Raw genomic sequence first — 72,089 nt, forward strand, 5'->3', positions numbered from 1 at the left:
TCCTGGGATGGGTGCCACAGTGGATGAGTGGTGGTAGGAGTGCTGCAGGCTTCCCAAAGAAGTGTCCTTACAAGGATGTTCAGGGGGCACAGGCACATCCTCACCTTTGCCAGTGATTCTATTCTTTGTCTTCTGGCTAGTTTCAGGCCATGTGGAGGAAGGAGAGACGAGAGCTTGTATGGCATTCCACAGAGAACTAACCTTTATTAAGAGCAGGGCACTCTGTGAAGAAGGCCAGGGACAAGAGCTCTGGGAAGGCAGGGGAGACAGGAGTTTATATGGGGAAAGCAAGGAGTGGGACAAAACTTGGGAAACAATGGGGAGAGGGCACAAGGGCGGAGAAAAGGGCATGGGCCAAAAGGGTACAAGGGATTAACATAATACCGTAAAGGATTCTGGTGTGATCTTTCTACTTGTGACAACCAAAAGGGTTGTGGCTTAGGGTTTGGCTCTCCAGGGGAGTGTGGCAGGCCTTTCCCTGGCCAGTTCTCCAGCCCCCACAACTCCCCCTTCTTTACTTAGCAAAAAGGCTTTCCCCAGAGACTTGAGAAGCAAAACCTTAAAACAACCAAACATGCCCCCCCCCAAAAAAACCAAACAAAAAATAAACCAAAAACAACCAAAAGGATCCAAAGAATATTTTTCAGAAGGGAAGCAACCCATCTCTTAAGTCCCCAGAGTCCAAAGAGGTCCTCAGACCATTTTGGGTTTTTTTCTTGAGTTTTTTTAGCAGGTCCTGGATCTTCTGGATGCGGGCATGGATGCTTTTTCTGTGAGAAGACAGGTTAAAGCAGGACAGCCCGTTGAACTCCTTGCAGCCGTGTCCACGGGCCAGCAGCAGAAAATCAATGACTGCTCAGTTTTGAAGGGTGGCATACCTGGTGATCTCCTCGTCTGACAGGAGATCATTTAGCACCACAGATGTTAGGTTGGCCTGCTTACCAAGCTAACACTCCAGGTGAGAAAGATCACTGAAAGCCTTTGTGGTGGCAACCCGTGGTAGAAAAAGGGACATCATTATCCTTCTTATGATGTTAATCAACAATTCTGCTGTTATAATTTTCATCAAATTGTACAAGTTCTCTTTTTTGGCAGGCCAGTTAATTTTTCTTTTATGAATCATGAATTTTGGTTGAGTTTGGGGTTAGGATGGTAAGCTGGCCAAGGGTGCAAGGACCTCCCTGTAGATGAGAGAGGATTCCTGCCCACACCCTGTCTCTACAGATCAGGAACACATCCTGGGGAAGAACTCTGGGATGGCAAGAGGACACGGATAGTGTGTTGCTGGTGTAATGGCCCCAATTAATTGAATTATAAATTTTGTTGGTAGGTGAGACATCCTTTAGGCAAATAGATTTTTGATATTCTGATGCAGACCATGGTTTACTCGAGGGCTTGTAATAAAACTTTGCACAATAAATGGCCTTGGAGGACCCCAAAAGTTCCAATTCCTGGGGTTCCTCTGGGAACCCCCCCTGCATGGCCAAGATCCTCATCCACTCATCCCAAGTGTCTACCAGGTTGAGTTCCTTCCTTGTGAAGGGGTATTCTTTGGGCTTTAGCAGAATCCCTACCAGGCACAAGGCCAGTGGATTGCTGGCACTGCCCATAGACAGGCACATGTTTTCTTGGCAGAGAGTCTTGGCATGGGTAACTCGGATGTTTTCTTTGGGCTGTGCTATTAACTACGTATCCACCGCTGGTGTTCTCATGGACATCCAGAAGACCAGGACAGTCAGAAGGACCTTGCTGGCATGGGTATTGCCAACCATCTTGGTGGTAGGGTGATGTTAAGGGTGTTTCTGTTGGGAGTTTTAAATGGGAGGTTATTAGTTTTAGGGAAGTCATTCCCTTCCAAAGCTTTCCTTTTTCCTCCCTCCTCCCTCTTTATTTCCTCTTTTAAAAATAACTGCGAAAAGTGGACGAAGAAAGGGATTTGGGGGAATGTTATTGAGGTAGATGTTGCCAGCAGAACCATTTTACGTAGTGGGGATGCTCAGTTGGTTGCTGGCAGAAGCAGCATTGAGGCAGAATATGGGAAGTTTGGGAAGGCTGTAGGAGCTGTGGGCATGGGAAACTGTAAAGGTAAGTAAATTTTTAGAAAGCTGGGAAAGCAGGCCTTAGAAACAGAAAACTCTGAACTAGCTGCAGCTGCAAACTCTTAAGGTAGAAAAAGTTACAATGGTATAGGAAGCAAGGCCATTAAACAATACCTTGAGTTTTAGGCTTGGCTAAGATAGACCTTAAGACAGCAATAAGAAAATATGCTTAGCAAGATAGTAGAAGGTTTTAAGCTTAATAGTGGTGTAGAAAGAAGACAAGCAAGCATTGTGTGAAGTGGGTGTATGTGTACTTTTAGTAATTGGCTAGAAGAAGTGTCTGTAAGCTTCAGCAATATACTGTGGGCTAGAAAATTTTTAAAATGTTCTTAACAAAGAAATCTTTGGCTGCTGCTGACTGTACATGAGCTTTTGCCATCTTCCTACTGTCTCAACCAGGTAATGAAGCTGATACTGCAATAAAAGATCAAGGAACCAGCAGTCCTGTCTTGTTTGTTTCCCCAACAGTGGGACTATAGGTAAGTGAGAGTCTTCAGGGTAGGAATGAGGGTGTGCAGGTAAATAAATATTGAGGATTCTGGGAGTGGGAGGAGTTGAGGAGAAGGGAGTCAGAGAAGGAACTTTGTGTAGCAGCTGTTGATGTGGTACCAGATTTTCCCCAGCCAGCTCCTAGCACTAGGCCAAGAGTGGGCTGTTCCCAGAAAGCAGCAGAGTCTAGGATACACCTGTACGGCTTAAGCTCTACAGCTTTGATGGTTCAGCATTGAAGGGAGGGGGAAGAATGAGGGAGAGGTCTTTTGTATAGGTTCCAAGGAGGTTTGTTCTAAGGAGGGTCCAGGGACAACATGTGTGCAGGGATTCTTATACAGGGGAGGTCTCAGGGGAGGGTAAAAATTTCCAGCCATTAGGGAAAGGATTGGGGACCAGCAACAAGAGGTGGGGTTTATAACACTCAAACTAATGGAGTAACACAGGGGGAGGGGAACAGTTTAAATAAACCAATAGGGCTTCCAATATTAGGGGATTTCCAAAGGGATTTCCAGAGCCAGGGGCAGGTACAAGGGGAGATAGACAGCCAAGTAGGAGGAGGGGCAGGGAACATTCTACAGCAAGAGGCAAGACTTAGGGTAAGATTGACAAATAAGTGGGAGGGTGCAACTCAGACTAAACCGACTATGCAGAGGGTTGTTCAGGAACTTGTCCTGTCTGTGACCTGGTGATGGGATGGCTTGGTCTTTGGTGCATGGGTGTTTGATGTTGTCTCTGTTTCCAGGCAGTCATTCTCTGATTCTCAGGTGTCTCTGTAAGGGTCCCAGAAGGATCTGAGTTAATTGCTGCAGGAGCAGTACTTGCAGAGCCAAGGTATGGTTTTATGCTGTTTGCTGGGAGCCATTTGGGGCCAGATGGTGTGGGCAGACAGGCACACTCCCTCCCCTAGGTAATCAAAGAGAAAGGCCATGATATTTGTTGTGTTTCTTGGTCCTTGATGAGCAGTGGTGGGGGATTTGGCTCTGAGGCTGAACCATTTAGGAAATTAATAACCTACAGAGTCTTACACAGAGCCTCTAAACAGGATGCATAGTCTCTGTTCTTCCCTGCTGCTGATCAAGGACTCTCTTAAAAGTCTGATGGGATCTGTAGAAGAGTGAGTTGTGGTGTGCTTTACCACCCACTGATTAAAGAAATCTCTTAAATTGTGGGAGGTGTAGACAGGTCCATTATCAGTTTTTATCAGTGCAGGGACTCTCAGCATAGCAAATGCAAGGAGGAATGCCAGATGGTGTCCTTGGATGTTGTATTGTGTTGGTTTGTTCCGTTCCCCCTCTAGGTTAAAATGGTTCTGCCCTGGCTCTCCCTCCCCTCCCAGTTACTGCCTGTCACCCCAGTTGCCATGTCAACCCTGTATCTCTTTATACTCTGCCCTGGTTTCCCCAGTGACTGGACGTATCCTTTGCCCTGGTGCCCTGCCAGTCACTGCCAGCTACCACCTTTCTTTCCAGAAACTTCAGCTGAGGGCTCGGAGTGATTGGTTCAGGGGCTGGGGCCCCTCCTTTAAGTTGTTTTCATTGGTGTTTTCTGTATGTCAGTCTTGTGTACCCCGCTCCCCTCTAGATTCCCATTTGCTCCAGTACTGGTTCCACCCCTACCGCCCACACCCTTTATAACCTCATGTAATCCCTCCCCTGTTCTCTTTGGTTGCTGGTCTCCCTAGGACCCTCAATAAACCTGGATTTGCTCTGAACGGAGAGCGCCCTCTTCTTTTCCTGTTGTCCGCAGCCATTCTTCAGCCTCGTCCTGAAACTGGCAACGTCCCCTGCTATAACGCAGGGCGATGGCCTGAGGCGCTGACCCAAAGTGCAGCTATCGGGTTAAGTGCCCCCTGTTCTGCTAGCTGTGCTGGCGAGCTAGCTGGGACGCATCTCTCTGGCCAGACAGCTGCACTTGGAAGTTTCTCCCATGTGGGCTAATGCAAACACCACTCCTGAAAATGTGTCTACGGACACGTGAACGTATTTTGTCCTTCCAAAGGACGAGATACGAGTCACATCAGTCTTCCATATTTGGCATGTACTTAGCCTCCAGGGATTAACCCTGGATCCTATTGGCGGTATTTGATATGATTGGCAATTGGGGCAGGTGCCCACAATTGCTTTAGCTTGATCCCTTGGTAACTTGAACATCCACATGAGAGCTGGTACATTCTGATAAGGAATGTGGTAACTTCTCTTGTGTGAAAATATCCCCCATCTCTTGGGGATGTTGGTGGTCCCAGCTGGCATGGCTAATGTGTCTGCTCTCTCGTTACCTTCTGCAATGGCACTGGGAGGTCGGCGTGCGACCTCACATGCATCACATGATATGGTTGCTTTCTGTGGGAAATGAGGTATATTAGTTTAGAAAGCAATTAACACAACTTTGCATTGGAGACCTCTTTTAGAAAAGAATGTTCAGCTCTCATAGCTACACCAGTGACATATGCTGAATTGGTGACCAGATTGAAAGGTTCTTGAAACTTCTTAAAGGTTTTAATGATGGCCACTAATTCTATAATTTGTGGTGATCCTTTGACCACCTGGATGTCAGATTCTCACTCCTGCATCCTGGGATCCCTCCAAGTCATCACTGACTAGTGATGACTAGGGATTTCCCTGAGCCATCAGTACAAACTGTCAGGGCCCTGAGAGGTGTACTGCTTTGAAGTAATTTGGGGACCAGATTAAATTCAGATTTAAATATTTTATGTCCTGATAAATGAATTGAAATTTTCCCCATATAGCTATCAAGGGTGAACTGGAGGCTCTCGTTGGTTTGGAGCAAATGCTCCAAATCCCCAGTTTTCAATGGAAGGTAGATGCATGTGAACTCTCTGCAAGAGAGCAGAGGCGAGCCCTAGCCTTTTTTATTAATTCAAGCATTAATCCCTGAGGTGTTGTAACAGTCTTGGAAGGTTGATTGTGTGAGAAGACCCACTCAGTGATGAGGAGTGGGTCTCTCAGTGTCTTGTCCCATTGGAAAATTAGTGAGTAAAAGTGTGGTGCCTTTCCAGGATGGCAAGCTAGAAAGGTGGGCTGGGTTCAAAGTGGTGGGCTTGCCATGAAGACAAGGCTACAAGGCTTCTTGAACCTTTGTAATGGATCCCTTGGCCTCTGATGTGAGGGTGCATGGTGAATCTAGGTCCTCGCTGCTGCAGAGCAGGTTGAAGAGTGGTGTGGGGACCTCCGTCATGATCCCCAGCAGGGATATCCAGTTGCTGGACCTGCATAGTTGGTGTAAATCTCACAAGGTCTTCGGCCATCCTGGATGGTCAGTTGCTTGGGCATGACTGTCCTCTCATGAATCTGGAGTCCCAGGTAGGCAGGTGTGCTGCATCTTGTCTTCATGGATTTCAAAGCCCGCTGCTTTGATGGTCTGGATGGTTTTTGTTAGTGTCAAGTCCAGATAAATCTGTGTCTCAGCACAGATAAGGATATCATCCATGTAAAGGAGAATGATCGTTCCGCACTGGGGACAGAATGTGAGCCATGTACCACTGGCAGATTGATGGCGAGTTCTTCATTTCTTGTGGCAAAACCAGACAGTGTTACTGCCTGAGTGGGGCTTGCCTGTTGGGAGAGGGCAGAGAGAAAGTGAATCTTGAGGTGTCTTGAGGATGGAGCAGGATATTGAAGAAGCAGTCTTTGATGTCAATGACAGCTAGCTTCCAGTCCTGGGATGAGATCAATCATGAGGGCAGGCCAGGTTGCAGGGAACCCTTGTCCTCAATGACTTTGTTGGTTTTGCGAAGGTCGTGAGGAGCCTCCAACTGTCCTTGCCTGGTTTTTTGAGGACAAAGACAGGGTAGTTCCAAGGGCTGGTGGTCTCTGTGATGTAGCCCTTGGCGAGTTGCTCTTCCATGAGGGCCTCTAGCACACACAGTTTTATGTTGGAAAGGGGTCACTGGTCAACCCACACTGGATGGTGTTTCCACATGAGTTGAGGGATGGTGGGTGCACACTCTACAGTGGCCCCAATTAAAAATCCCTGGGTGAGACAGAGAGAGGCTCTCCATTGGGACAATAGGTCCCTGCCCTATTGTAAGGGTAAGGGTGTAATAGGCACCCTCACCACAAATGGGCGGATGGTGGCAATTTTGCCATCGGGACCTTCAACTATGATGTTTCTCATGCTTCACATCAACACAGCCATGTCTCCAATCCCTGAGATCATTCCTGCCTGGTTGTAATTCCCAGTTTGCTGGCCAGTGGGAGTGAGTGATGATGGTGACATCTGCTCTGTGTCCAGCATCCCTGGGCAGTGGACCTCCTCCCCCTTACAAAACAGCCCACACTCAATGATGGGTTTGCTCATGCCCACAGTCTGCATTCACATGATGGTCGGGTTGAGGGGGAACTCGCTCTGGATTGTCTCTTGGCAGGAGGAAAGCCTGTGCAATTGGTGTCTCTTTTGAGAGATAAAAAGGAGGGTCAATATACCAAATCTGTACAAAAATCTCTTTTCCGGAGCCGACAGTCTGGACTTCGGGAATAACGTAAATTTGTTCAGGCCCATGATACTGTCTCTGATAATTAAAATGCTGGAATGACCCATCAGATGGCCCAAACTTCCTGGTAGGAATGCGGCGTATGTATTCATCAGTGAAGTAAATTGATAGGGAGGTTACCAGTTAGCACTGGGTTCCCACCTGTATTGCTCCGTGTGTTGGATCTTGGCAATGTGTTCAGGGATACCCCATGGTGATGGTGTCACTTGTGGTCCATTTCCCTGCTCCTGATGGTCGGCAGTTGACCTCGCAGGCAGGACAGAGCGATATGGCATTTGATTTGGTGTCAGACCGTGGGGCTGTCCTGCACTCTGCTGGGAGTTTCCCAAATATGGCGGGATCCTAGGCTGTCTTTGGGGCCACCAATGATCTGGTTGACGGTCCTGGAGAAAGGGCTTTTCAGGGGAGTCTATAAAAACATATCCAGGCTCCCCACTGCTGAAACATACTGAGTTTTTTCTGGATGATATGATGGCGAAAGCTCCAGAGACTCCCTCTGCAATTCGTTTTGCCACTGCTTGGGCAACCATGTTTTCTGGTGCACACCTCAACCAATGGTTGGTTCTGTGTCTGGGGGGAGAGCTCCTCAAAATTGACCTGCAAACTCATGGTTTGTGTTGACCACAGCCATTTTTACTAAAATTTCTTTCTGAGCCTCCAGGCTCTCAATCTGTTTTTCGAGTGTGGTCTTCAATCAGTCAATAAACTTTACAAAGGCTTCTGTTGCCCCTTGTTTTATGCTTGCAAAACTCTGGGTGGGAGCACTGTCATCAGGCATGAGGAGCAGACAGGTCTTTGCTGCTGTAGCTATGACAGCTAGAGCATCTTCAGGAAGGTACTTTGCTTGGGGTTTTTGGAGGTCACCTTCTCTGGCAATCTGTTCCACTGACAAATTTTGCTTGTTGGCATCTTTGGCATATTTGTTAGATAATGATTTTAGATGTTTTTTCCAGTGCCTCTCCCATAACATGTATTTGGCAGGGTAGAGAAGGCAGTTCATAATATTTTTAATGTCATGTGGAACTAGAACATGCATGGAGAAGGTAGCCTCTAGTAGGTTTTTGAAAAAGTGGGATCCTCTAGCATGCTCTTTTGCCACCTTACAAAGTTCTTTTAACTCCCTGTAGGGGACTGGCTCCCAGGTATTGATGGCAGTCACCCCCCTACTGCGTTTGCAAATTACGGGAAAGGCCAGGATCTTGTTGACCAACTCTGAGTCACTCTCCTGAGTGGCTTCCCTCTGTGTCTGGGCCCAGTGATGCTCAGACTCGGGATCTGAGGAGTTGCTGTTCTCATCCTCTGAAGAGGATGGAGAGTGCTTGATGATTGTGTGGGCCCTTTTTGGGGCACTGGAATCTGCCCTCTGGTTGGTGGCAGTGGAGGCCAATATTGCCTTCTTCCAGTCTCTGTCATTATGTCTTCCAGTCCCGGTGTTGTGGGAACTGGAGGTGGAGGGACCTCTGGGGAAGGAGCTCAGAGTGGATGGGATAAGGATAGGGTCTGCGACAGAGACCAGTGCTACTGTTAATTGTTCCTATGATGTTGGTCATTAATGCATGCTTATTGTTCTTATTGTTGCTTGATTGTTCATTGGTAATGGTGCTTGAAGAATGGTCATCTATAGTAGGCATTGCAAGGGTAACATTGCAGCTACTTTGAACTTTGGAGGCACCACCCATCCAAAGACACTGGTCAGATCATTGCAGTGATGTGGCAGGAGCTGCTGAAGTCACCGCCTTCCCAAGAGCATCCTCTACAAGAAGGGGATAGCTCAGCATGCACCAGACGCTTGCACTACATGTTGTTATCTGAGAGTTGACGAAGAAGTACAGGAGGGGCTCTTTGTATGGTATTCCAGTGACCTTTATTATCAGCACACTGAAGGGGACCAGGGAAAAAGAGCAAAGAACAAGGAAGGGTCCAGGATTATATATGGGACAAGAGAGGCAGAGCATCAGGTCCGAGGGCCAGTGGGTAAAGAGAATAGGGGCAGTACAGGGGTGGGGTTATAGGGTAGCAACCAACTGGGATTCAGGGGAGGAATGGGGACCAATAGGGAAGGCAGGAGCAAGGAACATTCTAGAAATGAGGAACATTCTAGAACTGTCATCCCTTTCCTAAGGGACGACAAAGGATAACTTGGGTTATTAATATACAACAGCAAGAAACTTGGGAGAGCAACTCTTTGTGTCACCCTAACTTAAAGGGGTGTTTCTTCACAAGGCGTCCCTGCCTCAGCATCCTTCTCTGTGTCTTGGGATGCAACAGATCATGACTGTGGTTCTGGGGTAGAGTGTGGCAGAGGCACCCACTACCCCACACTCTTGGCATTGTCACGTGTTGATACCTTGCTGAGGTAAGGTCTTCTGGGTTGTGCTTGTACTGTCCTTTTATTGTGTACAAACAAGGTGGCTTTGATATGGTGTGTTTTTTTTTTTCCCTCTCTCTTTGGACTATAGGATGAGAGGCCTGGGAGGTTGCAGTCTGACCCACTGGGACAAACATAAGAACCCTAGAGGATGAAGACACAGGGGCTTGAGAAAGGATCAGACAGAAAATCTAGGTAAAGAGCATTGGTGGAACATCCTCAAAGCAACACATGCCCATAGTTCTGACTTCTGCTGTGTGAAAGTGATCTCTCCATCAACAAACATATGTTCATGGCAACCACCGACCATGATATGGGAACTGACAATTGGATGGCACATGCCATTGACTCTGTGTTACCCACTATGACGTAGGCACTGCTGAGTGGATGTCATGTCTCATGGCCCATTTGTGACCCACCACCATATGGGCACTTTGTGACCCGTCTCTGGCATCAAAGCATCCACCCACATAACCCTGAAGGACACAAGAGGACAGGAGGGAACAGAGCAGGGCTGCAAGGAGGCCCTGCATAGCCGCCTCATGTCTTGCTGACCCCTGTCTTCTTTTCCAGAACATCTCCCATCCCTGTGGCTGAAGCCCTCAAAGTCCAAGCTCCAGCAGCATCAAACGGAGAGAACCCCCAATGCAGGGAACCCCAAGCATGCTCAGATTGACCTCGGTGAACGGGAGGGAAGGGGAGGAGGGGGAGGAGGATGAGGATGATGATAAAAGCCCTGGGGCTGCTCCAGCACAGCAGCCTCAAGAAGTAGAGGGAGTCCAGCTGCTGCAGGCAGGTAAGTGGCTGAGCTGGGCCATCCCATGTACTGTGGACATCCCCAGGGAAGAAGGGGAAATGGGAATGGAGCTGATTTCCCCAGTAGCCCTGCTCCATCCACTGGGCACCCTCAGCCCCAGGGGACAGCCAGAGAGAACAGTGATTGGTGTCTCCACAAGCTGTTGTCTGAGAGCTGGCCCTTGCTGGGGAGTGCAGGGCTCAGCTATGTTCTCCAGCCTCTCCTGTAGTCCCTCAGCACTGACTGTGCTTGCTTTTTGCCAAATCCAGTTGAGAAACTGCCAGAAAAGAAGAATCACACCCATCGCCACTTCCACAGAAATGCACAGGTACTTGCAGACTTCACTGCCTGGGCTGGACCTGCTGTTGCAGCACAGCCAAGCACTGCTGCAGAGCACTAGATTTGAGATCCCTCTTTTTCCCACCTTAAGATATTTTTAAACTACCATAAGCTTATTGATCCTGAAGACAATACCAGCATGGCCTCTGAGGACATACAAAATGGTGACTCCCATAAAACAGAGGACTCTGCCATGCTGGATGTGATCATGGGAAGTAGCACCTCCAGACTGAAGAAAGTAAGTTGTCTATGGCGAGGACTTGGCCAACAAACAAAGGCATACATTCTCAAGCTGGGTCTGCTGGGCATCCAACAGAGTTTCAGGCCAGCATAGTGAGCTAGAAAAGGAAGCACTACTTGGGGGTAAGCTGGGGAAATGGCTCTCTCTAGTGGCACTCCAGTTCCCTGTCATGTCTCCTCCAGGTGCCGACCATTGTGAGGGACATTTACCAAAGGCTCGCATTCATCATGGATGTATCTATTGACTACAGTCTGGATGAGACCCTGCAGGAGATGACCCTTGCACAGCCACATGATGTGGTGGTGACCCTCCTGCGGTGTGCCCCATCATGTGACAGGTATGAGGCCCACTGGCATGAAGGGATCAGGATTCATCAGCTTGAGAGCTCGTAAACATGTAGACACACCGCCCCACATATGGTGGCAGAAAGAGGAAGATTTTCAGGCCCCTCTCATGCCATTGTTTCCCAGTCATGGCATGTCGGCCCGAGACCCTGCTGCCGTGCTCCTTCCCTGTCCTTCAAGGCACCATCACTTGGCTGTGTGCTACTCACAGTAGCAGTGTGGCCTGGTGCTGCTGGAGAGGGGCATAGGGTAGAGGCAGAGCTTTTGACCAGCTGAGGACCCTGCAGCTGGCCAGGCCACAGTGTTGTGGCCAAAACCCCACTGACACAGAGTTCTGGGCTTGCAGAGTTGCTGTGGCCATGTGGAGGGCAATAATCTCCTCACGTAGAACTGCAGAGAAGGTGCTGCCAGAACTCCTCTGTGTGCTGGAGGACTGGCCACTGCACAGCACATCCACCTCTGATAAGGACAACTCAGATGTCTTTCCTCTGGCTGTGAGTTTCTGGGCTAGGCCCAAGCACATCCTCAAGGGCTGCCTCTCTGGCATCTCTCCATTCTTTGTCCCCCATCCATCACTGCATCCCGTGTCTCATATGGTGTTCTAGAAGTCTGTTCATGGCAGGTGCAGAGGCAGCCAGGGCACATGCTGCTCCCCCTGGCACGGAGCAATACCTGACCTTCATCCTCCCGTGGCTGGACCCTGCCACACAGATGACTCCGTGCTGAGTGTGGTCTGTGACTGTTTTGATTTTTGCAGGCAACCAGAGCACTGTGGGAGATCATTCACCTGCCCGAGTGCCCAGAGATGTTGATTCTGTATTTTCCCCACCTCTTTGTGGCCCTGCTCTTCCAAGTTTTCTCCAGCACAGAGCAGATGCCAGTGAAAGTTAATGACTTCTGGAGGCAATGCGAGCACAAGCACTTCCTGCCCAAGAACCCCAACAGGTGCTCCATTCTGGTCATCCCATCTCCACAGTGCCCTTGGAGCTGGGGCCAGGATTCCTGGCATGACCTGGGCTTTTCTCTGCACACAGATTTGCATTGATGACCATGAAAGCATTGCTCTGTCACCTTGAGTATGAGGATGTGGTGTCTGAAGTGGAACGTGAGTGTGGCTGGGACACACTCCTCAACACTGACACCCACCACCATACAGTGGGTCTTCTGGCCAGGTGAGAGCCTCATTCTCCTCACTCCAGCTGTTATTTCTCCACAGTGTCTGCATAATCCTGTGATCATGGGTGAGAGGGACTTGTCACTGAGGGACGGTACAGCAGAGGGACAATTTTTGAAGGGCTGGGTGCACTGGGGAAGCCACAACCCAAAGTGCCAGCATCTCTTCCCATGAGGAGTGCCAGAGTCTCTGTGGTGATGGCACAGAGCAGGAGCTCTGTCTGCAGGCAGCCTCACTGGGGACAGCCTACTGGGAACAGGGAGGTTGCTTTGAGGGCCACTGACAGCTTGGGGGACAGAACTGCCCTGTGGGCAGAAAGGGTGGTTTTCAGCCTCTTCCTTCCTGAAATGAGCCTGCTGGTGTTTGGCTCCACCCTCCTCCTTGCAAGAAGTAATGGTGAAAGAAGAGGCCTCTGTGAGTCAGTCCCAGGTGAGGTTTGCCCGCCCTGCTCAGAGTCAACAATGTCTTTTTCCCCCTGCCAGAGCAATGCTCAGGATCTCACAGTCTTTGTGTTACCGGATTGCACGATACCTGTTCAGGCTGCTTCGCAGAGAGGAGGCACGCTGGGAGGTGGCTGCCATGGCCTTCCTTGTTGAGGTGAGCCTGATGGTGAGCACTGCCTTGTGGAGCTGTGTCCCAGCACCCTGCCCTCTTGGAGATGCAGCTGCAGGGGAGTCCAGTCAGTGAAGTAGGGGCTGAGGTGGGCTCTGCTCTGTGCCCTTTGTCCCTTGCTGCTGGGGTGATACCTACTTTTTGTGCTATTCTAGTGACAGCTCCTCATCTTCCATCATGCTTTCTCAAGGCCAAGGTATTGGAGGCCACCAAGAGCTGATGGACAGAGTGAGCAACCTGTGCAGGACAGTGGAAGCACAGGAGTGCTCTTCAGCCTCTACTGCCTTTGATTATGCATATGCCCTTACTGCTGTCCATACCTAGCCCTGTGCAGTGATAGGGTTCTATCAGCTTTGTATCCCTGTCGCTGATTTGTGTTTCAGATCCTGCCTTGCCTTAACATAAAGCAATGGGGTGAACGCATCCTACAGCTTTTCCCAATCTACCTATGGAAGGAGTGCAGAGTGATGCGTCTCCTGGTGCTCAGATGCCTCATGGTACTCTGCAAGAGACCCTCTATGGTAAGAAGCAGGCAGCCAGCCAGCCAGTGTGGGCCTGAGTAACACAGTAGCTTGCACTTGGATGGGCTTCTGAAGATGGGCAGCTTCTTCCAGCTTTCATGACTTGCCATTCATCTACCAGACTCCATCAGAACAGGCCTTTGGCTTCTGGGCTCTGAGGCAGCAGCATGGGATTGAACTGCTGGAGTGGTTGTGGCAATGCCGTCTTTCATGGCTTCACAACATTGCATTGTATTCCACACAGGCCAACACAATGTGGGCTCTGACTGAAAGCCTCACAGAGGTGCTGAAGGATGAAGACAGGGAGGTGAGGGGGATGACCCTCTCTGTGCTCAGTGAGATGCTCCTGAACAGAGATGTGCCAATTGCCAGTTCCCTTGCTCTGCAGCTGATTGAGGCCCTCCAGCCACTCGTTGACAATGTAAAGCTCTATGCCCCCCACCACAGGTGCTGGGTGCTGCCTGGAAACTGTTCCCTTGTTGATTTTCAGTTCCATGCCCAGGTGGGCCTGGAGCAGTCAGTTCTGAGGTTCTTGCTGTCTTTCTTTTCACTAGGATATGAGCCGTGTGCAGCTGCTCTCCATTCGCCTCTTTCAAGCAGTGATGAAGTTGGTAGAGGAAGAGGGAAAAAAGCCCCTAGAGAGAATTGTACGCCAGAGCCTGTTCCCACTATTCTGCCACTTGCATGACAAGAACCAATTTGTGGCAGAGGTTAGAACTTCTTAAATGCTGGTGTTCAATTTGGCTGTGACTTGGCTGCCTCCTGTGCTGATTGCTGATGCCTGGTGGAGCCAATGGCCACTGCATCCTCCTCCACTTAGCTACAGAGCAGCAGTTCTGGCATACTTCTTTTCTCCTGTCCTGGCACTACTAGGTGCCTGGGGTGGGGGCTGACCCATCACTCTGCCCAGACTCATGAATTTGGTTTCCCAGCTGCTGCATCCTCCCACTAAGGGAAAGACCCTGAGCCTTGCCCACGTGCAGGGATACAGGTTCTGTAGTCTCAGCAGTGGTTAAATCTCCAGGTATCTACTGCTCTATAGGCCTCCTGGGAAACTCTGCTTCAAGTTAACACATTCCTGCAAGAAAGGAAGTTTGAAGACCTATTGGAAATGAAATGGAGGGGTGAAAAGTGCCTGGTAAGGATTGACTCAAAGGCCCAGACAACTGTGTCAATGATTTTAAGTCCAGTGCAGTGTATTGCAAAGGAAAACACTTCTTGAGGTAAGCTGGGGAAATGGCTCTCTCTAGTGGCACTCCAGTTCCCTGCCATGTCTCCTCCAGGTGCCAACCATTGTGAGGGACATTTACCAATGGCTCGCATTCATCACGGATGTGTCGGCTGAGCACAGACTAGATAAGACCCTGCAGGAGATGACCCTTGCACAGCCTCTTGATGTGGTGGTGACCCTCCTGCGGTGTGCCCCATCATGTGACAGGTATGAGGCCCACTGGCATGAAGGGATCAGGATTCATCAGCTTGAGAGCTCGTAAACATGTAGACACACCGCCCCACATATGGTGGCAGAAAGAGGAAGATTTTCAGGCCCCTCTCATGCCATTGTTTCCCAGTCATGGCATGTCGGCCCGAGACCCTGCTGCCGTGCTCCTTCCCTGTCCTTCAAGGCACCATCACTTGGCTGTGTGCTACTCACAGTAGCAGTGTGGCCTGGTGCTGCTGGAGAGGGGCATAGGGTAGAGGCAGAGCTTTTGACCAGCTGAGGACCCTGCAGCTGGCCAGGCCACAGTGTTGTGGCCAAAACCCCACTGACACAGAGTTCTGGGCTTGCAGAGTTGCTGTGGCCATGTGGAGGGCAATAATCTCCTCAAGCAGAATTGTGGAGAAGGTGCTGCCAGAGCTCCTCTGTGTGCTGGAGGACTGGCCACTGCACAGCACATCCACCTCTGATAAGGACAACTCAGATGTCTTTCCTCTGGCTGTGAGTTTCTGGGCTAGGCCCAAGCACATCCTCAAGGGCTGCCTCTCTGGCATCTCTCCATTCTTTGTCCCCCATCCATCACTGCATCCCATGTCTCATATGGTGTTCTAGAAGTCTGTTCATGGCAGGTGCAGAGGCAGCCAGGGCACATGCTGCTCCCCCTGGCACGGAGCAATACCTGACCTTCATCCTCCCGTGGCTGGACCCTGCCACACAGATGACTCCGTGCTGAGTGTGGTCTGTGACTGTTTTGGTTTTTGCAGGCAACCAGAGCACTGTGGGAGATCATTCACCTGCCCGAGTGCCCAGAGATGTTGATTCTGTATTTTCCCCACCTCTTTGTGGCCCTGCTCTTCCAAGTTTTCTCCAGCACAGAGCAGATGCCAGTGGAAGTCAATGCATTCTGGAAGCGATGTCAGCACAAGCACTGCCTGCCCAAGAACCCCAACAGGTGCTCCATTCTGGTCATCCCATCTCCACAGTGCCCTTGGAGCTGGGGCCAGGATTCCTGGCATGACCTGGGCTTTTCTCTGCACACAGATTTGCATTGATGACCATGAAAGCATTGCTCTGTCACCTTGAGTATGAGGATGTGGTGTCTGAAGTGGAACGTGAGTGTGGCTGGGACACACTCCTCAACACTGACACCCACCACCATACAGTGGGTCTTCTGGCCAGGTGAGAGCCTCATTCTCCTCACTCCAGCTGTTATTTCTCCACAGTGTCTGCATAATCCTGTGATCATGGGTGAGAGGGACTTGTCACTGAGGGATGGTACAGCAGAGGGACGGTACAGCAGAGGGACAATTTTTGAAGGGCTGGGTGCACTGGGGAAGCCACAACCCAAAGTGCCAGCATCTCTTCCCATGAGGAGTGCCAGAGTCTCTGTGGTGATGGCACAGAGCAGGAGCTCTGTCTGCAGGCAGCCTCACTGGGGACAGCCTACTGGGAACAGGGAGGTTGCTTTGAGGGCCACTGACAGCTTGGGGGACAGAACTGCCCTGTGGGCAGAAAGGGTGGTTTTCAGCCTCTTCCTTCCTGAAATGAGCCTGCTGGTGTTTGGCTCCACCCTCCTCCTTGCAAGAAGTAATGGTGAAAGAAGAGGCCTCTGTGAGTCAGTCCCAGGTGAGGTTTGCCCGCCCTGCTCAGAGTCAACAATGTCTTTTTCCCCCTGCCAGAGCAATGCTCAGGATCTCACAGTCTTTGTGTTACCGGATTGCACGATACCTGTTCAGGCTGCTTCGCAGAGAGGAGGCACGCTGGGAGGTGGCTGCCATGGCCTTCCTTGTTGAGGTGAGCCTGATGGTGAGCACTGCCTTGTGGAGCTGTGTCCCAGCACCCTGCCCTCTTGGAGATGCAGCTACAGGGGAGTCCAGTCAGTGAAGTAGGGGCTGAGGTGGGCTCTGCTCTGTGCCCTTTGTCCCTTGCTGCTGGGGTGATATGACACTCTCACTGCTGTGTTTCAGGTCCTTCCTTACCTCAAGTTAGACAACTGGGATGGACGCATCCTACAACTTGTCCAAATCTACCTATTCAAGGAGAGCAGAGTGATGCGTCTCTTGGTGCTGAGATGCCTGATAGTACTTTGCAAGAGACCATCTATGGTGAGAAGCAGGCTGCCAAACTGAAGCTGGGCAGGCAGCGTGGGGCTGAGTAACACAGTGGCTTGCACTTGGATGGACTTCAGAAGATAGGCTCCTTATTCCACCTCTCCTGACTCCCTATTTGTCTGACCAAAGCCTTTGGCTTCTGGGTTCTAGGGCATTAGCATGGAATTAAACTCCTGGAGTGCTTTGGGCAATGCAGCCTTTCATGGCATCACATTGCATTGTGTTCCACACAGGCTGAAAGTATGCAAAACCTGAGTGAAGGGCTCACAGAGGTGCTGAAGGATGAAGACAGGGAGGTTGTATGGATGACCCTCTCTGTGCTCAGTGAGCTGCTCCTGAACAGAGACGTGCCAATTGCCAGTTCCCTTGCTCTGCAGCTGGCTAAGGCACTCCGGCCACTCTTTGACAATGTAAGGCTCTGTGCCCACCTCTTTTCCTCTGCCCCCCTCACCTCCCCCCCTCCCCCCTATATGCTGCCAGGAAACTGTTCCCTTGTGGATTTTCAGTTCCATGCCCAGGTCAGCTTGGAGCAGGCAGTGCTGAGTTTCTTGCTCTTTTCACTAGGATGACAGCCATGTGCAGCTGCTCTCCATTCACCTCTTTCAAGCAGTGATGGAGTTGGGGGGTGAAGGAGGAGAATGGGCCCTGCAGGACTGCGTGCGCCAGAGCCTGGTCCCACTCTTCTATCACATGTATGATGAAAACCAGTTTGTGGCAGAGGTGAGGACACTGAGCTACTTGTATCCCCTGTGAGTGGGCTCAGCTGCCTTCTGCTCTAATGCCGCAAAGACTGAAGCACTCTGGCCTCCTTCTGGCCTTTGGCTGGGCCTATGGGATGCTGTGCCATCTCCCAGTCTCTGCTGCTCTGCAGGCCTCCTGGGAAACCCTAATTCAAGCAATGATATTCCTGAAAAAATGGAATCTTGTGCGGCTCCTGGAATCAGAAGAGCTGTGGAGGTTTGGCGAGTGCCTGGTAAGAGTGGCCTCAAAGCCCCAGACTGTCTGAACAAGCCCTCTGCCTCAATACCCACTGTGAGGGGCTGGCAGCTGTGGCCCCTGCCTACTGCTGCAGTCATCTCCAACAGCCTGCTCCCCACACACTACTCCCCTCTGGCATGTGGCCCAGCAGGTTCCTCTCCAGACTCCTGTGCTTCCCTGAGCCAGGCTGCCAAGAGAGCCCAAGCCCAGCTGTGCTTTGGCATCAGGACAGCATTGAGGGTCCCTGTGGACTAACCAACTCTATGCTCCCTCCAACCCAACTGTTGGCTGCCCATCAGGAGTGTCCATGCAGGGATGCCAGTCCTGGATGCAGAGGCTGCCCGTTCAAGGGGAAGAGACAATGCCAACCCTTCCCTCTGTCCCCTTGTGCTCTCTTCAGCTGGAAGAGGACAGAGACAGAGCAGATGGGTACCTGCGCCAGTCCGCGATGTACCTGCAGAGCCCACAGAAGTCCATACGAGAGGCAGCCATCAGGCTCACTGGTGAGCCAAAACCCTCAGGGTACCTCGCTGCCCTACTGTAGCTTGGCCCCAACCCCAGCAGCAGGACTCAGCCCAGTGGCTGTGGTACTCTGACTATGCCTTAGGACTCCCTGCCACCCTCTGCCACCCTTGCCCTTGACATTTATACATGGCTCAGCCCTGCCAAGGGGAGAAGGACATGTGGACAGGCTGGCAGCACTGGTGTTGTGGAGCTGTGCCACTAGGGTGATGACAAGCTTGGTGTCCCTAGTACTCAGCAGCTGCCACTTGAGTAGGCAGCAGGAATTGCTTCAGGTCACTTGTGAGGATCAATGGGAGCAGTGGTATATCAGAAGGGACAGGTGTGAATGCATGAAAGATCCTGGGCAGGGCTCTGCTCCGTCTACAAGGGAGTAGTGTGAGAAGAGCAGAGATTTAATGGACACATGAGGTATTCATGGCAACACCTTACTTGGGCTTATCCTCTTACTCCCAGTTGCCTTCTGGGCATGGGAAGATCTGGGATTGGGTGAGGTGGGACAGAATGGGGCTGCCATGACTAGAGAGATTCCTGGGATCCCCAAAGGTCTTGGCTCTGACTTTGTGACCTTGGTGAACAGTGCTGCATCCAGCTGGCAGCCAGTCACCAGTGATGTCCCTCAGGGGTCTGTGCTGGAGCCAGTTCTGTTCAGTATCTTTATCAATGACATGGATGAGGGTATTGAGTAAATTTGCGGATGACACTGAGCTGGGATTGTGTGTTGATATGTTGGAAGGTAGGAGGGCTCTGCAGAGAGACTTGGAATGGTTGAATGGATGGGCAAAGTTCAAATGGATGAAGTTTAATAAATCCAAGTGTTAAGTCCTGCATTTTGGCCACAAAAACCCCCTGTAGCACTACAGGCTGAGGATGGTGTGGCTGGACAATGCCCAGGCAGAAAGGGACCTGGGGGTGCTGGTGACAGCCGGCTGAACATGAGCCAGCAGTGTGCCCTGGGGGCCAAGAAGGCCAAGGGCATCCTGGCCTGTATCAGAAACAGTGCGGCCAGCAGGAACAGGGAGGTCATTCTCCTCTGTACTCAGCACTGGTGAGGCCACACCCTGAGTGCTGTGTCCAGTTCTGGGCCCCTCAGTTTGGGAAGGACATTGAGTCACTTGAGCGTGTCCAGAGGAGAGCAACAAGGCTGGTGAGGGGCTTGGAACACAAGCCCTGTGAGGAACGGCTGAGGGAGCTGGGGTTGTTTAGCCTGGAAAAAAGGAGACTCAGGGGTGACCTTATCACTCTCTACAACTTCTGAAAGGTGGCTGTAGTCAGGTAGAGGTTGGTCTCAGGCAGCAACTACAGAACCAGAGGACACAGTCTCAAGCTGTGTCAAGGGAAATATAGGTTGGATATTAGGAAAAAGTTTTTCACAGAAAGAGTGATAAAGTACTGGAATGGTCTGCCCAGGGAGGTGGTGGAGTCACCATCCCTGGATGTGTTTAAAAAAAGATTGGATATGGCACTCGATGCCATGGTTTAGTTGAGGTGTTAGGGCACAGATTGGACTTGATGATCTTGAAGGTCTCTTCCAACCTAGTCATTCTGTGAATTGTCTCTGTTCCTCTCTGTTCCAGCCCGTCAACGCATGACAAATAACTTTAGCCCCTCTATCTGTAACCTCATAACTCAAACTCGGCACTTTCTAAGAACTGGAGAGAGAAATCCTCACTCCAGTGTTAGGCTGCTGCAAAACCAGCTCCGAGAGGCATGGAGGAAGCGAGCTTCTGTCTTGGAAAATGGCTGGTCTTCTCTCTGGTACAATGTTGGGTCACAAAGCAGGAGGTTCCCCCACTACTGATCCCAAGAACTCTCAGGGCTGTCTGAATAGAAATATTCAGTGGCTTCTGGCCTCTTCCAACCCCCAGGACAGCTTTTCTCTTAGGGAAACTTTTAGGATCACTTTTCTTCACCCCTTTTAAGGAAACTATTAAAATGCAAAATAAAAAGGCACTAGTTCACAATCTCTTTCCTTGGGTTACTGCCAGTCAGAGCCCAGTCTGCAGCTGGCACTGCAGCTGCACACGGAGCTATCTGCATTGACTAGATATCTTAACACTTACCTTAACACACATGTATTCATTAAGCATACCTGCTAATATACTGAGAGGGAAACAAAACCATTTCAATGCATTTTACCATTGCTTTTACATACAGCATTATAACAAGTAACAAAGTTAACAGTATGAAGGCCAACAAGAATGTCATAGGACAAAAATGTTTATTGATATGAAACCACAAAGGATCCTCAAAAGTCAGTTACTGATCAAGAGACTGATCCTTCTCTACTTGTTAACATACTAAGTCAAGCATTCATCACCATCTAACAGGCCTTAACTGGGACATAAGTTCACACAGAAAATATTCTGAGGGACCTACAATGATCATTGAGGCCAACTCTTTAAATAAATGATTCATATGGGGATTGTGTGAGAATACATGAATGTGTATGTGACCTTGGTGTTGTTAGCAAGCTGATTGATTGTATTTGATAAGGACAGTAGAACAGAACAGTATAGCCTTGGAAAAATAAAAATAGGATGTAACTTAATCAAACAGAAGTCCTGGAAGACAAGTAGGATGCCAGCTAAGCTCTGCAAGGCAGACAAAACAGGAGTTATAAAGAATATTGTGCTTACTCAAAAGTGGGGGTCAAGGAGCAGCTACCTAAAAAGGACACCAGATGCTGAAGACCATGGAAAAAGACCCCCAAAGAACCATATAAGGACTTCTGATAAGGGGTGTGAGAATGTAAAATAAAGTAAAACATACACATCAAGTAAGTGGGGATAGCTAACGATTATGTAAATCAGTGGGTATGGTAAAACCTCTGTTTATGCAACACTCAGGGCAATTAATTAGAGAAAGGGTCCTCCAAGTGATCAGCATGCTTCAATAAAGAATGCCTGTTTTCTAATACTCAGAACTCTTTTAGAAAGTTTCTATCTGGAAAATTTTGGTATCATATTTGCTATAAAATGAGCACTGATTTCTTTAAGAAGGCTTCTATTATTCCTCCTGAATAAGTCTTTTTTGTTGGAAAAAAAGGCTTCTGCCCAGCCTTACAGCTGGTTGACTACCACCCAGTCACAGGTGGTATGTCTGCAGGGTCTCTTTGCATTCCCTGAGAATGGAAATCAGTCCATGGTCATTCTCCTAACTGTGAACTCAGTCTGCTGCCTGAAAACTCATGTCAAGTCGGGCAGCCATTTGTGATTCTCTTTTGTGGTGGCATAAATTCCTGGAGCTAAATTCCTGTGGTGGCTATTGCTGGCCATATTTTTTGTACTTGGATAAATATTGCCTGTGTCCCTCGATAGGATTTATCATGAAACCATCTAGCCAGAGTGACTAAATATTCTTTGTCAGAATTGATATTCTGCTTTACTTGGAATGTGTATCATTTGTTCACACTGGTGATGTTTTTCTCCATCATTAGGTTCTGCTATTAGATTTTGAATTAAAGGTGTTAAGATGTGATATCTATGTGTCTGTTGTGGTGTTAGAATTCTGGGTTCCTCCTGCTGCTGCCACGGAGTTAATACAAGCTGGTGCTCCTGCTGCAACTGAATTAGTTGCAATCGATCTCTTGTGAGGTCCTAATTTCTGCATTACCTCTCCACTAGCTATTCTTGAAGTTGTCAGTTGTCTCAATCAAAGACTTAGTCAATTGCCCTAACCTAGGAATCTGCGGATGTCAGATGCCACAGCTCTGAGAAAACCTCAAGCCTACTTTTTGTGATCAGACGTGGGAGTTTAATTATGACCCCTCTTTGTTATCTTTTATTGCCCCTTCCCCAAAATACAGTCTAAATACTTAAATTTCCTTTTGACACAGCTGAAACATGGATGGAGATGCAGTCTGTTCCCTTTCTGCTAGGGCAACACAATCTAGTATTACAACCATTCGTTCTTATCACAATTTTCTTAGGAAAAGTTTTTTTCATGAACTGTACAACAAGAGCTGATTCCAGTAATTTTGTATCTTAATTGCAGCCAAGCCACAAGCATTACTCAAAGACCCAGGACCTTATCTACTATGCACAACACCCAACCTAGTGAACGAGGAATGTCCCAGTACACCTTTGAATTCCCCTAGTCTACAGGATTTGCCCACCTCCTAGGTAATATTCCTGACCAACAGCTTTCAAGCACTCCCAAGCCAGAGGACATGGTTATCTATTGATCGCGCTTCTCATGAGAACCGAGCTACGGTTACTCAACAAGATACTCAACGTCATATATACTTTAGGTTATTGCCCTGCAAGCGCATACCTCTCCTATACTTGCTCTTTCAGGACTATAACTTGCCCCATTCCCTCCTCCTTGCTCTTCACAGATACAAGTGGTCGGTTGAATACTCCTCCCTTAGTTCATTACCTTGGCATACCGACCTCCTACACTTGTTTTCTTTTAGCATCTCTTCAATAAGCCCTTCAAGTGCACAGCAGGTGTTATCTTCCTCTTGACATGTCCATCACGTGACTGTCGAGCATATGAATCCCCTAACACCCAGAATGTCATGGTCTGACGGATAAGGTCATCCCAAACTTAGCACTGATGCACTTTGACCCCGTTCATGGAGGGCGCGGTACCTACCTCTACACAACAGATAGTGTAATGCTTGCCGGACATATTAATTATTTTATCATTTACTAGGAATTAACATTTAAATTCCATTTTACGCATCCATTTTTTTTATCTTGACATTTTTATTTTTTTTGTCAAATAACTAAACCATTTATCCCTACATTGTCCAAACCACTTGCCATCAATATACTTTCAATTAATCTTCCTCTGTATTTCCTACTGTCAAAAATGACAACCAGCCACCATCATCACTCCCCAACCACCCCCAAACAAACATAGAATTAACCCCAAAACTGGCCCCTCTCCAAAAACCAAACAAAAATACAAACCATGATGACAAACCATCAACCAACTACCCACTAAATTTTACGTCCTTGTAGCTTATAGAAAGCATGACACGGAAGATGTCAAGATGGCTGCCACACACACCCAAGGACAAAATACTTAATCCTAACCTTACTGTTAGTTTTTGCTAGGTATATACATGCAAGTATCTGTGCTCCAGTGTAGATGCCCTGGACACCTTAATTAGGTAGACAGGAGCGGGTATCAGGCTCACCACAACCGTAGCCCAAAACGCCTTGCAGTTGCCACACCCCCATGGGTACTCAGCAGTAGTTAATATTAAGCAATGAGTGTAAACTTGATTAGCCATAGCAAATCTAGGGTTGGTAAATCCTGTGCCAGCCACCGCGGTCATACAGGAGACCCAAACTAACTTTATAACGGCGTAAAGAGTGGTCACATGCTATCCAAGTAGCTAAGATTAAAAAGCAACTAAGCTGTCACAAGCCCAAGATGCCAATAAGGCCTCCCCATCAAAGAAGATCTTAGAACAACGATTAATTGAACTCCACGAAAGCCAGGGCCCAAACTGGGATTAGATAACCTGCCTGGCTCTAAATCTTGAAGCTTACACCCACTAAAGCATCCGCCTGAGAATGATGAGCACCAACGCTTAAAACTCTAAGGACTTGGTGGTGCCCCAAACCCACCTAGAGGAGCCTGTTCTGTAATCGATGATCCACGATATACCTGATCATTCCTTGCCAAAACAGCCTACATAACACTGTCGCCAGCCCACCTCCCCTGAAAGCCCAACAATGAGTGCAATAGCCCCACCACGCTAAAAAGACAGGTCAAGGTATAGCCTATGGAATAGCAGCAATGGGCTACATTTTCTAAGTTAGAACATAATGGCAAAGGGGTATGAAATAACCCCTGAAAGGCGGATTTAGCAGTAAAGTGGGACAATCAAGAGGGACAGCCCTCTTTAAGCCAGCCCTGGGGCATGTACATACCGCCCGGCACCCTCCTCGCAGCCCCCCCCCCCCCCCCCAATAAACTAATAAGCTATCCAGCCAAAGATGAGGTAAGTCGTAACAAGATAAGGGTACCGGAGGGTGCACTTAGGCTACCAAGATGTAGCTTAAGCCATAGCATTCAGCTTACACCTGAAAAATGTCTGCTAATACGAGATTGTCTTGATGCCAAACTCTAGCCCAATCGACATGACCTGGAATAACAAAGCTATTGCCCCACACCCAACTAAAGCATTTACTAGTCCCAGTATAGGCGATAGAAAAGACACCATTGGCGCGATAGAGACCACGTACCGTAAGTGAAAGATGAAATAATAATGAAAACTAAGCTATAAACAGCAAAGATCAACCTTGTACCTTTTGCATCAAGGTCTAGCAGTAAGTGCTGAAGTCTCTGCAGATTCAAGGGGCCTAACATACCTCCTAAAGGTAAAAACACTTTCTCATTCAACTTTTTTTTTTTTAAACAGCAGCTTTTCCTTTTGTTTTTCATCAAAGGGGCAATGCAAAACACCAGGCAACAGAGACAGCTTCTTGCTCAGGCAGTACTCTTGGCATATTATCCTCCTGTAAGAAAATGAAACAGAGTTCTCCAAGTTAATAGATATAACATTATTTTGAATACTAAAAAGATTTCCTGCTCCTGTAACTGCACTGGTAAACCAGGAGACTGAGAATGCCCTTTGTTTATGAATAGCAAATCTTACCAGACAACTGCAACAGTTCTCCATATTCTAGAGGAAGTCTTGAAATATTATTTGCATGTTTACCATCCTCACACTTGAAATAAATGTACGTGTAGAAAAATTTGTGTTTGTAACTACTGTTTTGACATATACGCAGAATTACCACCATATTACAATTACTAGTTGTGCAAGTACAAAAAATAAAGCAGCACTTCAGCATAACTTCTGAAGAACCTCCTCTTGGCATAGTATTTCAAATTTACACCACAACAATCAAATAGTCACAAACATGGTTTGAAGATTAGTGTACCTCTACATCAGATCTTTTTGGGTCCCCCTCTTTGAAGAGATGGTGTGCACATAGCAATCTAGAATGAGCAACTCCTTCAGTGTGAGTGCTTTCCAGAGATGTGGTCAATTGCCTATTTGTTAGTTGCAAAATAAACTCTTGAAATGTGTTCAAGGAATCACCATACACTAAAGCACTGCCGCTTTCACATGATATAGCACAGGTTTTTAAATAGTTTCCTACTTCATCTTTTAAAATGCTTAAACAACTCTCCTACCTATCTTCTCTTGCTATACCAAGTTTAGTTAATCCCTCAAATCATCCATCAATGTTCACAGAGCAATGCTAGGATATGGGCAGTTCACCTTGGAGACCTGCTGTGGATAGGGGTACAGTGTGACATGGACTTCCCCTTCCCCTGGATGGCCACAGGCTGTTGAGAACTCACTGGGCACTGTCAGAACTCTCCCTAGAGCTCCTGATGGCTTCTCTGGGATGGGTTACATCAGCACACTGGGTGCCTTGCGACACCCATCTGTGCCACTCAGGATTTGGGCATCTGAGTTCATCTCCCCACTCCAGTTGGTGAAGAGCAGCAGAGATCACAAACCTGTTCTGAAGAGCTTTTGCCTGTTGTTTAGGACTGACTGATCCCAGTTCAACAGCTGACCTTCAACCTCAACCCCCCTGCAGGCCTTCCGAGGGACCCCTGCCCCTGCATGCCTTACTAGGGACTCCAAACCTCTGGCATGATTTACAGGGGACCACAGCTCCCACATGCCTTAGGAGAGATTTCAATCTCCCCTGCACACCTTACAGGTGACCTCAGTCCCCTGTGCAACTTGGGAGAGACCCTAAAAACCCCTTTAAGTGTACCTTTTCCTGATCAGACCCATGCTCTATGCACTAACCTAATTTCACCAACTATGTACATAATGCTGCAGGAAGGAAAAGTCTGAAATAATTAGAGAAATTTATTAAAAATAATTGGAGAGCCTTGTAGTTTATGTTGAATATACTTGGGGAATTTTAGTGTTTATCTTTTGTATCCTCCCTGCTTCAAAGATCTCAGGTGAACTCAGGTAGTTCCCCATGAACTCCACAGCAGCTGGATGTTTGAATAAGGGGGGCTGTGAAGGTGGTGACCTGGGACCCCATTTGGATTGTCAAACTGTTGAGAAAACTTCCCTGTCTGACGTATAATGACCCATTTGGTTGGGGATGTGATGTTCGCTGTAAATTCTTTGTTCCCTTGAACAAAGACACCAGTCCAAATGTCAGGGACTTTGATCCTTTTACTATACAGTCACCTAAAATCCAGCAACTAGCCCTTCCAGTACTTCTATATAACTGCAGAAGTGTTGGCTAACAAGCTCTCAGCTTCTACCACTAACAACCTGCCAGTCCTCACCACTGACTTTGGCACAAACCAAGGAGTAGAATATGTTAGCCGTACTTTGCCAAGACATAACAAGAAAGAAGAGAAATAAAGACGGAAAAGAGAGAAAAGGAGAAGGAAAATCTTGATGACTCCGTAAAACATTCAAAACAAACACGGCTGAGGACTGCAATGTTACCACCTACTCTGAACGTCATTCAATGAAATCGCATGATACCTGACAGGTATCAGCGCCGCTTCTTCAGTCACGGCCACTGTGGTACTATTGCGCAACACCGGCCCCACGACACGCTCCGTAAGGCTCTGCCGGGCACAAACCCCGCCGGCGCTTCCTTCCGTCTGCAGGGCGGCTCCGCCTCCCGCTGCCGCCGCGCCGCTGCGCTCTCCGCCCGCCGCCGCCCGGCGCTGGGCACACGTCACGGCGCCGCGCCCGCCCGGCCCTGCTGCTGCGTCGGGGGCAGCGCCCGCGGTCCCGGAGTGCGGCGGAGCCCCCGCTCTGTGCCGGAGCCATGTCGCGGCCCAGGAATGTCCCGCCGCGGCAGCACGGCGCGGGCACAGCGGGCTCGGGCGCTCCCGCCGCGCCGGGCCGCGGCCGAGGCGGCAAAGGTCTGAAGGATATCCGTGTGGACGAGGAGGTGGAGATCGCGGTGAACCTCGCTCTGGAGCGGTTCCGCTATGGCGAGGACACGGGTGCGTGGGGGAGCCGGGCGGAGCGGGGCGGGCGGGCAGCCGGGCCCGCGGGCTCTCCCGGCAGGAGCATCTCGGGCGGCCGCGCTGCCCCGGGACGGCCGAGTCCTGCTTGGCTGCCCGGGGACAGCGCTGCCCCCGGTCCCGCTGTGCACGGGAAGCCTGGTGGGTCTGGCGAGTGATAAACTCGCGGCGCCGAGGTCTTACGTCAGAGATTTTGCCTGTTGAGTTTTTGTGCTCGGGTTTTTATTTTTTTAATTCTCTTTCCAGAAATGGAGTTTCCGTCTTCTTTCACTAGAACCGAAAGAGCATTTGTTCACCGACTCTGTCATTCTCTTGGACTGATATCGAAGAGTAAAGGGTAAGTTTCACTCTTATTTTTATGTCTTATTTTCTTTTTCTGGTGCAAATTTATGGGATTTCGTTATCAGTGTTAAAACGATCTTTGTTTTTAACTTGTCCTGCAGTGTCACGGGGAATGGTACTAGAGAAGAGACTTTAATAAGTAAATATAAAAATAATTGTCTCTGTGCTTTGCTTGATGTCTGAATAAAAAAACGCATGACGTACTAGGTTGTAATGCAGTTTTGAGGACTTCATGTGCATAAGAAAGACTTCTCATAAAGATCTTTCCTGTGGTTTTTCCCTGCACTAATGTATTTTCAAAGGTTTTGCATAGAATCTCCTGCGTTGACAGGTGCAACTTAAAATAGCATGTTCAAAAGAGTGCTTCTGTTGGGAAGCATAGTAGAGGGTTCAAGTGTTGCTAGCAGGCAGAGGGAGGTCATAGTTCACTTCTACTCAGCACTGATTAGGCTACACCAAGAGTGTTGTGTCTGTCCAGGGTTGGGATCACCAGGAGGACAGAGACCTAGACTGGTGAGAGTTCAGTGAAGGACCAAAAACCTGGTGAAGGGGATGGAGCATCTCCTTTGTGCAGAAAGGGCCAGGGTACTAGGACTTTTTAGCCTGCAGAAGACAAGGCTCAGGGGGGTCTCAACAGTGTATGTAAGTATTTGAAATGAGGATGTAAAGAGGACAGAGTAGTTTTTGCCAGGGGCTGCTGGAGGTGGCTGTGCCTCTCCTCACAGAGGCTGCCCTTGCTAGCACCTGCATACCTACAGCAGTCTTCCACCCTTGCCAGGGACAGGTCACTGGGCTCTTAGTGTGACCTTCTGTTCTTACTCTGAGAAGTTGTTTTAAAAGTGTTGATGTGTCAGTTGTAGCCCAGACACAAGTTAGTTCAGTTTCAAATATATTTATGACAATTCTTTGCATTTTAGTGTCAAGAGTTCAGTCTGAGAAGTAGATCACTGTTATGATTAAGTGTTTCGGCTCCATTTCTACATAATAAATCTTTGATAATGAACATCCTGAGATCTGATATATTTTTTGGATTTTGTTAAGGCTTGGAATGCCACTAGCAGGGAGCTTTTTTGTCTATTCTGCTTATTTGTTGATTTTTATGTTGTAAATCATTCAAGTTAGTCTAAAAGTTGTTTGATGTCATAGCTTTCAGTATTGATTGATAAAATGATTGGTAGAGCTGCTCTATTTTGAGAGACAAACGCAGTGATAACCGAGGCATAGTCATCCAATGTCTGCAGTGTCTGTTCTGCATTACCTCACATGAATAGAAGCTGCTTTTGATGATGATTATTGTGAATGTTGCATTATGCTACCTAGGACATTATTTTGAGGATTCTTGTTATGACATTGTATTTGGAAATAAGCTGAAAGTCACATTGAAGGAATTATTGTCAAAGATCATTACATGGAGGTAACTAGTTTGCTTATTCCTGAAATGCCTTTTTTCTTTCTCCCAGAAAAGGAGCAAATCGATACCTAACCGTAAGAAAAAAGGATGGATCACAATTCAAACGTGCAGTAATGAGTTGTGCCTTAACTCCTGGTACAAAACACAGTATTTGTACTTTACTTCGAAACTTTCCTGTCACAAATAAAGAACGAACAGAACTTCTGCCAAAGACAGAACAAGGAAATGCATATGCTGTTGAATCTGGTATGTTCAGTGTGTCTTGTCAATATGGACATGGACTTGTCAATCAATACTACTTGAAAAAACAACCCACAACCCAACCCCAAAACAAACCCCTCTATTTTCTGTCTCTTCTGTCCTAACTGACACTCTTCCTTCTAAGCAAACCTTATCATTTTCTTGTCTTGTAATTGTTAATATAGGATATTTTAGAACCCGTGTCATAGGATGCTCATGCAGTTATGTCACCCACGTTGCAATGTCTACCCTGTGTCAAGTTAATTTTGATTTCTTTGAGACAATTTCAGGCAGATTTTTTTTTTAAATACCGTTGTGAAATGTGGATTCTTGCAAGTTCCATGGGGTACGATTAAGGAGACATCACTCTGTGTAAGAATATCCTTAAGAGAAAATGAGACTGTCTGTTGTGCCTGTAGGAATTCATGTCCTTGATAAAATAAGGAGTTCATATTTTGTTTTGTCATCTAAAATAGATTCGGTCTGTAAGAGCTATTAAGTAAACTTGGGCTAATATGTAAACTTCTTGATTTCTTGAGTATATAAAGTCCTCTGGAAGACAAACTTCTGATAAAAGATAGGTTTTTTAAATAATGCTTTTAACGTGGTTGTTGCCTTAAAGTCACGTTTGTAAAAGTTATGTTGTGTTTCTGTGTAAAAAGCTGGATGTAGTGAACAGAGAACATAGCAGTATGCTTTGTTTAAAGTGATATTTCTCATTAATTGTGTTCGTGCTTTAAGTGCTTCCTTTGCTAGTTTTCTTTCTCAGTTCTTTAATTTGTTTAATAGGATTGTTTAGTGAACAGAGGGAAACTATAATAAAAGTACCAAAAAGCAATTTCTTAGGGATATAGGTTATAAATTAATGAATAGTGTAAAATTTATCTTTCTTTACGTTTCCAGAATGCTCTTCGGCTCTTTTAATCTGTTAGTCTTTGTCTGTCTTGGTAATACAGTGTTTAGAATTTAACACATGAATCTGTTAATAGTATTAAATAATTGCATTATGCCTATATAATTGCATTGACAGTGAGCTTCTAATTCTTGTGGAAAATAATTATTAAGGAATTGTAGAGTAGCATTTAAGATACTGATGTTGAAGTAGCCTCCTCAGAAGACTGCAGGTTTTTTACCTACTTACGCATTGCTTTCTGATACATCACACTGCTGTGTGGCTCCTGGGCTCTCATTACATCATGTTTCAATTAGTACCTGTTAAGACAAATCTTATGGACTAGACTATTAGGTTATATAAGACTGACTGAAAGGAGGTCTTAAAAGACAAGTAAGGATGTGAAAGAAGGCATGTTAATCACAGTAAAGTTGTCTTTTTGTTGGAAAACACACTTGTCCTTTGGAATAACTTAAATGTTTAACTCTCCGGTGGATTTCTGTAGGCAGAAATCCTTGAGATGGGAATGTGTAAACAGATACAAAGGCCAAGGCTTTTTTTCTCTGATTTAGTTTCTATTTCTCTTTAAGCTTTCCATGCCTTTTTTTAACTTGAGCAATGTACTGTGATGATTCAGTTTAATACTGTGATAATTCAATTTAAAATTTCTATGTAAGTAAAAAATTTGAACTATATTTATTTCAAGCACCATAACAGGACATGTTACTGTGAAAACCACTTTTAAATATCTCATGGGTTTCTCACTTTATCAACAGGGATGCTAATAAAATCAGAAATGTTCATTTTTAAGTACAATTTTAACCAGTGTTTTAGTGACCTTCCTTTATAATTTATTGACTTCTTTTCACAGAAAACAAAGAAGTGAAGACAAGTGGACGACTTAGTGATGGTATCCCCCAGGTTCCTGTGAAAAGAGGGGAATCAGAGTTTGATTCTTTCAGGCAATCACTACCAGTTTTTGAAAAGCAGGAAGAAATTGTTAAAATAATAAAGGACCATAAAGTTGTTTTGATTGTAGGAGAGACTGGATCAGGAAAAACCACTCAAGTACGTTTTAGTGAAATAAAAAACATAACAGTATTTATACCAAACTGATGCCAAATCTGTAATATTTTTGTAATAAGGAATTTTTTTATTCTAGTTCTAAGGATTTTGTTTTCCTGTATGGTTCAAAGTCTAGTGTTCCATTAACTTTTTTGCTTTTGCAGTACTAAACCAGTAGATACATATTTAAAGCATAAAATATTCTGCACAATTATTTGATGGATATCAGCTATTCTTTAAAATAATCATAGAATATTGAAGGGAAAGTAGCTACAGTTTTGTATGCCCTTTTCCTTCTAAAGCTAGTTCCTGGTATCTGGAGTATTATTGTGTTACAGTGAAAGATTGTCTACAAGGGTTTTTTACATAGATTTCCCTGAAGTGGAGGAGAGAACTTCAGCCTTTGTTTGGTTGGTTGGGTTTTCTTGTTTTTGTTGCTGTGTTTTGTTTGAAGGAGATGAAACTTAATAGATGAAATTGACTTTTCTGGCCTTTTTTACCACTTCAGGTATGTTTGCAATGATAGTCCTATTTTGAATAATTTTACAATGTGTGTGATACTGAGGTGTAGTTAAATTGTTTAATTGTCATAAAAAAGTTATGAGTCTATCAAACTAAAAAGTACATTTAAACCACTTCTTTACAGATCCCCCAGTTTATTCTTGATGACTGTCACAAAAATGGAACTCCCTGCCGTATATTTTGCACTCAGCCAAGACGTTTGGCAGCACTTGCTGTGGCTGAAAGAGTGGCCGCAGAAAGAAGAGAAAAGATTGGCCATACAGTTGGTTATCAGATCCGATTAGAAAGCAGGTACTGATGACATTTTTTAAAGTCAGTTGATCTGGTATTAATGTTTTGTGTCTTGGTTATATAAACAACAGAGTATTTGGTTTACAGCCCAGTAAAATATCACTGTGTAGGATCTGTAGGGTGTGTTATTTTGGGTAATGAATGTTTAAGAGTTGAAAAGGATGTTTTTTCTCCTGTATTACACAGTTTCATGCAGTGAGTTGTTCTATGGAACTGAACTGCACGTGCTTTCTCTTGATTTCTTCTAGGGAGTATGTGTGTGGATATCCTTGTCCTCTGTACTTTTAACATCGATAGATCCAAAAATTCTGCAAGATTTGAAAATAGCTAGGAAGACCAGCATGCTGTGACAAAAGCGATGTGGGGAGAGTTTACAGGGCAGAGAAGAGGGAAAACAACAAAATTGGAAAGTGAACAGTGATGTTGAGCTTTAACAATCTACTTTGGGTTAAATTTACTCTGTTTCATCTTTTATGTTTAAAACAAAAGCAGAAATTCTAGATGACCTGAGGAATTTGCTCCTAAAACAGAGTAGGGTTTCTAAAATCTTTGAATTGTGTAAATAGTGGGATTTTCAGGAATGGGCAGCAGCTGGGATACAAGTGAGAGGAAGATGGCAAAAGGTATGGCTGGTTATGTTGCTTTTATGGATGAAGATAACACATTTCTAATGAAAATGAATGCACTTCAACAGCAAAGCCAAGTTGAAGAATTTTGTTACGCATACTGAAGGCCACAAGGCTAGAAGAAGAGCATTAGAAGATTAGAAGAGCAAGTAAAGATTAATTGCAAGTAAGGGGGATATTATTGTGTGGAATAATTATGCTGTATGAAGAAAACAAAGTATAGGTCAGCTGGAAGAATTACTGGAAGCAGTGCAGAAGAACCAAAGACTTCACTTGAGAAAGAGCAAAAGGGAGAGATGGCACTATTTCCATCGTGGCAAAAAATGTTGGATGGAAATGTTTGCAGTAACACAGAAATGTGGTTTTTTATGTTTTAGTGTCTATTAGACAGCAGGGCTGATTTCTAGAAGGCTGATGAAAAAGAGAGAAGAGATTAAAAAAGTAAAGCACTTCCATCTGGTATGTGTTCCCTGAATTCAACATGTAAGAGTATTTTTGAATTGAAAAAAGAATTACATACTTGAAATAGAGACATATGTATGTGTGTTCCTTTGTTTAGTACTCTACAGTTTTCAGTACTTACAGTGTCAGTGTTGGAGGAAGTAATTGCTGTTTTTACTTGCACAACTAGCACAGGTAGTTGGTACTTTTAAAGAACTTTAGATTCTTGAAAAATCAAAGCATATGAAAAGGTTCAGCTTATCTTTGAGATTCAGTCAAGTATAGTGTATTGTGTTTGTATAGCAAAGTTTTGGTAGTGAGGGGGGTGTTTTTTGTGAGAAGAAGCTTGCCCTGTGTCTGATAAAGCCTCTGGCATGTGGCTATAAGAGACGCCCACCTCTAGCCGAGGCTGAGCCCATCGGCAACAGTGGGCTTGACTCTGGAGCAGCATATTTGAGAAGAAAATCTGCACAGCAGTAGAAAGAGAGGATTGCAAATATTTGAGGGGAATAGTTCTGCAGACACCAAGGTCAGTGCCAAAGGAGTGGCACGAGGTGCTCCAGGTGCCAGAGCAGAGATTCCTCTGGTGAAGACTATAGTGTGGGAGGATGTTCCCCTGCAGCCCGTGGAAGTCCACAGTGGAGCAGTCCACCTGCAGCCTGTGGAGGACCCTAACACTAGAGCAGGTGGTTGTCCAAAGGAGGTTGTGACCCTGTGGGAAGCCTGTGCTGGAGCAGGCTCCTGACAGGACATGTGGCCCTACAGAGAGTGGAGTTTTCACTGGAGCAGTTTTGCTGATGGGACTTGTGAACCCATGGCAGTCCCATGCTGGAGCAGTCTGTTCCTGAAGGACTGCACCACATGGGAAGGACCTACACTGGAGCAATCTGTGAAGAGTGTGAGAAATCCCCCCTGTGAGGAGGAAGGAGCAGCAGAGACAAGATATGAATTGACCACAGCTTCCGTTCCGTGTCCCCCTGTGTACTGAGGGGTAGGAATTAGAGAAAAATGGAAGTTAAACCTGGAAAGAAGGGCAGGGTGGCAGAAGGTCTTGTAACATTTGATTCTATTTCTCATTATCCTACTTGGATTTAATTGGTAATACACTAAACCAAGCTGTGCAAGTCAAGTCTGTTTTGCCCATGGTGGTAACTGGTGAGTGATCTCTCCCTGTCCTTACCTTGACCCTTGAACCTTTTGTTGAATTCCTTCTCCACTGTCCAGCTGAGAAGGAGAGGGATAGAGCAGTCTGAGTGAGTGCCTGGCATTCAGCCAAGGTCAACCTACCACATGTAGACAAAGACAATATCTGAGGGTATTTGGAAGAATTGTAACCTGTTTTTTCAAGGCAGTCCACACTGGATTTTCCAGTAAATTAATACAACAACATGGCGAGGTTCTCCAGATTTTGTTTCACTTGCTTATTAATTTAGAAAAAAGTAATCTCTCCTTGTTTATTAATCACTTGTCTGAACCTTTTGAGCATTAGCACTAAGAATCCTTAAGAACTCTTAGAGAACAGGCATAGTTTATAAACAAAAAGTATGCGTGAACTCTTTGGTGACAGAACTGTGATTCCACTTCTGGTGAGGAGCCCTTCAATCTTTAATTTTCAGTAAATAGTGGAAAGCTAGCAGCATTTAAGTGGTGAAAAAAGCAGAAGCATCTTTGTTCACTGTTCACTAGGGTTTCTCCAAAGACACTGGTAACCTTTTGCACTAATGGCATACTGCTTCGCACGTTGATGGCAGGAGACAGCACCCTATCAACCGTGACACATGTCATTGTGGTAAGGACCTTGTATTTCGTGTGAGGTGGAGCAGGATGTATTGTTTCTTAATTGGAAGATGAGGCCCTAGTTTTCTGTATTAATTTGATGGACATTTAAGGTTTTTCTGTTAAGTTAGAATCTGAATTAACTTTAAAGAGTTACTGATTTTTTTACTGTAACATGCATATTTTTCTGGGGTTTTTTGTTTTTTTCTTGTAAAAGCATCTTATATTAGGTTTTTGTCAACAGTTAATTTTGGAATTGTGATGTGATTGTGGAGGTAGAGGTCAAAATTTTTCTGAATTTCCTCTGTCAGCAGAAAAGCCTTAGGAAGGTTCAATACAAGTGTGTCGGAATTTCTGCTATCATGTACTTGATTTTGCAGTACCAAGTTTGCAGTCCCTTTGTTTGCCCAATGTTTTCAACATAAAATGTAGTCTAATTTCTAGCAAATTATTTATGTTCATGTATGATTATGTGAACTTCCTGTTGTGGAGTTTGATAAGTCAGTGGAACCAGAATGTTTACTGCAAGTTCTCCACTGCTGAAAAAGAAAAAACCATGGTAAGTTTAGGTGGCTGCCCATTTACCAAGGAGGAAAAAAGCAGAAGAATGGTTTGTGCATTCTTGACTTCAGCCTGCGAATCTTGTTCTTGATTCATACATTCGGAATATAAAACTAAACAGAAGATAGGCAAAGATGATTAATCAGACATGTGCCTTAATGATTAGCTTTGTGCATAATTTATTTGATCTAAGAAAACTATATTTTTTATCATTATGTGGTATCATAATTTTTTAAAAATTCTTATCAGTTGTGAAGGATAATTTTATTGAAATAAGATTTTAGGATTTGCAGTTTGTGGCTTTATCTTGAAAATGAGATTCAAGTGCAAGAGTTAGGGAAGTTTCAGATGCTCCTTTTGATCTCTGAAATTAAGGTCTGTGATAGGTTGTTCATTACAGTGCAATCTACTCTGATACCATTATAAAAGTTTTTGAAGTTTTTTTTTACTTTTAAGTTTTTAAAAAAATCCTTCTTAAGTTAAACTTAAGCATTTTAATACCTCTGCAATGCACCACCAAATTACATGTTTTAATTTAAAAAAAATCATATTTGTGAAAAGTTATGATCTTGGATCTGTGATGTTGAGACATTCTTTTTTTTTGCTTTTCTTTCATACAGGATGAAGTACATGAGAGGGATAGGTTCAGTGACTTCTTGCTTATAAAACTGAGAGATGTGTTGCAAAGCCAAGCTAATTTAAAACTAATTATTTCTAGTGCTGCTCTAGATGCAGACCTCTTTATTAGGTATTTTGGATGTTGCCCAGTAATACACAGTAAGTATTTAAGTAAACTCTGAAATCTCAGTATACCTGCCTTGAGGCTCCTAGATCTTAACTGATCTGCACCAAACCGTTCTGAGTAAAGGCAGGTGATAAATACACTTACAGTTACCAGCAGTGGTTGTTCCTTGTTTACTTATGTTTGTTATTTCTTAACTATTTGCATCTACCTCAGAGGGAATTGTTTTAATCAATGGATATTCTGTAAATGCAGGGATGTCCTGGTCCCATCTATGTTCAGTTCAAGGAGAAGGTTCTAAACTGCTGGTCTGCATAGCGATACAGACCCTAGCATTTACAAGAGTGTGATATCTATTAGTATATTCCAGTAGATTGTAGTTCTGGTTTCAGAGATTGCTACTAGTTAGAGGATAAAACCCACATAACTATATCTATTAATTTCAGAAATGCAGTCCTAGGCAAATTGGGATATATGTTTTAATCATATGATTCTTTGCTTTGCTTAGAATTTTTTACACAAGTCGTTGGTTAATTTTATGGGATGTTAATGAGAAAGCACTATTTTTTCTTATTTACACATAAAAGTGTTCATTTCTGGTTTTCAGGTTTAAATTATTGCCTAGAAAAATAAGGCTTGCAGCTTTGCAGCTTGTTGGAGGCATGAATCTGGAAGTTACACTTGATTTTAATATTTGCTAATTTTTTTTTGAGGGAAAAAACCTCATTGTAATTTTTGTGTGGCTTTCCAGTTTACTTTTTTTGCAGCTTCTCATCCTTTTAGATTAATAGATTTATTTTAGAAATTCTGGCTACTGTCTCTTTCTTCAGTTTACTGCAGTGGTTATACTATTATCACATACTGGACTTCACAGGATAATCACAATTGAAAAGATGCTTTTTCCAATTTTGTTAATTTAAGAGTGAAGAAAAGAGGGTTTAGATACTTTATCCATTAATATAATGAAAAAGCTTTGATTCTTCAGCAGTATAGTTGACACAATCCTGACCACAGAAACCAATATTTTTTAGTTGTGAGTTTCTGTAGAACACAGAATTTGTGATTAGTGTTAGAAGACTTCCTTTATGACAGCTTCTGTAAATATGTGAACTGTAGCTGGTTCTTTCTGAAGGAGAGATAAGTCCTAGGTGATCTGAACTTAGTTGTAGTAAGTGTCTGCTAAGGAACCTAAAATAGGTATGAATTCTTCCTGTGTAGAAACATAATTTGATATCCATAAATAAGGTCTAGAAAACAGTGATGTTAAAAGAGAAATCAGAGTAAGTTCTTAGGAGAGAAAGAGCATGGGAAGTGGTCAGCAAAGAAAGCCAAAATTGGCTGCAGTAATTGAGGACACTGAGAGAAGTCCATCTTCTTGTATACTTCTCATGAAAGGAGGTAGTGTCTGAATACAGACATGGCAGTCTGCTCGTGGGATCTTACACTAAAACTGTCTTAATTGCTCTTACATTGAGTAATTCAGGTGGCTGACACAGTGAATTTTTCTTTGTACGCCTAAACAAAAGTGACTATTTTCTTCTCATTTGATAAAATTGCAGTAAATAACTGTCAATCTTACATCTCTTGCTATTCACACTTAATAGAATTGAAGAAGTTAATGAAAAACATGATATGCACCTGACATTTCCTTTTTGAATTTTTTTTTATGTCCCAATCACTTAAAGAAGATAATCTCAAGTGAAGATACTCTTACAAGACCTTCCAAGGAATATAAGAATTCATTAAATCTGGCCCTAATCATGTTTAATTCACTTTCCTGTCTGTAAAAACTATTTTTAAGAATTAATGTTCTTAATGCAAAGCTTGGGAATATCTAATCTTTCTTGAATTATTTCTACTTTTAGTCCAAGGAAGACCTTTTGAAGTTAAAGAGATGTTTTTGGAGGACATTTTACGAAGTACTGGGTATACAAACAAAGAGATGGTAAAGTACAAAAAAGAGAAGCAGCAAGGTTGGTGGACTTGTTATGTCTTGACAATGACTCTACTTGATTGATTGATTGAACAAGTAAAATGATTCTCTGTTAAAATTCTAAAGTCAGATTTTTAAATGAGACAATTAGATAGCGGCACATATCTTTAAAACTTTGTATTTACATTGTTGATTTAAATTGTGATTGAAAAAAAGTATTTTTACTTTCAGTGGTTATATTCTTACTTTTTTTAGTTGATAAATTTTATATTTTTTCCTAATTATTATGAAGTAGAATTACATAATTCTATGTAATTATGGCTTTGCCCACATGAACACTATAGAAACATAAGATACAATATGCTGACATTTAGGCACAAATTTAAATGTGGCCATTAGAGAATGCAGGTTTTTGTATGTCTTGCACAGAGGTGCTTTCTACTATTAACATTTTTAAGTACATTCTGCAGACATGGATGCATTTAACATATTTCGGTCAAGGAACAGTAACTCCTTGTTACTCCTCCAGTAACACTTGAACCAAATATAGGGGATTCTTTTCAATTGATTAGATATTTGGGTATATTGATCACAATATTTGAGAAATTTTTCTGACAGCTGAAAGTAATTATCTTCATGAGTATAAAAAAAAATTTGAAAAGGCCAATCCCAAAGCTGTAACATGCAGTCCTAACTACATATTTATCATGATGCTCAGCTCTGATCACTGTAGGTAGAAAAGCTCAGTTGGGGCACTGATGGCTTCTACTGTTTCTTTTACTGGTACGCAAAAATTAGTTGTTACATGCAAGAGTTATATCGCTGCTCTTTGGCATTTCACTTGTGGAGGAACATCTGGATTGAGAATTGTGTAGAAGCTACTCAGGAATCTCTTTTGAATACAGCAAGTTGCAGGCTTAAGGGTTTAAGCAACCAAGTGGTATTTCTTAACTTGTTCTTATAGTAGATTTTTGCCATGGTGCACTTTAGGTGCTCTTAATCATGGAATTTATATTGGACTGGTAACAATGTTCTAGATTAAATAAGAGATCAAACAGTTTAAACTTTGTAATTAGATACTGCAATTTTTTTAAACTGAAATTAATGGATAATTAGGATGGCTGTAAAACTTTCCATGGAAATCCTTTATGCGTTGCAGAAGAAAAACAGCAAAGCACTCTTACTGAGTGGTGTGCTGCTCGAGAAAATAATACTAAGCTGGAACCTGAGAGACCAAGGTTTGTCCCAAGAGCAGCTGAAGAGTGTAGTCTTTTGGGTGACAATGGTGACACAGTATTTAATCAACTGGTAAGTTTTTGCTTTTGTTGGAAAATGTGTTTAAATCTGCTTTAAAAGCTGTTTTCCAAAGATACTAGTCCTGTAGAATTTCTTGAAGGGTATTAACATATCTTATAGATGATTTTTTTGAAGTTACCAAGAACTACTCTAGCCAAAGTGCGCTTTTCACTTAAAATGGTTTGTGCACAACTTCTCTTCAGCTTAAACTGCTGAACTGACATTGCTTAAAGTACTTGCATGGTACAACAAATGCTTTAACTGGTACCTGAATGCTGATTGCTACTTGGAAAAGCAACTGTTCAATTTTTTCATGTGTAATATAGAAGAATAAAGATAAATCTTGGAAGACATGTATCTTTCAATACTGTTTTTCCTCTTCAGACTGAAAAAGATGCGAATTACCTTGAACTATGGTTAATAAAAGAAATGGATTCTTGTCTTTCTGACATCTGGTTGCATAAAGATATTGATGCCTTTGCTCAGGTGTTCCATCTCATTTTAAATGAAAATGTCAGTGGTAAGTCTGTCATAACATAAGAAAAAAGCAATAACAAATGACTTGAATTTCTGTGGCTGCTTTATCTCCAGTTTCAAGTGTTGCTAGGTTTGAATTGATGCCTATTGGAAAAGTGAGTAGAATTAGCAGAATTAATGAATTGTTTAGTAATTTTTTGTTTGTACTTGGTTTGAAATATTAACAGATGTTACAGTGTGTCTCAAGTAGTGTTAAATTCATGCAAACTGAATGGTGGGATGAAGTCAGAAAACAAATTCTCTCTGGCCTAGATTTTAAAAGTCATGTAAGCCACATTCATACCACATTTAGGTGAAAAAGTAAGAATGTTTTTATCTGGTTTGCTGGTTTATTTGTTTATTTATTTATTTGTAATTCTCAGTTGATTATAGGCACAGTGAAACCAGCGCGACTGCATTAATGATTGCTTCAGGGAGAGGCTTTTTGAGTCAAGTAGAGCAGCTGATCAGTATGGGAGCAAATATCCACTGCAGATCTTCTAATGGCTGGTAAAAACAAACAGACAAACCAAAACACAGATTCATTTGTCAATATACAAATGAGAAAGAATTTTCTTCAACATTTAAACCAATTGCTAACTTAATAGACTACTATATGCAATAGTAAATTTTGACATTCAAAGCATTTTCTAATTTCTGTTTATCACATTTTAATCTGGAAATTATAAATTGCATTCTTAATTCAGAGTCTTAGGCTGTGTGTCTTTTGAAGTGAGAAGTTTAAAAAAGATTTCTGTGTATTTTTTCAGGATGGCTGTGGACTGGGCTAAGCACTTTGGACAGACCGAGGTTGTTGACCTGTTGGAATCCTACAGGTAAGCTATAACTACTTTGCAGAAACAGTTGAAGGGAAATGTTGAAGGGAAATTGGAATTTTGTCTTTTAATCAGAACAATTTTTAGCTTTTTATGCCTTTAAATCTGACCTAAATAGCAGGATTTATTTGAGACCAGGAATGTTTCAAAAAGATGCTCTTAAAAAAAAAAATGGTGTTTTTATTCAGTGTATTTCATTGATTATGTTTGCAAATCCTAGGATAAATATAGTTAGAGTTGTGTAGACTTCTTTCATATTGTTATTTTTTATCATTTTGATGTGGGCATTGCTATCATGATTATATGTCTAGGCAGGATATGAATATACTGACTTAGATAAATAGAGATAATGATTCCACCATGTACCATTTTAATTTAGATGCTTATTTAGGAAACAAACCTGTTGTTTTTATCTATACATTGTTGTCTATACATAGTAGCCATATTAAAGAAATTTAATACAAGTAACATTTACACTAGGTCATTTAAGAATTGGTTTCTGATTATCTTACAGTTACAGTTCAGTTATCATTTGGTAGAGACCAGTGTTTTTAGAGCACTTTTTAGTGTAGTTTCCATTTGCATAGTATCTGTTCATGTGAGGAAAACATTTGGGCAAACGTTTCTTTTAAATACTTTTTATTTAACAGGTAAACATGTAGTGTCTTTATACTTTGAATTCTGGCACTTTGCTTATGGCTGTGTTTCAATAAAGAGTAAGAAAAGTAAAGTTATGCTAAAAATTGAAGTTTCATGCTTTGTTGGATTACACTTAAATCAGTGAACAGTAATAGTATTTTGAAGATGCTGTTCTGCTACTCTTTAAAATTTAAATTTGAAAGGAGTAGTCTTGTTGTTGATCTAAGTTTACTTGCTGTCTGAATGCAAACCTGAAACAAGCGGACTTGGCTCTGGTCTGTGCATTTTTCTATTTTAGTGCTTCAGCAGGATTTGGAAATCTGGATGAAAGTTCCCTGGTCCGAACAAGTGGTAGTGACCTTAGTGCAGAGGACAGAGAGCTGTTGACAGCTTATCATCACAGTTTTGATGATGAAAAAGTGGATCTTGACCTTATTATGCACTTACTTTATAACATCTGTCATAGTTCTGAGACCGGTAAGTATGAACACACACTCCCAATAGATGACTGTACTTTCAGCCTTTGATGAATTGTGCCCTTCTTTTGGAAACACTAAATAGGTAATGCTACCAAATGCTACTCTGCACAGTACTGATGTGTATTTTAAGTGAATTTGCTGCTTAACTCTGCCAACCCCCTTCTTTTTCAGGAGCGATTTTAATATTTCTTCCTGGATATGATGAGATAGTTAGCCTGAGGGACCGTATTCTATTTGACGACAGGAGATTTGCTGACAATGCGCACAGGTAAAGTCTCTGGTTCCTATGGTTGGGGTTTTCATTGTGTCTTTAAAAATACTTAAATGTACTCTTTGTCTCGCACTAGATACCAGGTTTTCATGCTTCATTCAAATATGCAGACTTCGGATCAGAAGAAAGTGCTTAAAAGTCCACCTCCTGGTGTGCGCAAAATAGTAAGTTTTAGAGCGCTTTATCAGATACCGTATTATTCTCTTTTGTCTTTGCTTTTAACTACAGTTTTGGTTGTTTTACTTGCAGATTCTTTCTACAAATATAGCAGAAACCAGCATAACAGTCAATGATGTTGTATTTGTTATTGACTCAGGCAAGGTGAAAGAGGTATGATTGGTTAAAACTTTCTCTGACAAGTAAACGTCCTAGTGTTATTCTACAATACATAATAGGTAAATTTTAGAGGACTGTTTTCTTATAGTAGGCTGACAGCTAGTGCATGTCAAGTAACAAAGATCACAGAGGTTTTGACATTTATTTTATTACAAATACTGTAAATAATTAGCTTTTGATAAACCTTGTAAAAACTGTTGTAGATTGATATGCTAATGTATTTTTTTTTAATTTATAGTTTCTGTTAGTTGTTTTAAACAAGTCCATCTGTTTAGACCACCAACATCCTGAGACTTAAGAGAGCACTGGGAGTTCCCTTTGTCCTACTATTGTGTCAAGTCCGAATCAAAGCCATTAAGTGTTTAAGTATTGCTTATGATGTGTTGAATGCCCATTCACAAATTACGTGTGAAGGAGATACAGTATGATGAGGTAGTTTAAGACCTATGTCTTTGAAAATGAAGTTGGATTTCATAGAGGAGATACATGCCAAATTTCTAAAGTTGCTGTGGTAATACAGTTTTTCTGTAACTTTGCATCAAATGTAAGAAAATAAGGATGTGATTTCCAAGTGAGACAAAGAAGACTTTAATCAATACAACAACATGTTTTTTTCCTGATTTGTGATAATTCAAAATACAGTCTGTATTTTGATTTTATTGATTTTGTAATAAATTTGATATATATGATATAATTTTATTCATTCAAAATTACCTCCTGAGACTAGAAAGAAAACTTCAATTTAGGAAAGTATGGCACAAAGATAATGCAAAACATACATTATCAATTCAATTGAAAGGAGGTACTTCAGAGCATACCTTTGTGCCAGAAGCTGCTGATGTTTGTTCAAATTATTTTTTCTATTTTTCAAAGAACTTCTGTTAAAAGCTTAATAATAACTTTTTATATCACGTATCATGGTTAATCATGGTTTTATGTTCCTTGCTGTGCTTTTATAGAAGTCTTTTGATGCACTGAGTTGTGTTACAATGCTGAAGATGGTGTGGATTTCAAAAGCCAGTGCTATCCAGAGAAAAGGCAGGTAATAAATGCTTCATACTGATTTTTATTTTGCAGATATCCATCATCCCATATATTAAGAGTAAATTGCAAACCTATAGCAGCCACACTGGGTAATTTTTCTAGGCTAGTCCAGTGTCATGTTGAACAATGGCTAATACTTCTTCTCTGCAGTAAACAAAGAGTCAGCATGTATTTTCTTGGACTGATTTCCCAAGATACAGAGAAGCAGCACTCAAGAATGTCCCAGAACTTATATTAGGTCTAGGTTGTTGTCCCCTGTGAACTTAATTCCTCTTTCTGCCATGTAGCACCAGCAGCCACAGTAACTTGTCTGTGGGCAAAGGACTGCCTACTGCTCGTTTTTAATTGATATCCTAGCATCCCTTTTTTAGAAGTGACACAGAGCAGTGATTCCTTATTGACCAGCTCCAGAGTATTCATGACTTTGTATATTCACCAGGATGCTCAAGATCATATTCTTCCCAGCGCAGTGAGTTAGGGCTGAGAAGTTATGTGTGTAGACAGCAACAAATGCCCGTTTGGAGATAAAATGTTGTCATTATCCTCCAGGTTTTTAAGCATGAATTGTGAGCATTTGCTGTCTCTGTTCCTTCATTCACATGTTTTTGGGTCTTCATTTTACCATTTACATCTAGACTTCTAACTGGGGAATTTAAAGAGGAAGAAACAAAGTTTCCAACTTAGGTTCCCTATGGCAAAAGATGACTGAGGTGTGGATTGATCTCAAGTTAGCAAAATTACATCACTTTATTTAGATAGGTCTTGCTTTTTTTTTTTGGTCCAGATTTTTCTTATAATAAAATTATAAGTATTTTCTTATAATAAAATTATATAAATTTCCACACTGTCATAAATAATTAATGTACTGGAAAACTCTTTTAATTCATGTGAGGGACTTCCTCTTGACAACAAAATTACCATTCTCTTAGACCTTCTTCTGCAATTGCATTCTAAGTTTTTGTGGGTTGTTTTTTGTTTGGTTGGGTTTTTATAAAAAAGAAACTCTAATTTTCACAGCTTCCCACATTTTATTTTCCAGGGCTGGGCGCTGTCAGCCTGGAGTCTGTTTTCGTCTCTTCAGTAGGCTCCGATTTGAGAATATGTTGGAATTTCAGACTCCAGAACTTCTAAGAATGCCACTTCAGGTGTGTGTTCACTTAGAAGTTACAACTTCTAAAAAATGTATTATCACCAGACCATACTAATAACTCCAAAAAGGTGTGTAAGTATTTTCTCCTTCCCAAACCTTAATAGTATTTTTCTTCTTTTTAATTTGCAGGAGCTTTGTTTACACACAAAACTTCTGGCTCCAATTAATTGTTCAGTTGTTGACTTTCTTTTGAAAGCTCCTGATCCTCCACCAGCTTTCATTGTGAAAAATGCTCTGCAAATGCTCAAGGTCAGCAGAGGAATACAATTTAGATGGGAGTTATGTTTAATTAGTATTTGTGGTGTGGTAACATATCTTACTGACTTTTAATTGTACTGAAAGTCTTGTTCACTTACTTAAGGATGCTTTGAATTTTTGTTTGTTTTCATTTTGTGTGTGTGTGTATGTATTTTTCCATGTTAAAGGAAGGGACTACTGTAAAATCTTAATTGAAACTAATTTGACTTGCGTCTTTAGTGTTTGGGAGCAAATCCAGGTGATGTAATTAATATCTTTTCTGCTTTCATTGTAAATTAATTTTGCCCCCTTACCCCTTCTTCCCCTTTTCCCTACATCCCCACCTTTTTTCTTCTTTCAAACAGACTATAGATGCCATGGACCCTTGGGAAGATCTCACTGAACTTGGTTATCATCTCACTGAATTGCCAGTGGAGCCACACCTCGGTAAAATGGTGTTGTGCGCCGTTGTTTTGAAGTGCCTGGATCCTGTCCTGACCATTGCCTGTGCTCTTGCCTACCGAGACCCTTTTGTGCTGCCCATGCTGGCCTCTCAAAAGCGTGCGGCCATGCTGTGCAGGAAGTGTTTCACTGCAGGAACCTTCAGCGACCACATGGTGCTTCTCAGGGCTTTTCAGGTATCCTTTCATAACAAGGACTGTTCACACATCAGAGTAAATGACCTACCAACCAAACTGGACATAGAGTGGTAGATTGTGGCCTTCCTGTATATTGGACTCACATTCTGGGGGACACATTTTGTGTGACCTTTTCAAACCTGATTAAATTCTGTAAGTTCCAGCAAGATGCCACTTTATATCCTGTTACATGGGTAACTTAAAATAGCGACCTTGACATAGTGATCTCTATAATAACATAATGTACTTAAAATAAATTAATTATCATTATATTTCAGTGAGGGAATGGGAAAAAAAAAATCTAGTAGTTAAATAAATCAGGTTCGATACATTTACTTTGGTTAATTTTAGTGACATAAATGTAGCTTTTAGAACTCTGCATTTTTGAATTTTAGATATTTAAATTAGTAGGCAAATGTTAAAAAATTATTCTTTACAGGCATGGCAGAAGGCACGCAGTGATGGCTGGGAGAGAGCCTTCTGTGAAAAGAACTTCCTGTCTCAAGCCACAATGCAAATCATCGTAGGAATGAGAACACAGTTGCTTGGTCAGCTTAGAGCCTCAGGTAAATATGTTAGAAAAAGTTCTAACATAATTTTAGAGTTAAGTGTTTACAAATTGTAAGGAAAGTAGTGTTTACTTGTCATTTTCCTTCCTTTTGTTGAAAAAGACCAGTACATATTCATGCTGGGCATGGGGGAGATGGTAGGGTAAGAAAATGTGGCTGGGGAACAGCAGGCATAACTGAAAGCACCCCGATTGTTCAACATCTTGCTGTCTTGCAGTGTGAGACATGTTTCCTTGGGTTTTTACATTCTAGTAAATTTTTTCCTGAGGCAGTTGTTAAAATGAGTTCAGACCCTAGGTTCTGAGGCAGAGTCAGTTAATTTCAGCTCAAGCTGGATGTCCCTGGAGAGTGTCCTGAATAATGAAATCCCTTTATCCTTTACTGTCAGTGTGCCTGATCTTCACGTGCCCTGCTTGTTCCTTGCATGCTTCTCTTGATCCAATGGCAGTTTATGGTCTGGGGTCTTCCACTAACTCAGTGTGGGCAGCCCATCACCTGCTCTTATATTACAGCTTCAGCCAGCCTTGGGCCACTTCCAAGGTCTCATCCTTTATCCAGAGATATCTTATACTTCCCCTGCTTAGCTGTTCATGCTAACAAACAGTTCACCTGCACTATATTTAAAGTTCACCTACTCTAGGTTTTAGGCAGGGTCCACTCATGCTAAGTTGTAATCAAGTTGCAATTAAATTACACAATTTCTAATATTCTGTTAAGAAGTATTGTAAAAAGTAGTTCTATTTTGCATTAGTATGAAACCCCTTATCAGGAAGGAGTTCAGTGTAAGGGTGCTGTTAATGTTGGCAGTTGTGAAAAATGCAACTAATTTGTAGTTTATTTAATTTTTGTTTTTCAAATTCCTTTTGAGAAGCAAAAAAGATCTTAAATACAAGCAAATATAACACAGTTTTGATCTCCTTCTTTCTTCAGGTTTTGTTAGAGCCAGAGCAGGAGCTGATATTAGAGATGTTAATGCTAACTCTGAAAACTGGGCTGTAGTTAAAGCTGCCTTAGTGGCTGGGATGTATCCCAATCTCGTGCATGTAGACCGAGAGAGCCTGGTTTTAACTGCACCAAAGGAGAAGAAAGTGCGATTTCATCCAACCTCTGTTCTTAGTCAACCTCAGTATAAAAAGGTAAAGACACTTTGAACGTTTTAGGAAATATTTTTTCTGGCGGGTGGTAGAATGAAAAATTGGAGTTGATGTATTTTTCCAGTATTTCAGTTAGTCGTGCTAAGTGGAACAAGACAAAATATTAAAAGAAAAAGCTAGTTGTATAAGTATTTGGATGGGGTAACAATCTCTGCTTATTGTTATGAAGAAAAAGTTCTGCTCTGAAACTGATACTTCTTTAGATCCTCTTTTAAAGCAAAATATTTTTCTTCAAGATGATAGGATAACTTTTAAGTCTAGTTGAATATACTTGTGCTTTTCTTGTGTATGTAAATATTTATGTATTTATTTCTACATACATAAAGTAGGAACTAAGTTTAAAATTTATTTTAATGACACATAGATGATAAAATAACCTAGTCTTATTTGCTCTTGCACAGATTCCCCCAGTGAATGGCCAAACTGCAGCTGTTCAGGCACTCCCTACAGACTGGCTGATATACGATGAAATGACGAGAGCTCACAGGATAGCAAACATCAGGTGCTGTTCTGTTGTAACACCCATCACTGTGGCTCTCTTCTGTGGACCAGCTAGGTTACCAAGTAATGCTTTACAGGCATGTTCATCCTGTCAAGGTATACCAGAGTCTGGATTTGGAATGTTTGTGTTGGTATTATACTAGTATGTGATTTGGAAAACTTATTTTGCAAGTCTATTTTCTACATAATTTGGCTATTTCTTGAAATACAGAGCTATATATAGTTCCTGTAGCTGTTCAGGAATAATTTATAGGCTGTGTAACAAATGTCTTGAGTTTTGTGAATCCTTGTACGATTCTGGAGTCTCAGAAATTACAGGATAGTTTTCAAAAAAATAAAAAATGTAACCAAAATGTTTAAAGACAGTACTAATGCTGAGAAATGTAGTATGTATATTTTCTCTACAGCCTGGTTTATTTGATACTTTGAACCAGATGATTCAAACTGAATAATATAGTTACAGTTAATGTGGCAAATAATCATATTGCTTTCAGTTGACACATGCATTTTAAAGATTATTTTCTACTGATAACTTTTAATGTCAGTTAGCCAAATTATTAGCTAGAATTAGTAGACAATTTATTAAAATTTCTTTTTTTCATATTTAAATGGCGTGCTGTAAGAATAGAAACAAAAATAATCTTATCTGTTGTCAGTTCTGTAGAAATACTAGCTTGAAGTAAGAGTCCAGGCTGACTTTCCTGATTGCTCTGAAACTGTTACCCTTAAAATAATGTTAATGCTGATTGAATTGCACTTTGAAAAAGGAATCCTAAATAGCCATGTGCATTTATATTTTTTTTTTCTTATCGTTATACTAAGATAGAAAGCATAGAGCAATATGTGGTTTTACAAACAACTTCAGGCAAAACTTTGATAATGGCTTGTTATTGGTGAAATGAAAGAGTCAGATCACATCAGTATGGGTGTTTATGTAGTAGGGCTCTTAGGAGGTGTGGGAACCTGGTCTTCTAACTGATGCAAAGACCTTCCCTGGGATGTATATGCAGAAATGAAAAAGTGTGTTTACAAATGTTTACATTTTAAGTGAAAATTTAGAAGGAAAATTAGCTTATTGCTGGTAATATAGTGATGTTCGAGTTTTTGTATGTGAATGTAAATAATACAGAAATGTTAATGCATTTTTTATACTTAATTCAGGAGACAGGGTATCCAGTGGTAGCAGTGACAGTGAGATGGAGGACAGAACAACTTCTAATGTATCATTACTGAAGCTAGATGAATGGCTCCACCTCAAACTGGACTCTGAGGTACGTAATCTATCACTTCCATGCTTGTTTTGTGTAGAAGAATATTTATGCCATACCATCCTAAAAAGATTCTTAAAACAGTTGGATAGCCAAAGATTTGCTGTAAGAATGGCTATTGTGATCCCTTCAAGTCTCTCAAATTTACAGGAAAACACACTATCTTTTAGTTAACTTTTATTTCATGAGTTCAGTAAGAAATATGAAAAACACACAAACACGGATTCAATCTTCTTTTGCCCAGGCTAGTCATTTGCGTGAATTCACATATTCAACATCCAAGTTGTAGGGCTTCCTATGGATTGATACAACCCATAATTCTTAAATCTTGCACCTGTGAGCAAAAAGGAAGAAAGAATTAGTTACCTAGCCAACTGCAAGTGTTCATCCTTCTTCCTCTGTCATGGTGCAGCTGTCCTACATATCACACTGGGAAGCAGGAAAGCCTCAGCAGTCAGCTGCTGTTGGATTTGCTTCAGAAGCAATTTGGGTATCTGATGTTTTATGATTTCCAGCCTGGCAGTTTGATCCATTTCCAGAAGTTAGGAGATTCTAAAGAAACTGCCAGACAAAAGAAAATGGCTGCAGGGAGCAGCAAGGTGCAGGAGTAGTGGCTGTATAATGGCTCTTCTGCTGTTTGTGGTCACCTGTATTGCCTGTGTGGTTCTCCCAGCACACAAGACCTTAGCTTGAGCTGGGTTAGACAAAATTTGAGCAGGAGCTGAGAGAACAGTAAAAGTGGCATATTGTGTATGTCCTCTTCTGAGAGGATGACTTAAGTTGATTGACTAAAATGGAGCACCTGAAACTGGAGCTGCTGAAAGAAAACTGCTGTCAGGTTTTATGAAAAGAAGAAAAGAGCCTTAGCCTTTGAGGATACAAGTCTTCTGGTCATTGCGAAGCTCTGATTGTGTTAGAAGGTAGAGTAACCAGAGGTCTTTTCCATCAAGTATGTCTGAAGAGCCCATAAATACAAACTGAACTGGCAGAAGGGCATTAGACATGAAAAGACTGCTTTTAAAGAAAAGATAAATTTTTAAAGTGAAAAATGAAAAATCCTGTGTGTTTACAATAGAATTTAAAGTTTTGTGCGGTGCAGCATGAAATGGTTTAGAAATTATCTTGGACCTGAGGAGAGAAAAGATAACAGCATAATTTAAATGTGAGGTTTTCTCCCCCCCCCCACCCCCACCCCGAGCCCTTAGACTTGCCTTTCAGTTTGCCAGAATGCCACCTGCTGCCTGATAGGAAAGACGCAGGGACATAGGATACCCTTTGCCTAACTGATACATTTATTAGTCTTTAACAGAACTGCAATTCATTACAGGCTGCTGGCTTGGTGTTGCAACTCAGACGGAAGTGGCATAGCTTATTTCTGCGTCGCATGCGAGCTCCCTCTAAATCGTGGTCTCAAGCTGATGAAGCAATTGTAAGAGCAGTTGTAGCTGTTTTAACTGCTGAAGAACAGTCTGCAGGTTTGCAGCAGCCTTCAGGAATTGGTCAGAGACCAAGACCTGTGGCTTCTGAAGATCGTCTTGTACCATCTACATGGAGGTCAATTAACACCAGGAGAAGTACAGCAGAAACTGAATTCTCTGACTCCTCTCATGCTGAAAAGTAAGATGTTGAGATCTTCCAGAGACTGTAGCTTGTAAATTTATTTATCTGTAAAAACATCACTTGAATTTTTGCTACTTTTAAGAAGAAAGAAACTATATAAATACAGCTGAAAGCTTTGATACTGCCCTGTGCTGTGTTGTTAGTTGTGATTTCATTGAGAATTATTTAATATCTATGCTGGCTGTTTGGGAGAGCAGTCAGAAATAGTGTCCATGAGTTGTACTCCTTGGGAAGTAGCAGAAGAGGTTTAACCATTACAGAGTGAATGCATCCTTTTTTATTTAGTGTTTAATATGTTTTGGAATGACTAATATATATGGTCATCTAGTAGGCTGATATGTAGATATAAATTATTCTGTGACCTCTTCCAAAAAGGATCTGTTGTGTATCTACCTTTACATTTTAGAGTTCTGATGAGGTCTACACGTCCCATACTTCATCAGCCAAAGAAGTACAAACGAAAAAATACTTTACACTCCAAACAAACTTCAGATGACCGGTCAGATCGATCATCAGTGAAATCTGCAGACAGCAGTAGCTTCCCTAGCCCCTGTGCTAGTCCATCTTCTCCAATGTCTGGAAAGGTACAGTTCTTAAAAGCAAATTACCATGCTCTTCAAAATTAATAGAATCTCTTGCTGATATCTTTCAGAAACTACCAGGTATTGTATTGATAAATTAAGAACTTAACTTAGATTTTCATTGTTAACAACCACATAATATTTCTTTTGGAATCAAAAATCAAGAATAAATATCTTTTTATAAAAGCTATTCAAAGTAGAAAAAAAAATCCAATTTTGAGGTGGTTTTTTTTTGAAACTTGGTATAAAAGACAGTGACAGTGTGTACAGTACATGCATTTCTGAATTCTGTGGATTCTGTCTTCCTCTGTTTCTGTTATAGCATACATTGGTACTGATTCTCTTTAAGTTTTGTGTTATCTGCAACGTTATGACTGCTTGGCAGTTTTTTTGATGATTATTTATTAAAGCATACATTTTTAGTGAGGTTATTTTCATAAATCTCCCTGTATTTTTTAAATTCAGCCAATGTTACAGGGAGAAAATTTGTTTCCTGGAAATGGAAATGCAAGTGTGCTGCAGGCTACAGTCTAGAGTGATTAATTTTGTGTCATCTGAAGTTGTCTCAGACTTCAAAAAATTGTAATTAATCACTAGACTCTGTAGGCTTGTTCTGCCATAATTGTTTGCTGCCCCTCATGAATTAATTATAATTTTGAAAAATGCTTAAAAATGTAAAATAGATGTAAATATACTTTCAAGTCAATTCTGACAGGAACAGCTGATAGTGTATTTCTTGTATAACCTTGGAGAAGAGAAGAAAAACTCCTTGAAAGGTCTGTCTGCATGCATGTAGAACTTCAGAGCCAAGGCTTGGTTTATTTTATTTATTATTTTATTGTATTTTTTGTTATTGTATTATTATTTTTATTGTATTTTTATTGTATTTACTAATTTAATTTAATTCTTTCAGGCTTCCAAATCACCTTCACCAAGACAAAATATGCCAGTTCGGTACTTTATAATGAAAAGTAGCAACTTGCAGAACATTGAGATTTCTCAGCAGAAGGGTATATGGTCCACTATGCCAAGTAATGAACGAAAACTGAATGGAGCCTTTTGGGAAAGCAGCATGGTTTACTTAGTATTTTCTGTTCAAGGGTCTGGACACTTCCAGGTGAGTCCTTAGCTAATACCAACTATTGGTAGTGGTTGATGGTTTAGGAAAGTGCAGCAAATGGCTGTGTACAGTATGGAGGGCTTTGCTTATGACTTCTCACTTCATAGTAAGTACTGTGCCAATGTGTCTTGATTGCTGAGGAAGAGTAGTTCATTCTTCTCCACAGTAGTCTCTTTTAATGAACTCGATTTTTCCCTCAAAGGATAAAACTAGATTGTCTCCAAACATAATGAGTCAGAATAATGTTTCTACCCTACATAAATGCTTTAAAACAGCAGCAGTGGAACAAACAAAGAAACCCATACAAAGCAGGGAATTGCTGACATTTTCTCTGCGTGCCAAAATAAATGTTGTAAGTGAACAAGAAGATACAATCAAGTCACAGCTTTCTAAAGCCAGGAAACTCATATGTCTTTAATACAAGTTTTAATAAAAACTGTTCTGCTGGAACTGTAGTTTCTCAAAGTTAGGAAGCTGGAAAGACATGGCCATGTTTCTTTCAGAGCTGTCTTGAGTTCACATTTAGTGAGGTATTTGTCAGCAGTTTGTTGACGTATTTGTGGCCAGTTTAACGGTAAAGACTTGGCCTGCTAGTACAAAGTTGCAGTTAAACTGTTTTGTAGAGCCTGCTAAACTCTATTGCTCCAAGTAAAGAAAGTTCAATTTACCTCTTTATATATTATAAACTATTAATAGAAGTCAACTAAACTTAAAATTTAATGAACCAGTCCAAACATAGAGATCTTGATGATACCACTGAAGGATTGTGGTGAAATGTACGTATGTGTACAGTGATTTGGCAAATGCCATATTGGAAAGTAATTTTCAGCATTCCATTTGAATCTGAAAATGGGCTGTTGTATTGGTGGTCTTAGACAAGAAAGCTGGGAGGAGAGGACACATGGAACTCGGGATGTAGATGGATTATGTTGCCTTGCCCTTCCGGTTTTGACAATGCACTTATCTTCATGGGAACATGAGATTAACATTTCTAATAATATTTTCTTGCCTCAGGTGTCTCTACTTTCCACCTGTATTTTTCCTCTGTTCCTTTTCATTAATTTTAATTTATTTTAATTTAAGGCTTGAGCTGTCTAGGACTACATGACTTACAGCAACAGTGTGTGCTGGTAACCTTAGGCAGGGCACTGCATCTCTTGTACTCCTAAGTCATAACTGGAGTAAATTTGCGTGAACAGTTGATACATTGTGCATGGTCTGGGTTTATTTTTGTTTTGTTTGTGGTCTGTGTTTAAAGGGTATCCCTAAATAAATTAAATGCAATCTTGGATTTGTGGTTTCTTTCATTTCATTTCTGAATACTTGTCTTGTTGGAATTTCTTTCAGCTTCATTAAAGAAGAAACTTTTGGCAGCTTTAACTTATTTCTTTGGAGAGCAGCTCCTCATTTTTAATTGTATATGAATGTTTGTTAACAAAGAGGGCATAAGGGAAAGAAGGAAGGAAGGAAGGAAAGGAAGGAAGGAAGGAAGGAAGGAAGGAAGGAAGGAAGGAAGGAAGGAAGGAAGGAAGGAAGGAAGGAAGGAAGGAAGGAAGGAAGGAAGGAAGGAAGGAAGGAAGGAAGGAAGGGAGGGAGGGAGGGAGGGAGGGAGGGAGGGAGGGAGGGAGGGAGGGAGGGAGGGAGGGAGGGAGGGAGGGAGGGAGGGATGTTTGAAAGAATTTTGTACAAGTAGCGAGGAATAGCTAATGGGCATAGAACATTCATCTTGATACCTTGCACTTTTTACAGCAGCTTTTCAACCTCTGTTATGAAGCTTTAAAAAGCTGCTTGAATGTTAATTGTGAAAGATTAATTGAAAGATATCCTTTATGCTCATATTCTAGAAGGTATATTTGATGTGGAAAAAACAAATTATACTTCCAACTTTCTAGGTGTAAACATTTTGGGAGATCCAGCTTCATGTGTGTGAATGTTTGAATCAATCACTGAAACTAATTTGAAAGTTTCATATGAAGTCCACTCATTTATTTAATTCCAGCATAAATAGATGTGCTCTCATTATGTCTGTTCTTTCATATTTAAATTTTTTTCCAGGGTTTTGCTAGAATGTGTTCATCAATAGGGCGTGAGAAAAGTCAGGACTGGGGATCTGCTGGATTTGGAGGTGTATTTAAGGTGGAGTGGATCCGAAAAGAAAGCATTCCTTTCCAGTTTGCACATCATTTGCTCAACCCTTGGAATGACAATAAGAAAGTACAAATAAGCAGAGATGGTCAGGTAGTTACTCTTTTCTAAAGTCTTCTTTACTTGGTGGAACTGTGTTTTCTTCATTAGCTTGTTCAGCCTTTAACTCAACTGTGTTCATGTATGTATTAATCTGAATCACAGTTCCTTGGAGCGCATTGTAGCTTCAGCTAATGCATAATTACTGTTGCAGTAGTGAATTTGTTAAAATCAAACCAGTTTCTTGCTTAATGTTATTTAAAAAAAAAAAAAAAAGCTGGATTTCTTCAAAATAAATGAAGTGTTGGTGGTGGTTTTCTTTTAATTTCTGGAGGTTTGTTTCCTGTTTGATTCAGATGTGTCCTCTGAGATAAAATAGTCTGTCATACCCAAATAACCGTTCATAATTAGAGGTTTGCATTTTCTGTAAAGCCTCAAGAGAATCTTGATATTTGAGGCAGAATAAAGCTTAGTACTATTCTCCAATCTATTAAAGCTAAATGCAAGTACAAAAAGCCAGAAAAGAATTTGCACAAGAATTCTCTGCAGCAGTTTTTGCATTCTCCTCAGTCCCCTCCCAAAACATCTCCTTGATACAAGATTCTGGAGCTAAACTTTTGTATTGTCTTCTCACTGCTTCCCCAAAAACTCTTCAGTTGAAAAATAAGGGAAGGAAAGTATTGTAAGAATAAGGAAAGGAATGTAGCACATGTTGAAGTTGACAGTGCTTCTCCTCTAAGTGGCTCTTAAGACCTAAAGAATCTGAACAATATCAAAAATAAGTGATTTATATTATTGTCTGTGATTCCACCAAGAACCACTGCATTATCTGTGACCTGCCTTTCCACATTCTCCACTGCATTTAATGGAATTAAACCTAAAAATATGGAGAATAATGATCTTTAGTTAATAAGGAAGTGGCCTGTGGAACGCACAAATTGTATGGCACATCTGTTCTAGTGATGGTATCTTCATTAAGAATTCTTTATGAGAGACATCTTGCCTGAAACAAAAAACCCCAAACAACTGGTAGATGAGGATTGCTTATGAATGTTTCTAATCTGCTGTTGACCCCTTGTTGTAGGGATAGTTCTAATATAAGTCACAATAGCAAAAGCAACAATTCTTTCAGAAAGACCACCAGCAACCTCTTCTAAGGATTTTGTAAAAAATAGTTTTTATATGCACAATCGCAGCAGTGCTAATAAATTTTTTAATTTCCTGATTGCTTCTAGGAGCTCGAACCACAAGTTGGAGAGCAGTTGCTGCAGCTTTGGGACCATATTCCTTTGGAATGAAAAAACTCAACTCATTAAGCCTGTCAGATAATGAAGTCGAGGTAGTTATTATTTAATGTATTGCACTCTGGTTTTATGGTAGAGGAGAAGGTCTCAACATGCACTATATCATTTCAGTACTGTCATTTGTAGCTTGTGGAAGAACAGGTACACAGAGAACTAAATGTTTTCTTCCTTTTGATTTTTTTTAGCTGACATTGAAACATCAGCTCTAACCACTAGAACCAGCAGCATGCCTACAATACCAAGATAAGGAAGAAGGTGGCACAACAAACGAAATCCTGAAGCTCTTAGTCATGCTAGCTCTTAGCTAGCAGTGAAAAAAAGAGGGAATTATGTTTGTTTCAGTGTTTCCTTGATTTAAAAAATGTCAATAAGGTTATTCACGAGTCTTTTTTTGACTGATTTTTTTTTCTACAGTAGTGGGCAGATACTTGATAATGTGGTAAAGTTCAAAACTAAGTTTAAAGCAGCGCACCACATGTAAGTTGTTTGTGGGTTTAAAATAGCACAGCAGACAGTTTACATTTAAAGCATTCTCAATCCAATAAATGTATCAAAGAAGCCAGTTTAATGTTAATTAATCATTCTTGCAGTTTGATTAAAATAAATAAATTGAGAATAGAAGTCTCCATATATGTTGGGAGATTCTGTAATTGTTTGATGAACTTCTGTATCCATAGTACAAGAGAGAAGGATATAGTAAATTACAAACAACTAGACAGCTGGAGAACACTAGTTTTTGAATTCTAGTTTAAATACAGAAGGGAAAGAAGTGTGAGACTTTTTTGAGTGTGGATTGATCCAGTGGTATTTCCAGTTTCAATTTTTTTTCCCGGAAAAATACTCACACTTTGACAAGCTGAAACAATCTTTCAGAGGCCTGTGGCCAAATGGTATTCTAGTAGTTCGCTAACTTGAACATTGTTATAAGATTTCTACTTCTTTTATAAAAAATAAAAAATAATTGCCAGTACATTGACACCAGTTGCTTCATCTTTCAATGAAGTCTTCAATTTTTCTTTCTATACCTTGTCTTTCAAGTTCATTTCTTTCTTCTATACTACTGCTGTTTTCATTTATTGGGCTTTTCCTAAGTCATTAACATACTGTAATGTAAGGCTGTTGCAAATTTAGTCTGCTCACTGTCAGCAATGTTGCTCATTCTTGAGTTAAACTGAGAGCTTTTTCTGCTTCTGAGCTTCTACTTAGTTTCTGATGTCTTCTTAGGATGTTCTCATTGTTCAGACTATCCCATGTATTCATTAACTCTGGCACAGCATCATTAGAAATTTAAGTTAGACCTGAAACAGGCTACTGCAGGGCCTTGTGCAGTCAATAAAAAAGCTGCCAAGGATATGAATGGCTGTGAAAGATAAGGAAATGAAAAAGGTATCCAGAGATTTAAAAGAAAAGGGATCTTTAGGCATTAAAAAAACAAACATCTTAAAAAATATATGTATAATATGTTTTCATCTTGAATCCAGAACTGAAGACTCATTTGCACCAAGTAGTGTTCTTTAAAATCCATCTCCTCTCTCTTTTTTTTTTTTTTCTAGGGAGACATTTATTACTTGTTTAGCACCCTCTTTAATTTATATAAAAATAGTAAATATAACCTACAGGAACCCTGCTCTTAGAAAACAGTCAGATTTTTGCATGTTGCTACTTATCTCTGCCAGTCAAGATGCAATAATTTCATAAACAGGCCTAGGACATGCTTGTCATGTCCTATCTGACTGCTACCTTTTCTCTCCACATGATCAAAGTAGTCATTGCTGTTCATTAACATGGCATTTGGAGGAATCCTTATTAAAAGGACCCTAAGAGGTAAACTTATTTCTTTGTAAGAGTAGAAGCTGGAATGTGTTGTTTTTTCCCTAGATCTGAAACTGATGGAAGGGAGGCAGAAAATCTGTACTAAAATGTTCAGCTTCTCAGTGTTCTCATTGAACAAGGTACTTGGCATAAACTGGATTTTTTAGACTTGGTGCCTTTCTCTGTCCTTCAGTTTTTGGGGTTTTTTTTTGGTTGTCTTCGTGCTGTCAAATAACCTGTATGAAAAATTTTATAATAAAACTATAGATAAAGGATTTTGTATTGATCTTGCTTGAAGTGGCTCTGCAGTTGTTCTGCAGTCTCTTGGAGCATTCCCAGTTGCCTGTGGGCCAGTTGGGATGTATCTATTTACTGTTTAAGGGAACCGTTGAAGTTTGGGTTTGGTTCACATCTACTGGTGGAGGGAGGGAAGGTGCTGAGTAACAGAGGTAAGACAAAATACTATCTCTGGATTTGGAATATCTTAAGGACCTCCTTCTTTAATTTCAAGTGAGGATAAGTACGGCATGGAACTGAGATCCAGATCCAAACTGGAGAGAAGCTGGGTTACACAATGGTTCCTACTTCTTGTGTTCATTAAGATACGTGTCTCTGTCTTGCCTGTAGTCTGTGAATCCTGCTGCAGCTGGGCTTTTATACTTTGTTTGGCTGGATTACAGGTAATTAGTACCAAATACAGAAGGGATAGATCTGGCTGATACACTGCTTCTGGAGGTCTTAAATTAGAGAAAAAAATCAGCTGTCTACCATTTGGTGGTGATCCAGGGTAAATGAAGTGTAATGTGAGAAGTGGCCTACTGTGTTAGGCAAAACAAACAGACCTTAAAGAGGTCTGGTGAAAGCTTAATACCTGATAAAAGTTCCTCAGGATTGTATCAGGTGTAGGAAAGGGTGCCAGATCCAACTGGGTGGTAATATCTGGGAGGTAGTCCAAATATTTAGATCCTGGCAGTTTCTTGTGAAGGATATTTTCTGTGATATAGCTCCAGTATTTGATGCAGGTCTCCTGGGATGTACAACGGCTACCTGGCTGCTGGTCTTCAGCATGTGAGACGGTTCTGTCCGGGAGATGATTCTCTGATCCTTCTCATGCTTCTCAGGGCCTGGCAGAGGTGTCCTGCTGATGTTCTCCTCCATGTTGGGCAAACGCATTTCTGGGTCCTGCTTCCCATGGGGAGCTGCCACAGGCATGCTGTGTGCCTGGTCCTGACTGCTGGCTGGGCCTCTGGATCCCACTAGAGACCACACAGGAGACTTGTACGGGAATACAGCTCCTGTGCACTATGTATGTGCCATGGGATGAGGTACAGCGCAGTGCAGCCCCCAAGCCCTAAGAGCTTGTGGCTGTGCCCTGCTCGCTGTGGTTGCCCCAACAGCTGGGGATCGTGTTCTCCTCCATTGGCATCTCTGTGGTCCTCTCCTGCAGGACTGGTCCAGGAGATTCCCAGAAATGGGAGGAAGAAAACTTCTTCAGACAGAACTTACGTTAGTGTGTCCATGGTGAAACCACCCCCTTGTAAATCCCCCCTTACGGGTAAGGAAGCATCCAATACTCATAAATGCTCGTGATCAAAAGGAACAGCAAAAGTGACAGGGTCTGCAAAATCTCACCAAGTTTTATTAGTAACTTACACACTTGGCATGGAAATTGCTAAGTTTATGTTAGTCCATACCCTGTCTTATACACAAGGCAGAGGATTTGGGAGAAAGGGCAGGGTGAAAGGGAAAACGGAGAAATCATGAAATAAACAGAGGGAGGGCAAGAAAAAAAATGTGCATGAGAGACCACTAGTCCCAGTTCTAGATTACACACTTGGCATGGAAATTGCTATGTCAGTCCTAGCCTACCCTATATACACATGGCAGAGGGTTTGGGAGAAAGGGGCATGGTGAAAGAGAAGGGAGAAAAGGAGAGGTGGATTAAAGAAGAGGAAGAGAGAAAGAAAAAGGGAGAGAAAAAGAGACCAGCAATCCTAGTTCCATTATCAACCCAGATGATGGGATGTCATTCCTGGTTTTGTGATTGATGCAGATGATAAAATAGATGTCCATGGTCCTGTAAGCACTGCCCAGGATTTAGGGGCTTCCTTTCTATGAGTAGGTTTCCCTGCTCAGAAACCAGGTTTCTTGCTTTGTATGCCAATTAATTGTCATGCACAGTCCATTTTTTCAGACCTTTCTGGAAATAGGTCAGAGGCTTTGTGGTGGTTCTTGCATGATCTTCACTCTGCTCTACAGCCTATGGTCACTTCTTAGCTTTATTCTTACTGTTTTGCTGTACTGTGTTGTGTTTACCTCCAGGCACTAGAACACAGATGTTTGTCCCAGAGAAGTGGTGTCCTACCTCTGCATGGCCCCCTTCTCCAGTCACAAGTTGGTCTTTCTGATGATTACCAGTAGTGCTGGGTTCCTCCCAACAGCTCTCCCATGTTTTTACCAGGAGTCCTTGGCTGACTCCACAGCCATGCAGTTATCGGTGTTTGAGACACACACACACAGTGTGGGCCTCTTGTCTGCTGGCATTCTCCACCTGTGTTGCTCCCGTGGGATGCTGAGCAGGCTCAGGGCCAGCCAGCGTCTCTGGAGCCCGATCTGATGCTGGCAGTGGGCCGCTAATGCTCAGGGCATCCCCCCCATGCAGGCAGAGTGGCACTCAGAGCCTGGAATGCCCACCTGAAGTGGGAGGGATGCTGGCTGTGGACAGCCTGAGCCCTGCTGAGGCTGTGGGCTCCCCTCTGGCAGCCCGGCGCTGGCCCTGTGCCAAAGGCCTGTGCTCGCAAGGGGTGAGCCCCTTGTATGCAGGAGTAGTGAAGCTTTGGCCTCTGTCACTTTGTGCCTGGGCTTGGTGTGGCTTGCCTTCCTTTTGGGTAGTTTTTTGTCACCTCCTGCTTAGGACAGATCATGGACTCTGTAATCTTCCCTTTGCTGCGGCTCTTGCTTGAGATTCCCACTTTTAGCCGTAGAAAATATAACTGACAAAACTGCAGAATGGGGCCTGGAATTGAACTTTATTGGCAGGAAAGTCATAAATATGATCCTTCCAGTGCACATCTAAGCAGAAGAATTTGGGAGAATAAGCTTTAGCAAGCATTTAAAGCATTTATGAATATTCTGAAGGAACTTCCTGAAAATAAACCATTTTGTTGAGGTGATTCTTCCCTGGTTAAACTCACTGCAATGTAGTTTCATTGTCTGAAATACTTTCTTGCTTTTTGCACAGATTTATGTGGCTCCTCTGTGTTAATTATAGCTATGTTCGTTGTTTGAACAAGCTGAAAACTCCAGGTATGTCCACTTTTGAGAAACGTTCTAGGGAACAGTTCAATGTTGCTGGCTTTTAAATGTGTGTTCTTTTGTTATCTTTTACTTTATTTAGCTCAACATAGCAATGACATTTAATTTTATAAGTCTGAACACATCTGCAAAAATTTGGTATGTTTCTTTTTTTTTTTTTAATATTTAGAAAATATATACTGAGTTAGTCTTTATTTTGTATTTCTGCCTTTTAAAATTGCTCCAAAGGTGAACAGAGTGTAACTGGAGTGGTGGTATGGTCTCACAGAAACACTTCAACAGTGATTGCAATACTAAGTGATTTGCTTGGGAGAAGCTTATCTACAAATGAGACCTCCATCTTGATTCTTGGGTATCTCAGAGCCAAAAAAAAAATTCCAAAGAAACTTACCAATTGGACTATATGAGATGCTGGTAAATATGGGTTTTAATTCTATGATGTGTACTAGCCTTGTTTTAGGGTATAACATGTAGTCAAGATGCTATTTCCACTTAATAGCTGTCACTACTGGGAGGGTTTTCCTAAAAATGTCTGACTTTCTTCTTTCTTAGTATTTTACATGTAAATTTAATTGTAATTTTATCTGATATCAATGAAATAAATTGATCTGAGATAGTGTCAGCAAAAAGGATACATTTAATAATATTGTTACTTAACTGTTATTCAATTAATCAGTCTCTAAAAATCTTCTTATATTACTTTAGAGTGTCCTATTCAATCTTCCTTAGGAACTGTTTCCAACGTAAATAATAAAAGGATTTTTCTTCACTTAAACTTTCTTTTTCTCTTCCCATCAGCCTTCTGGTTTTGGGTTCTAATCAGCTTTCTGGAAGCTCCTGTAAGCACACATGATCACTAGGTGGTGATGTTCTGCCAAAGAAAAGCTTAAAATGTGGGAGCTACAGATTCATGAATAAAGAATGAAAAAGGCCAGAGAATGTAGAGTTTACAATTATTTAGTTATTGCAGTTTTTTTTTTCTTTATAGTTTTGCAAAATGTGTACGTTCAGGGAGAAAAAATCCTCTTTTCTCGTTGACTTATTTCAAATTTATGAATTGTTTATTATGAACGTTAACTTGAGTAATGGCTTTGTACATGAATAATTACATCTTCCTTCACCAGGCAGTTGACAGTACTGCTGTAAAGATCTTGGGAAGGGTGGTGGCATCTGATACTGCATTTTCAAATCTGAAGTTTAAAAATATGCCTGGAGTTGATACAGAAGGGAGTAAATAAGGTGCTGAGATTGACATGTAGTTATGAGACGTTTCTGCTTTCATAAATGTATTTGCTTTGTTATATGTTTTCCTAATCTATAAGGAAGTGCAGAAGTGTTTCTTAAAACGAGGATGGTCCTCCCTTAAATAAGAGGATAATTGTTCCTTACGTTACAGGCAATAGTATAAAGGGTACTTGAACTTTCAGAAAAATCATCTTTTCATAATTTTGAAACAGATGTTAAAACCTCTTTGATTTTTTCCCAAATACCAATTTCTTGTTATCTCCTAAAATTTTGACCAGATGGGTAGAATTTGCCTTTCCAATGTATAACAGAAGTCTTAGTCTTTACTTCTGTATTAAAAAGAAGCAGAAAAGACATATTTAGTTCTTTTCTCTCTGGCAGTTGCTGCTTGCAGCTTATGTTATGAAACTTGCAACAATACAGAGCACCTGTATGCTAAAATAAGTGAATTCAGTCATATCTGCCTTTTAATATGTGCTTCTCTGCTGCACGACTCTCTTTTCCAGCAAATACAAATACTTTCTTTAGTGTGACTACCATTCCTACTTCTGCAAAGTTGTTTATCTTTGCAATCTCCTTAATGTAGATTAAGAGGGAGCAGAAAAACACTGGAAGCTATGAAATAATATAAGAATCTTTTGGATTACCAAGAATTTTAATCTATGAACACAGTATTTTGGACTGGATAGGCACAAGGGGAAAGAAATAGTCTCCTAAGTCCGCAGCAACCTGTTTTAGGAGTTATTACATGTCTTTGAGAATTGTGCATGTGTGAAATGGTAAACCAAAATTTTCCACCCAGATCCTATTCCTGCCAATTACATTCCAAAACAAGTTTCTGAGGTCTGATTAAATAAAAATAAGAATTTAATTTTCCTCCCTTGCCTCTTCCCCCAAGCATTTTTAGGGACAGTGAAAAACAAATGCCCAAATAACTTATGGCTACCCACCAACTCATAAACAACACAGTCAGTTATGAAATGACCTCTCCAACATAGGAGGGAGGGGGAAAGGCATTGGGACAGGTAGGTGCAAAAAGCTCTTCCAAGTCCAGTGATGTCTCGGAGGCTTGTGGGGTAAAAAATAAAATAATGGGCATTTTTATACCAGCAGAGTAAATGTCTGGTGCAAATGCAACTCATTCTCACAAACAAGTCAATACAGATAATTCGTTTGTGGCAGTAGTAACAAGCTGTGTCAGCATAAGCAATCTTGCTGTGTAAGCTGTATCTGTCCTGTGGGGGTTCATTAACTTTGCTGTAGACCAAGCCTTTTAGAGGAGCTTCTTGCTTACTTACTGGCAACACACAAAAAATGAAAGAGACATTAGTGACTTCAAATTTTCATCTGATTAATAAGTTCTATATTCATCCCTTAGAAATGTCGTGACTGTTCCAGCATTGCTGTAGATACTGATGAAACCCCCTGATATGGAGGTGGCTTTTAGGGAAAAATCAAACCACACTATGATAGCTTGCTTTTGTCACAGCAGAAAACATGCACTCTGTAAGAAGTTCCACAGCTCTTACTGCCCCACCTGAAAGCTGTTGTCTGTTTTATGCCATGTCTAATCATGCTGCAAAAGGAAAATCTTTCCAGGGCAGAAAATACCAAGATTCTATTATAGATCATATCTTGAAGACACAAGTGCTGTTAGAGACAAAACCATCCCAACTCTATAATATCGAAATCTCAAGAAACTGCTGGACAACCAACAGGATGCTGTGCAATTAAATTAGGAGACTACTATAAAGATGCCTCTGTTTATTACACATATTTTTAATTTCATGATCTCATTTTAGAGTCAAGTAAAAAGTTGTATCCAACAGGATAGGGGGAAGCTTGTCCATGAGCTTACCTGGATTTATAAGGTCCAGAGGATGAGTCCTTAGCACTGCTGGTGAGTGGAGCATTTAGCAGGAGTCTGTGGTTATCCAGCACATTTTTTCTTTTAACCGGAAATAGTTAATAAGAAAGTGAAGTAGCACATTCTAGCACATTCCTCTTGCAATAAAACATTTTTCAATCCACAGGCTGCTGGCATTTAGTCCTTTGAAAAGCTAATAACCTTTGAAATGTTGTCATTCATAAGGAAATTATATTTTCTGAAAAAAAACAGGTATTCAGCTATGCTTTCCATATTAAATATTAGGATTTGATTGAGAAAACAGGATTCATATTTATATTTGAAAACTGTGATTCCTCTGTAAAGGTCTCAATTCTGTAATAACATTTGAGTTTTATAGATTTTTAATGCTGCCACTTAGGAACTTTGCAAACTCCACATGTGGAAAAAAATGCACGTAATCTGTTATCATGGTAATCTTTTAGGTTAGTTTTGTTTACCCTTGACAAAAAGCCAAATTTTAATATATTTAATTATGCTGCACTTCTTTTATTGTGAACATTAGGAAAAAAGCCACAATTTAAACTTTGAGGCTCCTGCTTGTACTCTCAGTAAAATAGCTGTGCTTCTCTTATAAACAATCATGGTATATCTCAGTAACAGCAATATTCTTTGGGTTATATTGCAAAGTAATAAAATGCTGAAGCCTGTTAACTCTGTTGGTGATGAATTCAGAATGGCATCCATTCTTTCAACATTTAACTGATCCTACTTTTGAGTGAAAGGAGATTTTGGGCATTCATTTAACTTCTGGAACTGGAAACAGCTATCAACAGCACTCTAATGCCAGAGTTGTGCACAGGTAACTGCTTTTGCTTCAGTATTTTTGGGCAATACTGAGTAAAATTACTGCCAAAAATCAGTCATAAAGTGCTTTTTCTCCTGCTGGGTGAGTAGTGGAATTAGCATAACAGTTATTTTACTTAGTTTTTCTAGTTTGGAACATTTTCATTCATGAAGACCCCTAGAGATGTCTGTGCCGTTAAGCCATTCCAGTAAAGCCAGTCCCAACACCAACAAAGCCATTGTGAGGAGCATGTGTGTGCAGAGGCATTCTGGAATACCTGGTTGCATAAAGCAGAACTGGCTGGAGCAGCAGGAGAGTGAAATCAGCATCAAGTTCTTCAACTTGTCAAAACCCACAAGTACAATGAGGGGGTAGCATAGACTCTTTGCTGACTGAGAAGAGAAACCTTGTACTACAGTTTAGAGAGGCCAGATTTTGCATTTGAGAGGGGCACTCCCTTTGGGTTCAGGATGGATACACCTCTTAATTTCACATCTTTTTGTGTGATTGTGATCAGGTGATGGTACCTCTGTCCTTTGATACTTCAGAACTTGGAACTGGTGATAAAAAGGTAAAGAGTTCTGCACACCAAAAACTTACAGTGTTTTGCCTAGGTAATCAAGGTAATTAATAGAGGGGTTTTAAGAATTATGGCCATCTGGACATACAGCAAAAATACACGGAGAAGAGTTAAGGTCAGTCAGCTGTAATAAGAGAGTGTTTTTTAGGTATTATTTTTAATAAGCTGTGCTGGCTTGAAGTTAACCCCACACAAATACCTTGCAAGAGATTTTAGGTCAAAGTTAAAATTTAATAGAAAGGTTACAATACTTACAATGAATACAGAAAACTGGCTTAAAGCCACAGGATACAACATGGCCCCCGTTAATCGGGGTGGTGGTCTCAGTCCAATTAAGCAGTGGTTGTGGTGCTGTTGAGAGATGATTGCAGTCTTGTCAAAAGACGTGGTCCTGTGGAAAGTCTGGTCCCCCTCCAGATGTCCAGTGGTGGTGGTGTCCTGAGCCACAGATTATATACAGGCAGGGAATGTTTGGTACCTCCCCCAGGGTGGGCATTTTCACAATGGAATTATGTATTCCTATGAGCCATAGAATAATATGGGGGGTCCTTGATGGCTCATTGGCAGAGATGATCCCCCTTAAGGATCATCATGTGAAGACAAAGAAAACCTTACACCCAGCTCATTTGTGGGATGTGCATGGGACAGCTTCTGCAAATGGCCCGCTATTAACAGTTCATCAGGAATAATGCAGATGGGTGTAGAATGCATACTTTGGCTACACCCATATTGGTACTCTTTCTCCTGTAACCACAACATAAGATGATAAAACATTTTACACAGAGGAAGTGGTGTGGTTAGATCACAGAGTGCATCACACATTTTCACCCCCATTTCATTGAGGAAAAAGACTTCTAATTTTGATTTCTTTAGCTCTGAGTGTAAGCTCTGTATCACCCTCTGGCCAGTAGCTAAATGTTAAGGTAGGTGACAGTGAAGGGCTTTTCATCAGTAGACCTATGTCCTGCCTACATAGCAACAGGTGTTGCGGAGAAAAATATTAATAAATCTGAAGCAATGATGGTTTTTGTCCCTAAAATATCCAAAATCTCTACTTACTGTAGAATAAGTTTTGTTGGAGATCTGGAATGGAGAGAAGCACTCAAGTATTTTGTATATATTACTATCAAATTGAAAAATTGCTGTTGCCCTGTCTTCCATAGCTATGCCATGTAAGACGGCAGCGCTTTTGCTTTCTGACACTAGCAAGATATTGATGTTAGTGAGGCTTCTTTCTACACTGAATTGCTTCTCTGGAGGTGATCTTTTGCAGTTAGAAGTGGTACCTCTGTACTGTAGTGATCAATCCCGTACTGACCTTACACCCTATCTTTTCCATCCAATGTGCTTTACCTCCAATGAGGCTCACCAGTCTGTTCCACAGTAAGAAATAGTGAAGCAGTTCTTGCAGGATGCTGTCTTGTGTAGAGGTGCTGCTGTGGCAAAAATAATTGATCAGGGACTGGATTACTTTACTGTCTTGCAAAGTAGATTAAATAATCCAGAAAAATTTTTATGAATTAGCGAAGTTCAAGTAGTAATATTGCTTAATCTCTCCCTCTTGACTCTTGCACATGAGACTAGCAGATTTTGTTTGTCTTCTGCTTCAATTAATTTTCAAAACATTATTTCTGTGTTCTACTATTTACATATAGCCAACAAAATAAACAATTGCAGTAAATTGTGCCATAGTGTTTGGTATGGGTACCAAATAAAATCAATCTCCTTTTGTAATATTTAGTAATTATTACTGAGTTTTACTCTGGGAGTCTCAAAAACTCCAACTCAATGAGATGTTAGCTATCAGTGGTGTGTGTTCTTGCTTCACTTGCTCTTTACTGGTTGTTGCTGTTACCAAAGCTAGGTCACATTTCCTTTCTGTCGAATGTTTTACCCTTATGATTTAAAAGTAAAATTTAGAATCAAGCTGCAGTAAAAATATGGAAGTGATTGAACATATCCAGGCAGTGCTAGTCTGTTTAGTATTCAAAGTATAGTGCCAGCTTTTGACCTCATTTTATTGGCATAAATTTCTTCCCTTACTTCCCTGCTAACTATTTGTGATCTGAAGGTTCCCAGCTGAGTGTTTCCCCATATCTCCAATCTAAATTGCATGAGGGAGGAATCCACAAAGCTGTGTGCCCACAACAGACTTTAGTGGTTTTGCCATTTGAGGAGAAAATAAAAGAAAATGAAGGATTTGTTTCCCTCTGTGTGTATGCACCAAGATACGGGACACATTTTCACCATCTTCTCAAGGGAACGTGAAAGAAGAAAAAGACAGCAGAGTTTGCCTTGTTGTTGTACTTGTGGAGCTACAATTGGTGCAGCAGGATAGGAGTTGAAAGGTGGCCCCTGAAATACTCTTGTGATTTCTTAGGGGCTCCATAGGTTACCAGCGCATACTCTTTACCCACCTTGGCAGGACTGACCCAAATGTCAGTTTTTCATGAAAGCAAATAGACAAAAAAGGTAGGAAAAGGCAAAAGCCAGGACAGGGAAAGGTGCTGGAGAGAAAGAGAAGGTGAAGATCTGACAGTTGCAGGAACTTGCAGGAGAATTTTTATGCAAGATGTTTGTCAGTGAGGATAGTAGGCTTATGGCTAAAGGCATTCTTATAACCTGAAAAGCTTTTGTGTTTAGTAATTGGAGACTTTTAAATTTTTTCAATGCAGGTGGGTACCTTTGTAACACATAAATACCTACCCAAAACATGAGCTTTCATGAGCTTTCAGCTACACTGGGACTTCCAGCCCTTTGTGATACCACCAGGCAAATTTGCAAGGTGAGAGCACAGCACCCAGCAACTCTCTGTTCCCCACCTCGAGGAGAATTTATAAACAAGGCAACTGACATGGTGAGGAGAGAATATCAGGACATTAGATTGCTTTTCCTGATGCCTGGCTCTTTGAGGCTGACTCCAACAAAGTGATTATTTATGTATGTCTGCAGCATGATTGGCATTTCTTCTTGTGAAACCTCAGGAGGTGCGAGTCATAATAAATGTGAGCGACAGATCTGAATTATGAAAGAAGCCAGAACTATTTCACAAGGGTGCCAGGAAATATTTTTTAAAATACAGCATATATTTTCTGTAAGAGACTGAAAATACTTTAGTGTTTAGGATAATAATTTCTCTTAATATATTAATGCATTGCTTGACAACCAGTCTTTGCACTCGGATAGCTTGGAAATTATTCAGAGGAATCAAAATAATCTTATTTTGTAGTACTCATTTATACATGAGTATAAATAAGTACTCATTTATAAGTATACTCATAAGTACTCATTTATACATGAGCCTCTTGTTTGGGTGATTCCCTCTGCCACCCCCCTTCTTTCAGTCTGCGGCAGATGAAACTGTTCAAGGTTTTATATTGCAGTGAACAGTATCACCAAGAAACAGACAATTGATAAGAGGTTGCCTGGGAAACCCTGTGCCCATTGATTTTCATTTTGCTGCATTATGTACTTGTAGGTGTAGCTATTTTCAGCCAAAAAATTCCCCCAAAATTCTCCCCTTGGAATCAGTGGAGTGATGGGGAAATTACTTTTTATTTTCTTGAGAGTTTAATCTTAATTTCTCATTTGATTTTTGATCATCTCTAACAACAGGGGTGTTTTGTATGTGTGTGGGTGGTGAAGTGGTGGAGGTTTCTTTGGAAACTACTTGCAGCAATAGAAATTCTGCTTGAGAAAGCAATATGGAAATAAACTGCTTTAAATGCAGCTCATGTACAAAACATAGTCTCCCTGCCAATGGAAAAACCCCACCAGCTCTCAAGAGAGCCCTGCTCTGATCAGTCTGAGTCGATTATTCCTTCAGCTTTAATAATTCAAACTCCCTGTCTGCCTTACAGGGAGTTTTCCTCTCGCCTGAAAGACACATGATGCTGACTTGGGAGATCCCCAGTCTGCTGCTCGTATTTTTAATGATAGGTTTATTCTTGACACTATCTTCTTAAGAAAAAAAAAATTATCATTTTCCTTTTAGTAGGAAAATCTGTATGGAATCTGAAAGATTTACATGGACTTTCACTCTCCAGTTATTTGGGATTTTTTTCCCCCCAGTGAGAGGAAAAATTCAAGGTTAAATATTTAAGTTATGCTAACAGTAGAAGACTAATCAAAATTACTATTAACCTGTTTCACCTGACGTGGTATTCTGAGCATCTTAATACCCATTGTGTATTAAGTTAGTGCCCCAAATGGCTTGTGCCCAAACTATTTTCTTGATACAAGATTTGATGCTAGGGTGCTAATAAAGAAATACAGGAAAACCTGATTCCATGTTCTGCATATCCACTCTGGAATATGCTGAGTTCTGTATGTGTACATTCCTCTGGTGGCATTGGCAATACTTTGCTGACTTTATTGCTGCAAGGTTTTAGCTCTGAAAACCACAGTACTAATGGTGAAATCCTCAAAAGCCCTGCAGTCTATCTGTGGCCTCTGCCCTTCTGTCAGGATGGGTCTCCTCAGCCTCTCCTCAGAGATAAGTAACAGCACTCAATGTGTCTGGGAGAAGTAGCCATTACTCATGGCCACAGCATCCTTCCCTCTAGATGGGAATTAAGTCTGACAGACAGATATGATCAAAGTAGGAAAAAAGGTGATGGTAGTGGTGGTAGAGGAGCTCTTCTTCCATCAAACTGATTTTGGTTGGTCAGTGTCCTGCTGGAACTGCCACAGTGGGGAGGTTTCCCAAGGCTTAAGCACGGCATTGGTGCACTGCCTCCTGGTGCTATCCGCATATGCTTTGTGTGGGCTGCTTCCACCTGGCCACAGGAGAAGTGGCTGAATCTGCACAGCACCTGTATGTTAACAGAGGAGCTTGAATATGTGGGGCAGGAGGGAACAACTGCATTCTGTGCTCACACAGAATTTCTTCACCCGCCTCGCTCACAGAGCAGCAACAGAGCAGTTCAGCTTGCAAAGCAGCCTCGGATGGAGGGGCAGGGAAATGGGGTCAGCCGAGGTCTGAGCAGGGACTTGTTTCTGCAGCTTCTCATGCTGCTATGTGCAGTTCTGCATCTGCAATGCTCTCTCGTGCTAGTCAGGGCTCTGGTACAGCGTCATCCTCACTGCACGCCCTTGAAAATTTTCCACCTGGGGTGAGAACAGCAGTCAAGCGAATTCTGAGCAATGAATTGCTTTTCTTAGTTGCTTTTCATATACACAGTGGGAGTGATACTTATACTTTCAGGTGACCAAAGACCAGTGAGGTGGCTGAAAGCTGCTGAAACACAATGTGACAGAGGGCCATTCCAGAAATGAGCACATCTATCTTCACCCTCTTTGTGGAGCCAATCTGCCAGTGGGGTCATACAGTATCAAAAGGAGAACTGGATTCTTTCTCATTCTTTTCCTCTCTCTTTTCTTTTTCTTCCTGTAAAACCTAATTTCTTCTCCTAAGACTGCATTTCTGCCAAGCACTCACTTTCCTTTCCGTCAAAGGGTGAAAAGAATCAAACCTCAACTTTTATACCAGTTACTTTTGTACCAGAAGAGTGGTAAAAGCAAGATATTTATATTTCAAAAAGCTAATAGCACAGAATGTAAATACAGCTGACTGCCAAATTCACTTCTGTTGCTATGCACAGATTTTGATTCAAGGTTATGCAGCTCCAAATACTTCACTGAAAGAAATGATACTTTTAGTTGTTTCAAGTCCTTGTTTTCACACAGCTGTTACTTCCATTTATCCAATTTTTTTTGTATACATTTTCTGCAATAGATACATATTTGATTTCTTCTTGGCAATGAAGCAATGCACAGATTTGGTTTCCATACAAATATATTACATCTTCCTGGAGAATTTCAAATTGCTAGCAACATTGCTTAAGCACAGAAATTCGTTTAGTAAGACAGATTTATTGGAGCAGTACTGAATTAGTTGACATAATGTATAACCCACAGTTTGATATTGCCTTCTGCCCTCTCAGCTTTACCAATATTAAGTAGATTAGCTTGACCATGCAATAAGCTATGCCTGCAATTTCCTCTTTTATGGGGAGGTTAAATGAAACACAACAGAACACTTGTGCTGACTGTGCTCATAGACCATATTTGTCTGGACAAAATAGAAGTGTTTTATTTTCCATGCCTGTACCCTTCTCCAATGATGACACTTCTTTTTGACATCTGTTATTTTATATGCTATATAAAGCATATAAATGTTTTAATTTCATATGTTTCAATTTCAACATTTCCAGTTAAGTATATTACTGCCTAGTATATTACTAGTAAAAAAGTAACTAGGTTATGGCAAACTGTTTTTACTTGAAGTGTTCTGCTTTCTCTTAATAAAATATATG

At 41.8% G+C, this 72,089-nt stretch overlaps 1 protein-coding gene across 1 annotated transcript; it reads left to right on the forward strand.

The window, feature by feature from the left end:
* Positions 1-27,340: 27,340 nt before the first annotated feature.
* Positions 27,341-58,214, forward strand: YTHDC2 (YTH N6-methyladenosine RNA binding protein C2). The gene is made up of 30 exons (XM_066569463.1): positions 27,341-27,521; positions 27,789-27,879; positions 29,345-29,541; positions 31,299-31,495; positions 32,139-32,305; positions 35,059-35,161; positions 36,330-36,486; positions 38,317-38,424; positions 39,544-39,692; positions 40,065-40,200; positions 40,580-40,706; positions 40,967-41,032; positions 41,970-42,148; positions 42,322-42,418; positions 42,498-42,585; positions 42,671-42,751; positions 43,717-43,799; positions 44,841-44,946; positions 45,081-45,200; positions 45,554-45,826; positions 46,266-46,392; positions 47,326-47,531; positions 47,951-48,146; positions 49,212-49,321; positions 50,646-50,935; positions 51,345-51,522; positions 52,433-52,636; positions 54,695-54,877; positions 56,059-56,162; positions 56,313-58,214. Exons 1-29 carry the CDS (start codon positions 27,341-27,343, stop codon positions 56,119-56,121), a joined length of 4,263 nt encoding a protein of 1,420 aa, XP_066425560.1. The 3' UTR covers positions 56,122-56,162; positions 56,313-58,214.
* The last annotated feature ends 13,875 nt before the right edge of the window (positions 58,215-72,089 follow it).

This window comes from Molothrus aeneus, chromosome Z (genome assembly GCF_037042795.1).
Source record: "Molothrus aeneus isolate 106 chromosome Z, BPBGC_Maene_1.0, whole genome shotgun sequence".
NCBI lineage: Eukaryota > Metazoa > Chordata > Aves > Passeriformes > Icteridae > Molothrus > Molothrus aeneus.

Coding starts and splice junctions, on each gene's coding strand:
- YTHDC2 (XM_066569463.1), top strand. CDS start 27,341: ATGTCGCGGCCCAGGAATGTCCCGCCGCGGCAGCACGGCGCGGGCACA. Junction 47,532..47,950: donor GTCAACCTCAGTATAAAAAG/GTAAAGACACTT, acceptor GCTCTTGCACAG/ATTCCCCCAGTGAATGGCCA. Junction 54,878..56,058: donor AAATAAGCAGAGATGGTCAG/GTAGTTACTCTT, acceptor GATTGCTTCTAG/GAGCTCGAACCACAAGTTGG.